Here is a 72,089-nt window from a genome sequence, read left to right on the forward strand (position 1 = left end):
AGTGCAATGTATTGCACTATCAATAAGCAACAGAGAATCTTAAATTGAACTCACCATGCTATTTTGGACCCCAGCCTACGAGTCCAGCAAGTATCAAAAATAGTTTTATAAAATTGTCTAATGTTCGAGAATGCTGAACCTTACCAAAGAATTAAATGGTATCAAGAAACACAAAGTTAATTACGGACAAATCTGCTAGACTCTGGTCACTGCAGCTGAAAGGCTCATTACCTCTCCTCCCTGATCCTGGTTAGCACTGTATCTTGCCTGCAATTTTAGAGACTCGTGGGGTGGGGACGATGACCTGCATAGAAGGATATTAACTAGACTTATGCTTTGAGTACTGGAATAGCAATTATCCGTTATATGAGTTCCTGTATACTTTCCTCTTCTCTCCTTTCTGCTCTGCCTGCTAGATTAGGATTCCACTGCTGCCACAAGAGGAGAAATACCATTACTGTGGTTCCAGTCAATGTCCCAAGCCACAGGGTGGTTATGAGAGACTGGAAAGACTTATGTCTTAAGACATTTTGGGATGCATGTGTGTGAGGGAAAGGGTGGGTCAGGCCTTGCCCCTAGAGTGCACCCCTAGAGCCTGTATCCCAGCCCTGCAGTGTCTACCAATCATGGCACACTGGAGGCAGTGCTTCACACTCCCCTAACCTAGCTCCTGAGTGGCCAAATGACCAGAAGTCCCCCCTGGGAGAAGGGCCCACAAAGGCTGAGGGGTATTTAAGGTTGAACACGAGGCCATCATGTTGTCTGGACCCTACCTCTTCTTGGAGTTTCTATCATTGTTGGAACCCAGGAAGTGGTAGCTCTATCTGTGCTTTTCGAGATAATTTCTGTCTTTCTCTCTTTCACTTTTTTCTTCTAATTCCCTCTTCTTGGAATTCTTGAGTAACTTGGAAGTGAACAGGCTTAAAGTTTGCTAAGTTGAATGGGCCACGTTAATGCTTTGAGAAGTGTTTTATGTTGATTGAATGTTGCACTAAACCTTTTGCCGAAGTTTCTTTGATTTTCTAAAGTTGCCAGTAAAGTATTTTGTGTTGTTTTGACCTCTTGAGAATATCTTGTCAGTATTTCTCCTGCGCGTCTAACTCAGAGAACATGAACCATTGTAAGCCCTTTTAAAAGTCTTGCCAAGTAAATTATTTGGGGCCTTATACCCTGCTACTTTGGATTTAAAAGCTGCTGAGACCATGTTGGATCTTAGGGTGGTGACTATGCACCTCTCTCTCCTTTTCCTTTCTCTTTCTTCTCCTACCTTCTTTTTCTCAAAACATATTGTAAGCCAGACCAAAAAAATTCAGTCAATGTCAAGTGCCTTGTCCTATCTGCATATTCTAAAGTTTGCAAATAAAAGTTGCTTGCTATTGAATCTCGTGAGAACTTTGTTGTTTCTCCCATGCACTGTCCAGAGTATATGCAACTACCTTCCCTTGAACCCAGCAAGTGGGCTGGGGCATTAGAGCATGTGAATAGTAAAATTAAAGTGCTTATTTTCCCCCAAGAAACATGTTCACTGTAAGAATACTCAGTCTTGCAACACTCCACACAAAGCCTTCAAATAAAAGGTTAGTTCTAGGAATTTGAAACCGAAACATCAGGGTTTTTTTTTTCCCCATTAATAATGATGACTACACCACAAATGCCTAAAGAATAGTTATATGTGGAAAAAGCAGAATGGTAAAACAACTCAATAAAGGAAAAGAATTTTAGTGCACCTAGTTAATTTTAGCCAACATGCTACATTGCCCTTTTTGCATACAAAATGGACTCAAGGACTTCCATTTTAAGAAAGAAATTACTTGGCAAGCAAAACACTGTGTCAAGCTGTCTTTTTTTTTTTTCCTCATATGCTTGGACATATTAAGACAGGTCTTGATAAACATTACACAATTCCTTTTGGTTTTATTATTAAATGAGAAAGTCTGATTTATTATATTGTCACATTGCTACTCAGAAATGCGGCAGTGATGAATTCAGTGTTGGGTCAACCCAAGTCCTCATTTTACATTTTTTCACAAAGAAATTATAGTAATGTTCAACACAATATTCCTTGCTTTCTTCAGAGAAAAGTCCCATCATTCTTCCTCTAATGGGGCATGTTACTTCATCAATTAGAATTATTTTTTTCAAACAATACATCCCCAAATTTTCATGAGATCAAAACAAGCTTCTACAGATGTTACAGAAATCTTCACACATCATCATCGTCTGATGTATCACTGCTGCTTGTCTCAGAATCGTCATTCTCCAGAGCAGGTTTGAAAGTGAGGTTTTCCCAGGGGCTAAATTTAAAATCACAGATGAAGCCATTTTTCAAAATGCCATTTTTTCAAAGGCCATTTTTTTGTAACTGAAATGAGAAAACAAGATGTATGAGAGAAATAAAAAGCTAAAAACAACAATCTGTTGCATTTCAGCATTCTCTATGTCATCTATGGGCTACATTAGATTCACTGCACGGCCTATTTTATGTATGTGCACAAAGGAAAATTTACCTGAAAACCTTCACTTCTGGGCCAGCCACCTGCATCCACGAGCCTCCAACTGTGCTAAACTAATCTCCTGCAGTGAACAAGACTTTACCTTCTCACCCACTTCCTCAGACATCTTGCCCCAGTGATCCCTCCCACATGGCCTTTCCTGTGATGCAGTCCCTTTTTCCATGGTCTGCTGCAAACACCTGTGCTAAGAAGGGCAGGTTCTGCAGCAAGGAAGGGGCCCAGGAGGAGAAGAAGCCGAGAGGAATGGGAATCCCAGTCTGTTTATTCGATGCAGTTGGAAAGTCAGACAGTGGAGAAAAGGAAACAACTTATTTTACGAGAAAGAAATTACTGCGTTTCCAGAGGTAATGCAGAAACTGGGCAATAAGCCAAGCATTTAAGAGTTCAATACACAGAACCATTCCCCTACCCTTCCCTTGATATTTTGAGAACAGGTGTACTTACAACAAGCACTGGTCCCCTATATTTTTAAAGCAACTGTTATTCTGAAAGCACAAGGAGGCAAGAGAGAGAAAAGAAAAAGGGTGCTGAAATGGCAGCATCGCTAACCATCAGAATTACTGGAAATCCCCCTCAAAGGTAGACACTTAGGGTAGCCACTGACAAGTTCATAAAGGAACATTAGTGTTACCCGTTCACTAATGACATGAAATTCCCTCATCTCATCCTCTGTTAGTGGAGCACGTTTCATCATTTTCACTGTCTTCCTGCAAGCCCATCTCCTTTAACAGCCTTTAAAAAAGACAACACTAAGGAATTTGCTACACACTCAGATGTTTCAAGCTCTGCCTACGTAGATGTGTAAAGACCTGTAATAAACAGATTAATCGGATCATAATTATTTTAAACAAACTGTTACATAGAAGTAGGTTAAAAACTTTACAAAAGATATATAAAGCACAAAAGTTGAGAAGTTCTCAGGCCTTTCACAGATGACTATTTTATCTCTATATGTTTAATTTCAAAAGTTTAAAAAATTAAACAGTAATACTTTATCTGTAGAACATAATTTTAAGCATAACACCATCACTTGCACATATGAAGTACTACATTTGCTGCCATCAGGTTTCACATTGATCCTGCTCTTCTGCCAACTCACTGAACATAAGGACACAAAAGCCAAATTTCATCATATTATCTCACTCAGAATCATAGAATTGCCAAGGTTGGAAGAGACCTTTAAGATCATCCAGTCCAATTGTTGACAACCCAGCACTGCCACTGTAACCCCTAAAGCACTAAACCACATCACCCAGTGCCAGATCATGCCTCTTAACCACCTCCGGGGATGGTGACTAACAGCTCCCTGAGCAATCTATTACAATGCCTGGCCACCCAAACAGTGAAAAACATTTTTCTTATATCTAATCTGAATGTCCTCTGTCTCAGCTGAAGGCCATTTCCTCCGGTCCTCTCAGTGCACGCACAGTAGAAAAGACCTGCCCCCATCTCACTACAACTTGTCAGGGAGTTGTAGAGAGTGATGAGGTCCTCCTTCAGCCTCCTCTTCTCAAGACTAAACAACCTCAGCTGCCTCAGCAGTTCCTCATAAGACATGTTTTCTAGAACTTTCACGAGCCTTTTTGCCCTTCCCTGGACATATTCTAGCATTTCAATGACCTTTTTTTAAGCGAGGAGCCCAAAACTGAACACAGTACTTGAGGTGTGGCCTCACCAGTGCTGAGTACAGGGAGATTGTGGCATCCCATGAATTCCCCCCCTTGGTCAATCCCCAAGCCCTCAGCCCTGGAAACATTAACTACTTACCATAGAGTCATCCCTCCCAAAGGGAAAAACAGTCTCCCCCATGGACTTGGTGTCACAGCTTCCCCTGATTTCTCCCTCCCCTGTCACTGGCTGGGCATCCCTGGTGGCCAGGCCCCTCTGCCCACCCCTTAGCTCCACCCCTCCACCCCTTCCCCTATATAAGCTGCCTGCTCCCCGTGGTTCTCTCTCTGGGTTTGTCCTTCGGTGACAGTGTTACTCTGCTGGAATAAAACCTTGCAAAGGAGCCTTTCTTGCCTCTATCGCTGAGCCAGTTGCGGTGTTGAGTGGAGGTTTGACTGCATTGCCTGAATGTTAACTCAGCTTGCCTTTCAACAGGAAAGGCTTGCTGGGGACAGGGGATAGGCAGCAGCGCCTACCACTTTAACACCCACATTTTTAGGAGATGATCACTTCCCTTGTCCTGCTGGCCACACTATTCATGATACAGGCCAAGATGCCATTGTCCTTCTTGGCTACCTGGACGCACTACTTCCCATGTTCAACTGGCCTTCAACCAGCACCCTCAAGTCCCTTTCTTCTGAACAGCTCTCAAGACACTCTTCTCCCACCCTATAGCACTGCATGGGGTCACTGCAACCCAAGTGCAGGATGCAGAATTTCACCTTATTGAATCTCGTGCAGTTGTCGTTAGCCCATTGATCGAGTTTTCCAAGATCCCTCTGGAGAGCTTTCCTGCCCTCAAGCAGATCGACACTCCCACCCAATTTAGTGTCATCTGCAAATTTGATGAGGGTGCGTTAAATCCCCATGTCCAGAGCATCACTTCAAGATCTTTATCACCAGCTGAAAAAAAGCTGACAGTTTTTCATATTATGTTTTGATAAGGACAGTAGAACAGAACAGCATAGCTTTAGAGAAGTAGATAAAGGATGTGACTTAGAAGTCATGCAAAAGGCAAGCAGGATCACAGCTGAGCTCTACAAGACTGACTAAGCAGAAGTTATGCAAAACAATGATATTGTTGCCCGATAGATAAATGACACAAAACTCAGATAAGTTTTGTGGGTGCTTTATTAAGGGCCCGGGGGTGCCGGCGGACTAACGTCCCAAGTCTGAGCCCCCCGATTTCACATATGGGTGCTTCCCTTTTTATAAATGCGATTCATAACAAGGTCTCCAAGAAACAGTTCCCCTTGCCTAGTCACAGTCCCCTTGTGATACATTCCTTAGTTCACAAGCAAGATCATAAATCTTCTGCTTATCTTACTCTGAGAGCATTGTATGCTGCCTCCAGAGGGGTTAGCATTCTTACTTTCCTGCACTAGCTTAATTATTTATTAAATTCCTAAGACTACCTGCTAGGTTACACACAAACCCAACACACACACTATCAATGGCTACAAAACTGCAAAACTGCTTTTAACAAACCAATTCACACACAACTCATAACTAAACTATAATTACACATTTTGCTAAATTTCATTTCTTTTCCAACATTTCCCCCCTTTTGAGCATCCTTCAGTCCTGCTGCAAGGATGCTCAATCAACAGTATTGACAGTAACATCTTCATAACGAGGTGGGGAGTGTTCTTCATTCTGCCGCCCGCGGGTCATTGCCTTCAGCAACCGGAGAGATCGCTTCTTTTCCTTTTCGATCACACCTAAGAGGCATCTATATACAATCCATATAGTCACTAAAAATACTAAAAACATTAGTGCATACTGTATAGCAGATGTAATCCAGCCAGACAGGTGAAGCCCCAAAGAATCAAATACTGCTCCTATCCAGTTATGCTGTGCTTCCTTTTCAATTTCCTTGGTTTTTGTTTCCACTTCTGCCAGTTGAGAAATATCTTTCTCAACTTCAAGTGTAACATTTGGAATGTGTACACAGCAATGATCTATTCTCCTACTCAGGTAACCACAAACTCCATGTTCTCTTAACAGCAGCAAATCCAATGCCATTCTGTTTTGTAGGGTCATTCTTGATGTAGCTTGCAATTGCAAATTTAGATCTTTAAATCCCTTCTTAGTAGCTGCTGCCAACCTTTCTGTCTGTCCTAACAAGTTGTTGAGCATTTCCCTATTTCGATATGTCGTTACCGGAGGGAATAATGACTCTAATATCCATCCAAATTGTACTCCTGAGCCAGGTTCATGCCACTGCTCCTCTAGGGATTCTTCCCTCTTTCTGAGTCCTTTCCTTTGGATCAATCTATTCAGTTTCCAGTATGGACACAATGGGGGAACCCCTAGGGTGATTTGTGTTACTGATCCATCTAGAGGTAAATGTGTGGTCCACTGTCCGTGTCCCAACACCCAGACTAGATTTCCAGGGCTATGCACAGTAGTATATCTGCAATCTATAGGTCCATCCATGGACTCTCGGCTAACCGTGTGATCATACCCCCTACACTCGCATCCCCACTTTAATGCCATTTTCACTGGTACCAATCCAATTCGGTCTTCCGGTGTATCACATGTAAAAACCTCAGTACAATTCCAATCCTCTTTCTGCGGTCTGAACTCTCGGGAAGATGTAGACGTGATGAGGGCCCTATAATGTGACTGATTCTTTACTCCTGACCATTGGATGCACCATTGTACTTCCCCAAGGTAATTATAGTGTTCCAAAACACTAGGTCCCCATAATGTCTTCCAACTATTCCAGGTGTCAAAATTCTGTGTGACATTCTGACAACTCATCTTGTTTCGGTGGGATTTCGTTCTTATTCGTATTGTATTGCATGGCTCATCTATTGGGGTTGCAATTAAACACCTCCTGGTATTTTGAATCCAACCATAATGATTGGGTTTCTTTTCACATTCCTCTCTAGTCATAGCCCGAATGGTCATACACAAATCCCTCCATACATCCACTGGTTTGGGAACTGACTGGCAGGACCATGAAACATTCTTGAATGTTTCAGGCATTTTGGTTACCGGTATTATTCCCCAGGGAATTGGTTCACCTGCAGCCTGTGGCAATGGTAGGCAAGCTGTTATTTTAGTCACGTTCTGCATGATCCCAAAATCTCTAATTAATCCTGCCACTAAGTTTTCCTGCTCAGTATTCCGTTCTATTGTATCATTAGCCTCCCGTCTACCCCTTCTACCGTGTCTCTGTAAGGATAACATCATTCTGTCATGCCTCCACCATGCATTTCCTATTCTAGGATTAGTGACATTCAACCACCCACAACCTTTGCCTTCCTTCTCCCACCAACTGGCCCCGTCCTCTATTCTGTCCCAGGTCAGTTCCCTATTTTGCTTCCACCTTTTGACCCGTAGGTTCCTTTGATATCTTGATCTTACTAGGAAGGAACAATTTATTCTAAGGGGTGGCCCATCCCACATGTCCGCTGCCATTGATACTGGATCAACCTTTATGTTTTCAGCACGATCCCCTGTCCCTGGCAAAACCCTCATACTCACTCTTTTGTAATCAAAACTATCCCGTATCTTGACCAAACATGTATATTCTCCTGTATCGTTTGTGGTTACCTTAGTAAGATTCAGTACCGTGTTTCCTTGTTGTTTATCCTGATCCCAACCGACTCTGATCTTGCCTCGGCTTCTTTCAGCCCCCCGTTGCCATATTGCAATAACTTCACGGGCCTCAACTTTCTGGCTGTCAAATATAACACAAGTTAATTGAACATCCATCCCTTCCATGACTGTAACCTTTGTTTCTTCAACCTGTACTAGAGTAGACCCTTGAACATGTACTAGTCTCATGATCACTAGCAGTAATATAATTAAGAAGGCAGCTTTGCGCGGAAGATCATCCGGGTTGGAGACACTATCTGGGTTTCCCATTGGAACGGTGCCTTCTTTACCCTGGTGTAATGGATCCAAGCATCCATCCCCTGGACCTTCACCGCCGTGTAGGTCGTCATCATCTCCTGGTGGGGTCCGCTCCATGACTCTCGTAGTGGATCTGTGATCCACTTCTTGACATACACCTGGTCCCCAGGCTGAATTTCGTGGACAGAATTCTCCAGCGTGAGCGGTCTATTCCACTGTAAGGTATTTCTTAAAGAATTCAAGATCTTATTAAGTGACATAACATACTCTGCAATCGCCTGGTCCCCACTCACATGTACCTCCCCTTTTAACACAGTTGCATGATATGGTTTGCCATATAGTATCTCATATGGACTTACGCCTACCTTTTCCCTTGGTTTAATTCGAATCCTGAGTAGGGCCAAAGGCAAAGCTTGAGGCCAGTGCAGTTTAGCTTCCTGGCAAATCTTTTTGATTTGTACTTTCAGGGTTTGATTCATCCTTTCCACTTGCCCACTAGACTGAGGTCTCCAGGGGGTATGCAAATTCCAGGTTATATCTAACAGTCGTGCTAATTCCTGCATTACCCCGGCTATAAAATGTGGACCCCTATCTGATGACAATCCTAAAGGTACTCCAAATCTTGGTATTATTTCTTTCAACAAGGTTTTTACCACCTCCTTAGCCTGATTAGTTCTACATGGAAAAGCTTCCGGCCACCCTGAAAACGTATATACGTACACTAACAAGTATCTGTATCCCTGTGCCCTAGGCAATTCGGAAAAATCAACTTGCCAGTAATCTCCCGGTTGTGGCCCGACTTGCAGCTTTCCCATTTGTATTTGTCTCCTAACTACTGGATTATTTTTCAAACATACCGGGCACATTGCATTAACTCTTTTTGCCATTGTTAACATCTGATTAGAGATTATCTCATTTTTCAAATATTTTACCAATACTTCTGCCCCCCAATGACATTTGTTATAATCTGATTCCAAAATAAATTTCATTATGCGAGTAGGTACCACTATTTGTCCCATTGGTGTAACATACCACCCAAGTTGATTCCTCTGTGCCCCTAGCAAGTTTATTAGTTTTCCATCTTCTATTGAATATTTGGGCTCCTGATTCAGGTATGGGGTAGCCGGATTCGTTCTTACCGGCACCAATGCCATTTGAGTCCGTATTTCCCGTGCCACTTGCCGTGCTGTAACATCAGCAAATCGGTTTCCTCTGTAAACGTCTCCTTCCGCAGTCTGATGTCCTCTAACATGCATAACTGCAACTGCTTTGGGACTATGTACCGCATCCAGTAGCTGTAGCACTTCTTCCCGGTGCTTGATGTTGGTTCCCTGTGAATTCAAAAGCCCCCTTTCCTTCCATAACGCCCCATGTACATGAACCACACCAAAGGCATATTTAGAATCTGTCCAGATATTAACCCTTTTGTCCTTGCTCAAATACAGGGCTCTGGTGAGTCCAATCACCTCTGCCTTCTGGGCCGAAGTCCCAGGTAACAAAGCCTTTGCCTCTATTACCTGATCCAATGTTACCACTGCATACCCGGCATAGCGAGTCCCATTCTCGACAAAACTGGATCCATCAGTGTATAGTTCCCATTCAGGTTCTTCCAATGGTTCATCCTTTAGGTCGGGTCTGCTGGCATATACTTGTTCAATTACCTCTACGCAATCGTGCACCAGTCCCCCAGCCTCCTGGTCACTGCGTAAAAACTCTGCAGGATTAACATGATTAGTAGTCTTTATTTCAATATCATCCTGTTCTCTCAGGATAGCCTGGTATTGCAACATTCGACTGGATGATAGCCAGTGACCCCCCTTTTGCTCCAAAACGGCCATGACAATATGGGGAACAAACACTTTCATTTTTGCCCCCAAAGTCAATTTCCGGGCCTCTTGAATAAGAATTATTGTTGCCGCCATGGCTCGTAAACACGAGGGCCACCCGGAACTTACCGAATCCAGTTGTTTAGAGAAGTATCCCACTGGCCTCTTCCAGGATCCCACCTTCTGGGTGAGGACCCCCAACGCCAGTTTTTGCCTCTCATTCATGTACAACTGGAATTCCTTGGTCAGGTCAGGGAGTCCTAGGGCTGGGGCCTCCTTTAGTGCCTGCTTCAATTCCTGGAAGGCCTTCTTTTGCTGTGTCGTCCACTCCAGCCGATGCTGCTTCAAGGCCTCATACAATGGCTTGGCTAGGAGACCGAAATTCATGATCCACGGTCGACACCATCCCACCATTCCTAGAAAAGATCTCAATTCCTGATGGTTATGAGGCAAAGGAATAGCACATATTGCCTCTATTCGGTTTACTCCCAAACGTCTCTGCCCTTGTGCGATCTCACAACCGAGATAAATAACGCTATTTTTGACCAATTGAGCTTTTTCCTTAGAAACCTGATACCCTGCTTGGCCCAGCATGTTGAGTAATTTAATTGTTAATTCCACACACATTTCCCTTTCCTTGGTAGCCAGAAAAATGTTGTCCACGTACTGCAGGACTACATACAAGGATGGGGATATTGTTACCTGGGTTATCTTCCATTCCTCCAGCTCCTTGGTCAGTTGATTTCAAAAAATAGTAGGGCTGTTTTTAAATCCCTGTGGGATTCTGGTCCACGTAAGCTGCTTCTTTCTCCCAGAATCAGGACTCTCCCACTCGAAGGCAAAATATTTCCTACTCTCTACTGCCAGTGGGATGCAGAAGAAGGCATCTTTAAGGTCAGTCACTGAGAACCATTTAAACTCCTCCGATACAGATGTTAACAAGGTGTAAGGATTAGCAACAACTGGATGTATGTCTTTCACTATTTCATTAATAGCCCTCAGGTCCTGTACCAAACGGTACTTGCCATTAGGCTTCCTCACTGGAAAAATTGGAGTATTATACTCCGATTCACATTCCTGTAATATTCCTTGAACCAAAAATTGTTTAATTAACGGGGCTACTCCCCTCCTTGCCTCAAGCTTCAAGGGGTATTGCTTTACCCTCACTGGTTGGGCCCCTTCCTTTAGTTCCACCTTTACTGGCTGCGCGGCTTTAGATTTTCCGGGGACCCCTGACTCCCATACCCAGGGTACTACAGCCTGCTCAATTTCTTCTGGAATAGGAGAGGCATCCACTTCCTTGATCACAAAAATGCCTGCTATTTGTTCCTCAGGTATTTCCAATTTCACCCTTCCCCCCTCAAATATTATTTTCACATTAAGTCGGGACAACAGGTCTCTGCCAAGAAGGGGTGTGGGGCAATTTGGCATATACAAAAATTGGTGATCTAATTCCTTCCCCCCAAACCTAAGATTTAAAGGTTGTAAAAATGGTTGTTCCTCTAGCTTCCCTGTTGCCCCCACCACCTCTACCGTTGTGTCACTCAAAGGTCCCAATCGTCTATTAAGTACAGAATATGTGGCTCCAGTGTCTACCATAAATTCTTGATCCTTTCCATCTATCTCTAAAACTACCCTCAAATCCCAGTCTAGTCAGCTTTGATTCTGGTAGTTTCCCAAAACTAGTGCTTGAGCGACCTCTGCTGGTCCTCCCGTGAATCCTCCCACAGGAGCATTCCCCATTGGACCTGTCCTTAATCCTATGTTTCCCATGCCCATACCTCCTCTAAGCGGGCATTCACTTTTCCAGTGTCCCAATTGTCGGCAAAACGCACACTGGTTTGGATCCAACCTCCCCATGTTAGGTGCAAACCCAAATCCTCCCCGACCTCTTGCCAGCCCCCTCTGTCCGCGATTAGCTCCTCCCCGACCTCGACCCCTAATGGGTCTTCCTCCTACCCCTGTCTGTTGCATTACAGCCAGAATACTAGCTTGTTGTCTTTTTGCAGTTTCTTTTTCCCTGTTGTTGTATACCTTCCACGCTACCTCCAACATCTTATCCAAACTCCGAGTATCCTCTCCTTCCAGCTTTTGTAACTTTTTCCTAATATCCTCTTGTGATTGCCCCATAAACAACAATGCCAATTGAAGTTTTCCTGATTGATCCTCTACATCTAAATTAGTGAACTTCTGAGCCATGTCTTTTAATCGTTCTAAAAAGGCAGACGGAGACTCATTCTTGTCCTGCTTGACCGAATACAGCTTAGATCAGTTCATAGTCTTAGGTATTCCTGTCGTAATTCCTTCCACCAACAATTCTTGATATCGTTTTACAGCCCTTATTCCTCCCGTAGAGTTTGGGTCCCACCTTGGTTCCTCACTAGGTACCAATTCATCAACTGTTTCATTTAGTTGTCTCAACCGAATCTCCTCACGAGCCTTTTCTCTAGTGGCTCTAATAACCATTTCCTTTTCCGTGGAATCCATTATAGTATCTAATAATACCTGTAAATCATTCTAGTCCGGATTCTGAGTCTTTATTACCATTTTAACCACCCTTGCCACCCTTTCAGGATCCTCCCAATAACTCCCCGCTGATTGCTTCCATATTACCAAATCCCCGGGGGAGAAAGGCACCTTTATAAGTATCCTTTCTCCCTGTGGTCCCACACCTTCCCTTAACGGCGCAATTAACTGTGGCCCCTTCTGCCCCTTCCTCCCCTGGCGAGTCCGCCCTGTTAACGGAGTTCTTTTAGCACTCTCATTCTTTTCACTATCACCATCACTGTCACTCTCACTAGATCCCATTTTTATAGCTATATCCGCAGGGGGAGCAGGGGGCAGATTAGGAGCAACCGGAGCCCTCGGGGGTGCTATACAATAAGACAAATCTTCCTTGATTGAAGGATACAAATTACGCTCCTTTCTTTCTTTACATCCCACACACTCCCTCTCATCATTTACCTCTAAAACCAAAATACCGCACTCCTTTTGCCATTCCTCTTTCCGGTGTAAAACAAAGAACAAATCTAAATATGGTATTTCATCCCATTTCTCATTTTTCCTTAAAAATTGCATCAGAGATTCCATTATCCCCAATTCCAGTGTACCATTCACCGGCCATCCCACTTCCTCAATCTCATATTCAGGCCACCAATGATTACAATAATCTATCATTTTGCTTTTATCCAATTCTTGATAATACCCCTCACTTTTCCATCGTTTCAATATACAACCTAATGGCGTATTTCCAGGTATTTTACCATTGGCTTGCACTAAGGTTTGAAAAGTTTTAAAAGACATCATATTACAGCCTTTAATTCCACCTTTAGTCCCAGTAAACCAATACACCTTAAACCAATATACCTTCTCACCGTCCTTCCCAAAAAAAAACAGGAGACGAGTTCCGGTCCTGCGTCCTTAGACGTCTTATGGCCGGAGCCCAGGCTTTTCTACCAACCACCAAATCCAAATCCAATTATCACCTTCTTCCAATATAAAGCACCTTCGGGCTTACCTTAATGCAGTTGTCCGACAGGCGCGGGGGTGGGCACGAACCCGATGACTCCCCGAGAAATGCTCGGTGCCAGCTTGGAGTGGATCGAGACGCGGAACCGCCCCAGCTACCTTCGGAGTCCTGCCGCGGTCGCCAGAAAAACTGTTGCCCGATAGATAAATGACACAAAACTCGGAAAAGTTTTGTGGGTGCTTCATTAAGGGCCCGGGGGTGCCAGCGGACTAACGTCCCAAGTCCGAGCCCCCAATTTCACATATGGGTGCTTCCCTTTTTATACATGCGATTCATAACAAGGTCTCCAAGAAACAGTTCCCCTTGCCTAGTCACAGTCCCCTTGTGATACATTCCTTAGTTCACAAGCAAGATCATAAATCTTCTGCTTATCTTATTCTAAGAGCATTGTATGCTGCTTCCAGAGGGGTTAGCATTCTTACTTTCCTGCACTAGTTTAATTACTTATTAAATTCCTAAGACTACCTGCTAGGTTACACACAAACCCAACGCACACACTATCAACGGCTACAAAACTGCAAACTGCTTTTAACAAACCAATTCACACACAACTCATAACTAAACTATAATTACACATTTTGCTAAATTTCATTTCTTTTCCAACAATATTGCGTTTAGTCAAAAGTGGGGGTTGAGGAACAGCCACCTAAAAAGGACACTGGATGTTGAAGATCACCAAAGAAGACCCCAAAGAATGATATAAAAACTTCTGATAAGGGGTGGAACTATGTAAAATAAAGTAATACATATACATCAAGTAAGCGAGGATAACTAATTGTGGGATTCACATTCTCTGAACCTGAGAGAAGCAGTGAGAGAAGCAGAGAACAGAATGATCAAAACAATTCTTATCTCATTTGCTGCTCCTGTGTTTGTTCACAAGCGGAATGCATTACGGAAGATTGTTTACCTGAAGGGATTTGGTAATTGGATTCTGGTGTGAGTATTTTGTTTTCTTGACCAATCTCTGCAAGCTGTCTCCTGATGGTTGGTCAGGAGACAGTCATGAGATTTTGTTGAGTTCTTGTTCAGTTTCAGTTTACATGCAGTGTACTATAGCATAGAATAATATAGCATAATAAAGTAATTAATTATCATTCTGATATCATGGAGTCCTGTTCATCATTCTTCACAGACGATGGGGTCACCCTGCTTTTACAATAACTAATGAATATGTAATCAGTGTGTATGGTAGAAACTCTATTTACCCAATGCTTGGGGCACTCAATTACAGGAAGGATCCTCTGAGTGACCAGTGCACTGCAATAAAGAATGCCTGCTTTCTAATACTCAAAACTATGTTAGAAAGTTTCTATCTGACTGATATTGGTATCAGTTTCAATTGGATGGCTGCTCTCCAGGACTGCAGCAATAAAAAAAGCAAAAGATAAAACAATTTGGATCATCTGCAAGTGTGGTAGGAGGTCTACCACACCCACCCTCTATAGTTAGTGTATAAAGATATAACCTGGGCTGAAATGCTCAGCAAGGGGTCATCTCTGGCCAAAAGAACTCAGGCCTCAGCTAAGAATCAACATCTTAGTCTGGAGAACAGATGTGGGAAGAGATAAAGGAAATATTCTTGAATAAGAAACAATGTTTTACGAACTATAAAAGACATATGAATTATCACAGAGGCAGAAGCCTCTTAATCACACCCTGAAAGTGTGGGAGACCTCTCCCAGAGTTTGGATGCAAATTCTGTGGTTACTTCCCTGGGGATTGAGGGAAAGGATCTTCATATGTGCTATAATGAAACCTCTATTCTGGCCTTATTATCAAGCAGTACAAGATAGCCCGGGAGCCCTGTTGTCAGGGAAACAGGGTGCCCAAAAGCTAGGCTAGCTCCAGGCTGATGCAGCAGGCTACCCTCTAGCAAGCTTGGTGATTATCAGCTCTTAAGTGATTGCAAGCTTTCTTAGGATATTAGCTCTTTGCTTGCTAGGTAGGTAGCCCTTGCCTGAGGCTGCAGCAGAGTCGAGAGAGGAGAAGGGAGCGCCTTGGGGTTCCACAGCCATGTTTATTTCATGGGGAGGCCATGAAGGTTCCAACGACAGCTCTTCTTCTGTCGAATGGGCTAAAGTATGCCCCTTTTATAGGGTTAGGGGGAATCCAAACTTGACCAATGGTAAGGGTTTGGGTACAGTGGCCTATAGGGTTACAGAGATAAGCTTTGGGGTGGGAGTCAGAAAGACAGGAACTTATTCTGCTGTCTCAGCATTTCCTATTGTTCAGTTCTCCATGGAGCTTTACCTAGGTCCATGGGGTTTACTACAACTCCACTTTCTGTTTTTAGAAAAAAGGCGCTTGCTATAGTTCTTTTGAAACAGTGAACAAGGCACGAGAACATAGCTAACACAACAACAACTACAAGGAGAATCAACAATATTCCCTTAACGAAAGATGCAGCCCATCCTGTTACTCCCCATTGCCCGAAAAGTTCATTGACCCAGTCTGGGATTCTTTCTACTTTCAAGTCCTTCACAAGATCTCTCAGTTTCTGGATGTTCGCATGGATGGATTCCGAGCATGAAGAGAGGTTGAAGCAGCACATGCCTTCGAAGTCTTCATAGCCATGTCCATGGGCAAGCAACAGGAAGTCAATTGCTGCTTGATTTTGGAGCGAAGGGTGTCTTGTGGTTTCTTCTTCCTTTAAGAGATCACTTAAGGCTGCTGATGTAGCTTTAGCTTGTTTACTGAGCCAGCACCCAAGGTGATTGATTTCACCGAGGGCTTTAGCTGCAGCTACCCAGGGTAAGAACAGGGAGACAGCAATCTTTTTTGGTTTCTTCCAATCGTATAATTTGGGATCACAATTTTCATCAAATTCCGTGTAGGACCTTTAATGGCATTTTGATTCACTTTCTTTTTTCCAATTATATAACTGGGCGATGTTTGGAGTAAGGGTAGAAAGTTTTCCAAGGGTACAGGGACCTCCCTGGAGTCAGGAGGGGATCTCCGCCCATACTCTGTCACCACAGATGAGAAACATTCCCTTGGGTAATACTTTGGGGTGGAGAGAGGACACAGAGATCACACGAGCGGCGTAATTGCACCAATCGTGAGAGTTATAGGCTTTGTTATTTGGTGATCTGTCCTTTCAATATGTGTTTTTGTTCTGGTCAATTTCTGGCCAATTGTTTTTTGGATGTCTAAAGTAAAATTTGACACAATATGTGGCCTTGGAGGACCCCAACAGATCTAATTCTTGGGGTTCCTCTTGAGCATCAGGCAGAATTTTTGTCCACTTGTCCCAAGTATCAGCCACATTGGGTCTCTTACCTGTGGTTCAGAGGAGCTCTGAGTTATAGACGGGCCAGTCACCTGCTACAAAGGGAATTCCTACTAGACATGTGGAAAGTGGGTTATCAGTGCTTCCCATGGACAAGCACATGTTGTCCTGTTTTAATGTTTTTGCTAAGGTTACCCAAACAGTATAGCTAGGCTGTGGGCTAATCCAGCCGAAGGGTGAAGAACATCCAGGCGGCAGTGAGGGCAGCACCAATGGAGATATTTTTCATCTTTGGGCAGGAATAGGGCTTCTGATAAGGAATATAAGCAGAATTTGTTATCTTTATGATGAGAGGGTTTTCTCCCTTGTTCTTTTCTCTGTTCCCCTCCTCCCTCCCTTTTTTCTTTTAATTTCTAAGCTATACTAAGGGAGGACGAGTGGGTAGAAGGTTAAGGGGTTTTAAAAGGTTAGGAAGAGGGAATAATAGGGTTTTTTAATATACAAAAAAGGTGTAACAACACATAATTCAGAGAACACTTTTGTGTTAAGGCTATCTACGGCTTGATGCAGCAGAATGTTATTTAGCTTTCAATTTAGTCTGCTGTCTTGTGATGGGGCGGTCTGCTCTTGTGGTTGTGGGTATTCGGCAATGTCTTCATCTCCAGGCTGAGCTGGTTTGGTTTTGAGGTGGTCTTGTGTTTGCCTCAGGAGAGTTCTTGTCCCCGTTTGCAGGAGTAGTGTTTGCAGTGCCTAGGTATGGTTTAATGTTTTTTCCTGGGTACCACCTTGGACCGGATGGTAGTAGCACACATGCATATCCTCTACCCCAGGTAATCAACTGGTAGGGCCCAGAAATTAGGTGTGTTTCGGGGTCCTTCACGAGCACCGGTGGTTTCTCAGTGAGCTTTGTTTGGGTGGTATTTGCAAAGTGGCAAAGTATTGGTGGGTCAGGCTCTGATGCTGTGCAGTTCATGAAGTTGATGACATAAAGAGCCTTGCAAATTCTTTCCACTGGAGAGGTGATTCTTGTGTCTCTGTTCTGTTGATCGAGGACTCTTTTGAGGGTTTGATGCGTCCTTTCCACGATGGATTGTCCTGTGGGGTTTACAGGTATGCTGGTCTTTTGTGCTCTGCCCCATTCATTGAAGAACTCCTTCAACTTGCAGGAGGTATAGGCAGGTCCATTATCTGTTTTAATCTCCTTTGGTACTCCCAGGGTGGCAAAGGCGAGGAGAAAGTGTTTTATTGTGTGCATGGTCTTTTCTCCTGGATGTGATGATGCAAATACTGCTCCCGAAAATGTGTCGACCGATACATGCACATATTTTGACATTCCAAAAGGTGTGAAGTTACATCTGTCTGCCACAGCTGGCAGCTATTCAGACCTCAGGGATTGACTCCCATCCCCATAGATGGTATCTGATAGTTTTGACAGTTCAGACATGTAGCAACAATAGCCTTTGCCTGATCCTTTGAGAGCTTGAACATTCTCATAAGGGCAGGCACATTTTGATGAAAAAACGTGTGTGACAACTTTGCCTGGGTAAAGATGTTAGGAACATTAGCAGTTTCTGCTGCCATTGCTAATGCATCCGCTTTTCTGTTACCTTCTGCAACAAAACCTGGAAGGTCAGTGTGTGACCTCACATGCATTATATGGTAAGGTTGCTTTCTGTGGGAGATCAGGTGTATTAATTTAGAGAGCAGTTGGTACAACTTTGGATTGGAAACCTCTTTAAGAAGAGCATGTTCTGCTCTCATAGCTATCCCAGCAACATAAGCTGAATCTGTGACCAGATTGAAAGGTTTCTTTTTAAATTTTTCAAAGGCTCTGACCACAGCTGCTAATTCTGCAATCTGTGGAGATCCCTCCACTATTTGGATGTCAGATTCCCAGTTTTGTGTTTGGGGGTCTTTCCATGTGATCACCGACTTGTGGGAAGACCCTGAGCCATCTGTAAAGATGGTTATAGCTTTGAGAGGTTTTCTTCTTTGGATTCATTTTGGAATCAAATGGAAAGTTACATCAGGGTTAAAAAGCTTGTGTTTTGGGATCTTGACTGAAGTTTGGCCTGTATAGCTATCCAGGGCAAACTGGAGGCTCTCATTGGTCTGGATCAAGTCCTCAGAGTCTGTAAGGGTTATTGGCAAGTATATGCATGCGAACTCACACCCTGAAAGAGAGCGGAGGCAAGTTCTAGCCCTTTTTATTAAATGTGCTATGACCTCCTGGTAGGTGGTGTCTTTGTAGGCTGGCTATTTGTAAAAATCCATTCCAGTATCAACAAAGGGTCTCAAAGCTGGGAGTCCCATTGGAAAATCAGTCCATAGAATTGAGGTGCTTTTCCCAGGATGATGAACTGGAAAGGCAGGCTGGGCTCGAAGCAATGGGCTTTGCGTGAAGACAGGGCTTCCTGGACTTTGGTGATGGCCCCTCTGGCTTCTGCCATGAGAGTGCAGGGAGAGTCCAGGTCTTTGGGCCCACAAAGAAGATTGAACAGGGGAGCAAGGTCCTCTGTTGTAATTCCTAGCAGTGGACGTACCCAGATGATGGACCCACACAGGCTGTGTAAGTCCCTGAGGGTTTTTGGGTTGTCGTTTTTGGTGAGCTGCTGGGATACGATGGTCCTTTCCCGGATCTGGACTCCAAGGTAAGTCCATGGGTTGATGGACTGTATTTTATCCTCACGAATCTCCATTCCTGCCTTTTCTATGATTTCTATAGTCTTTTTGACTGTTTTGTCCAAGTAAGCTTTATCTGAAGCACACATCAGGATATCGTCCATATAGTGGTGGATGATAGCATCTGGGAATAATTTTCAAACGGGACACAGGATTTGGGCCACGTACCACTGGCAGATAGTTGGGCTGTTTGTGAGGCCTTGAGGAAGATAACACCAATTATATCTTTTGAGTGGAGCCTTTTTTGTTAAGAGAGGGAACAGAGAAAGCAAACCATGGAGCATCCTCAGGGTGTAGAGCAATGCTGAAGAAACAGTCCTTGATATCTATGATAGCAAGTGTCCAGTCTCTAGGCAGCATCGATTGGGAAGGCAGGCCAGGCTGGAGGAGGCCCATGTCCTCAATGACCTCGTTGATTCTGCGAAGGTCATGGAGGAGCCTTCACCTGTTTGTCCCAGGCTTTGGTAGAACGAAGACTGGGGAGTTCCAAGGGCTGTCAGACTCTACTATGTGGCCTTTTGTGAGCTGTTCTTCCACAAGGGTGTTTAGGGCGCACAGCTTGGCTTTAGAGAGGGGCCACTGTTCGATCCAGATCGGCTCGTGGCGTTTCCAGGTGAGACGAGGTGTTTCTGGCAGTGCACGTGCTTCAGTGGCCCCAATCAGAAATCCTGAATGGGAATACGTAGGGAAGCTCCCCACTGGGATAAAACATCTCTGCCCCAAAGGGTGATGGGGGCCCTCACCAGGAATGGGCGGATGGTTGCCAGCTTGCCTTCAGGCCCTTCCACAAGGATGTTGTTCTTGCTTCTCGTGGATACTGTAGCTCCACCAATCCCCGAAATCATGCCTGCAACAGGTTGTATATCACAGTGTTTTGGCCATTCTGAGCGGGCGATGATCTTCATATCAGCACCGGTGTCCAGCATCCCTGGTAGGTGGGTCTTCTCTCCTTTGCAGGTAAGGCCGCACTCGATGGTAGGCTTGGATGGTCCCACAACTTGTGCCCACATTGCTGTAGGGTTAGAGAGGAATCTGTTCCCTGTGATTCTTTGGGAGTAAGGAAGCTTGTGCAATTGGAGTCCCCTTTGAAAGAAAAAATGGTAAGTCTATGCAGTATACCTGGATGAGAATCTCTTGTCTTGGCTGCACTGTCAGCACTTCTGGAACAACGAAGATTTCCTTTGGGAAATTAAGATAGTCACCTATAATTAAAATGTCTGAAGGACCACCTTTTGGCCCATATTTGCCTGTGGGAACACGATGAGCATTCTCATTATTAAAGTCAATGGACAGAGCAGTTACCAGTTGACGGCGGGTACCCGTCTGGGTCACCCCATGTGTTGGGTCCTCTTCTTGTGGTCTGGAACCTCCTGGGATGGTGTGTGGTTGAGTCTGGGTGGCCTTTGATTTGTTGTCACAGCCCAGGGCTCCACCGGGCTGCGCAAGGCGTTTCCCGGACGCTGCTGGTAACGTTGTTGATTCTGGGGTCTTTGATAGGTGTTACGGTGGTTTCGGGGAGGTGACCTCTCTGGGCAATCCTTTATGTAATGTCCAAGATCCCCACAGTGATAGCATTTAGCTTGGTCTTTAGAAGCTACGACTGCATATGCACCAGAAACTCCTTCAGCAATACCCTTAGCAACTGCTTGGACATGTGACGTGTACAGCATTCCAGCATTTGCTCTGTGGTAGGGTCTGTATCCATGGGTAGAGACCTCAAAATGGCTTTGCATTGTTCATTTGAGTTACTCAAGGCAAGCTTACATAAGAGTTCCTTCCTTGCCTCTGTGCTCTCTATCTGTTCTCCAGAGCATCTCTAAGTCTGTCCACAAATTTGATAAAACTTTCATCTATCCCTTGTTTAATAGTAGAAAAATGCATTGTTGGCATTGACTCAACATGCATGAGAATTAAAGAGGTTTTTGCTGCAAAGTCGACGTCTTGCAGTGCGTTTTTATTCAAAGTTTCCAATTGGTCTGCTGGTTTCTGTAAATCCCCTTCCTCAGCCAGCCGTTCTACCGTAAAATTTGTCTTAGCAGCATCTGCAGAATATGAATCTGATAATGTTTTTAATTGTTTTTTCCAGTGCCTGTCCCATAACATATATTCTGCTGGGGACAGAAGGCAGTGTGAAATATTTTTTATATCTTGGGGAAGTAAGACATGTGCTGAGAACATGACTTCTAACAAATTTCTAAAAATATGTGAGCCTCTGCCATGTTCTTTGGCTATATTTCTTAGTTGCACGAGCTCCTTATTTGAGTTTGCCTTCCATGTTTTTATAGTGGATTCCCCACCATTTCTACCTTCTTTATACTCTACAGGGAAAGCATTAATTTTCTGTGCTAGTTCCCAATCCCCAGCCTTAGTTGCCTCTATCTTAATAAGAGCCCATGGGTCAGTATGCATCGTATCAGAATCAGAGTCACTGCAAGTGCTCTGGTCCTCTGAGGAGGATTGAGGGGAGGTTGCGACCCGTGTCCTATGCTTTTTATGGCGTTTAGATGCGGCATTTTTCAAGGGTTTTGGTGGCTGTGGGGGGGCACATAGCATAACCTGGCCAGGGGGAGGTGCCATTGGAGCTGGGATGGCAGCACAGCATGCATACAACTGGATGGGGGGGGTAGCACCGTGGGGGCTCTCTGGGATTCTGTTCGGGTGGCATTGAGGGTGGATGGGGGGTTGGAGGGACAGGTGGTGGGGACAGGGGGGCTGGGAGGACTGGGGGTGTGGGCATGGGGAGAGTGGGGGTGAGGAGGCAGTGGGACTGGTCTGGGGTGCCGTGGTTACCGGGTGGTGTGCTGGGACTGCGTATGTGTGGGGACCCCCTGCTGTGTCAGGCAGGGTGCAGGGGTAAGGAGCGGGGATGGTGGGGGTTGGGAAGCCGTCGGGAGAGGTCTGGCCACTCGAAGCGGGGGCAGGGGGGGTGGGGGGCATTGTGACGAGAGAGGGGGTGGGGGACACTGCGGCGGGAGGAGTCAGAGTCACTGTGGAGGTGGGGAGCGGGAAGGGGGATGGAAGGGTCCGTGGCGGAAGTGGACAGAGCCGGCGCGGTGGTTAGGGGGGTGGGAGGTGGGGCGAGATGGTCCACAGCGGAGGGGAGGGCAGGAAGGGCAGGAAGAGGGGGCCCCAGGACCGGAGATGAGGGGGAAGCCAAGCCGGGAGGTGTCGCAGACATCTTTTCATTAAAATCCTTTCATTAGGATTTTTCCTGCTGAAGCTGAGAAGTTTCAGCAACAAAGTGTAAACAATGGTTATCTGCTGCTGTGGAATGCAACAGGTGAATCCGTGATTGGTCTCCTGTTGATGTTTGGATTTACTGACCACTCATGGCAGAGCTGGCTCTCGCTCTCTGCCGAAACACAGATCTTTGTTATCATTCTTTCGATTCTATTCTTAACTTAGCCTTCTGAGGAAACCTTTTCCTTATATTTCTTTTCAGTATAGTTATAATGTTGTATATAGATCACAAAATGATATATCAAGCCTTCTGATCATGGAATCAACATTCTCGTCTCTCTCTCATTTTGAAAGCCCCTGTGACCACGGTCACAGGGAGGAAAGGGGATGTCTGCAGTTGTAGATAAGTCGGTATGTGGGGGGTTGGGCGGCGCAGATTCCGCAGGCGGGGGAGAGGTGGGCGTAGAATCTAGGGCGGAAGGCATCACTTCTGCTTTGAGAGAGGCAGAGGCGGGGAGAGCTTTAGGACCTTGCGGATGCAAGGCATGCGAGCTACATTCTTGAGAAAGCTTATCAGTTGTAATTAGCATTTGAAAAGGAAGTGCCTGTCCCTAGCGTTGTGGTTTTTTCTCTATTAAATTTTTCAATGGTTTTAGTTATTATATGGAATAAAGGCAAATAGTTGCAGAAAAGCCCTGGTTAATTTGTGGGTTCTCTATTTTGTTTCCAATTTTATCCCAAAACGAATTTTCAGCGATAATTTCTTTATCAGTTTCAGGGTATTGCGAAAGAATCCATCTTACAAAAGCCATCTTACAGGGTGCCCGAAAACTAGGCTAGCTCCAGACTGATGCAGCGGGCTACCGTCTAGCAAGCTTGGTGATTATCAGCTCTTAAGTGATTGCAAGCTCTCTTAGGATATCAGCTCTTTGCTTGCTAGGTAGGTAGCCCTTGCCTGAGGCTGCAGCAGACGGTCGAGAGAGGAGAAGGGAGCGCCTTGGGGTTCCACAGCCATGTTTATTTCATGGGGAGGCCGTGAAGGTTCCAACGACAGCTCTTCTTCTGTGGAATGGGCTAAAGTATGTCCCTTTTATAGGGTTAGGGGGAATCCAAACTTGACCAATGGTAAGGGTTTGGGTATAGTGGCCTATAGGGTTACAGAGATAAGCTTTGGGGTGGGAGTCAGAGAGACAGGAACTTATTCTGCTGTCTCAGCATTTCCTATTGTTCAGTTCTCCATGGAACTTTACCTAGGTCCATGGGGTTTACTACAATGTGCCCCACCAACAATTGGATGGTAAGATACACTGAATCCTAAGTTATATTATTTCTTCACCAGCTGTAACATCAATAGGTACCTTTAACCCTGCACTGTATATACCTACTAGTAGTTTCTCTTTTTGTTCCTTATTCCTGTGTAGTATTAGTTTGTTTTAAATCTTATGTCTGTTAGTTTTCTGTCTATTAAATAAATAATTAATTCTATAATAGACCGAGTCAGCCATTTTTAAAGAACTTGCTAATGAGAGTGGGTTTTGGGGTGCTGGCCGCCTTAATAAAGCTACTGCCTGCTGCCAGAGGCCTGGGCAAAAGGCAAGGACTTATCTAAACCCCCACATCCATTCCTAACATTTTTTGGCATAGTCGAAGCAGAATAATGGGAAATGATCCAAACAAGCAAGCTAAAGACTTAACAAGCTATTTACAGGGGCAGAGTGTTAATCCTCTTCCAGTGGACAGCTGATTTGAGCGGGGAAAAGTCCAAGAGAACATATACAGGCAGCGAGAATTGCTGACAGATAAAAATGAATACATGGTTGCTCTTGCACTTGCACCATGTTTAAAGGCTGGACGTGAGTTTCAAAAAGAAATGGTAAGAGAACATGGCAAATTAAAACAAGAGCTAAAAGAATCCAAGGAAAAAACCAAAACCTTGGAAGATTAATTTGAATTAACATAATTTAAAACCCCCAACTCTGTGGTTGTTAAAGAAATTCCAGAGTTAACAACATCACCTGGGGATGGCAATATTCAGAAAAACTCTGATGAAATTGATAATGCAAATGTTGAATTGGATTCTAATAAAAGCACAGAAACCCTACCTCTTAAAGAGAGGGAAATTTCAGAACTTCAATTGAAATCCCTAATTAAAACCAAACTCTCCAAGGGACCCCAAAATAGTCAGAGAAGAAATATGGTCACACTATTTCCCTCTAATTCCCTGCCATCACCAAATCTCCAAGAAAAATATGGACAAAAGGTAGAGGAAACAGAAATTGAATATCTGAGTAGATTTTGCTCCACAGGGAAAAATAGAATATGTTTTAAATGGATGATGCGATGGTTGGATCTTACAATTAAGGGATGAATACTATGTGTATGTTAAAAGAAGTTTTATAGATGTATAGTTATGTTATTTTTATATGTTCACCCCATAGTCCTCTTTCCCTTTCCCCTTTTATTGTTGTCACTAGTCGGGGCATTTAGGGGAGGGCAGGCTTGTTACTAGTAGGTGCAGCATGGCAACACCTAACCTCCAATCAAGTTGTAAGAAAATGATCTCTACCAATGGACTGCAGAGAAGGAGTTGACTGACAAGACTTTGGGAGGGGCCAAGGGTACAAAAAGTAGAGCATCCATTTTGCAGATGAGCACATGGCTGCTGGTCATGAAGACTCTCAGTGCTGTAATTTTTCCTTATTCAGTCCTTTTTTGTATTTTTGTTAAGGTTTAATAAACCTTTGCAATTTAAAAAGTGAGCATCGTTTCTCACAGAATATTACTGGATGATATAAAAAGTTTTGGATTCTGGGCTGTGAGTGTCCTGTTACATCATGAACCAGAGCCTCCTGACTTAATTACACACTGGGCAGGAAAAACCCCTATGCAGTCAGCTAAAAATATCTCTGATGCTGCTGCAAAAATCAGCTGTTTGCAAGCAAAACACAAACATGCAGATGTAAATATCTCAGCCTCTGCAGAGTTGAATCTTAGCTTTGCTGAAAGATGCTCCAAATGTGCTAAGAGATTGTTTACTAGAGAAACGAGTAACAACTCACTTGACTTTTAAGTATGGAGAGCTCCTTTTGAGCACTGGGGGAGAAAAGTGGCAATTCAAACCCTTACTGTTATAAACAGGAACACACTCCCGGAACTAAAGTGATTTCAGCTTTTATTATAAGGCCTAAAGCATAGGGGGCCTGTGGGTCGAGCAGGAGTGTTCCCAACGAGTGAGGATCCTTCAGAGCTGGCACTGGATCTTCTTCCTTTATTGAGCAGGGATGTTTCTGATATTCCAGATGTAGCGGCACAGTCTCACCGACTTGGATGCCCCCTTTTTATATTGTTTTTTGTTCCTTTGGATTTGTTTCTGTTGGGATCCTTCATTTGCATGAAGGTTAAGGCACATAATTGGCCCTTACAGTTCTGTCCAGGCTGGCTTGTTTTTGCTTGGGGGGGGGGGGGGTGCACTTTACTTAGGTGTAATACGGTACGTAAGTAGTTGAATAAAACTACCCTTTTAACCCTTTTTACAGCTCTCACAGAAGAAAATAACCAACAGCAGGGAAAGAAAAATCCTAAGGGCTAGATGACCTGTCTGTGAGTCGACTACCCTTGACACATTCCTGCATTTCAACAGCTTCTGATTTATTCTATTTCTCCTCTTAACTTCTTAGTAAAATTAAAATTGGTTAAACTGACTCTAATAAAAAGTGTTATCTCTTACACTGCTAAAATCTGTTGTCATATAATTAAGATTTTAAAACAAAATAATTATATTTAGAATGCATTCTACTTACAACTCCTCTGTTTGACTAACGAAAAAAGCAAACAGAAGCCAGTGTTTAAAATTTATTCTCAAAACCTAATCTGACATTGCGTCCCGATTGCAGGAGTCGATCGATCGGCACATGCACCAGGAGTGGCCGCGTCCTACCTCTGCCGCCGCCAGGCAGGATTGCGGTTCAGCCACTGGCTGGGATCCCGGACCGCCAGGAGCGGCTGATAAATGTGGACCCAATGCCAAAGGATCGGGGTAAAGGAAAAAGGAAGGACTCTTTGCTCACTTCTCCGAGCTGCCTTTATTCTTTCCCACGGCGGGAGCAGCGCTGAAGCTGCAACGCCACATGGAAGTGGGACAGGTGACTTAGCGCCGCATGGGAGCGGGCGGGGCGCAGAAGCCACGTGGCTCAAAGAGGGAGCAGTGGCAAAGAGCAGGAAACAGAGAAAAATGGCAGCTTTTCTGGAGAGGGGGGTGGAATCCTGGGAGAAGACCGTCTAGCGAATCAGTGGCTAGATAGGAGGGGTCCGGGGTGACATGTAAACATAACCTGGAGCGGGAAAGTCACATACCAATGGCAGAAGGGAAAAATCATAACTGACAGCGAACCTTCTGGACAGAGGGGTGTAACACACCATGACAGACAATCTACAGGGGCAGGATTTTTGAGGATAGACAGGGAAAAATCTGAAATTATCATAACTGCCACAGCGAGACGGGGCAAACAACTTTAGGCAGAGACTAAATGTTGTATTGCACTAAATAGGAATTTAGTTACACTGGGTGTTGGGGAAAAACGTTATTGGGTCACGTGAATGGCATGTTCCCCCTTTCACATGGGTTCCCCTCACATAACCCCCTGGTTCTGTATACCTTGTGATCTGTCCCACGGATGGTCCCTCCCCTCACCCCTCCTGGATGTCGCTCCCATTGACCGTGGTCCTCTTTCCCCACCCCCACCACCTGGGGCATAAAAACCCCACCGAAGGTGAGGCACACCCTCTTTGCTGCCTGGGTGGTCGCCTGCGCCAGAGGTGATCTGTCCCACACTAATAAACTGGACACTTTGACCCACGTGGCAGGGAGCGCTTCTTGTCTCTTATCTCGTTCATGCGGTTCTGTGTGGGCTTGGGTCCTGAGTGAGCCGGGTTTGGACTCATATAAGCCCAGAGATCCACAGATACTGCAACTAAACATATTCTTCAAACCCCCACTGCTACAGGCAGGGAGAGACCAAATATCCTCAAACCCCCACTGCCACACTAATCATGATACAAAACCTTTCCACTGCAGGTGTCCCAAGTGCATTTACACATGGAAGTTTGCATGTTAGCTGCTGTTGATTCACTCCAATGCTGATCCAGGAGTCACCTCAGAGACTGACTCAGTGAGGCTTTGCTTTGTTCAGCAACAGGTACGTGGGGGATCACTTCTTCTAACACACACACACACACACATACACACACACACACACACACACACACACAGAACTTTTACACAGTACAGTATATGGTTAAATTTCACACATACTCATTACATTTTTTGGGATAGAAGTGGTTGTTCAAATTACTTATTGGATGTCATTAATATCATTAGCATACGTGATGCACAGGCACAGTTTACTCTGGTGGTCACACTGAGGAAGGCTCTGAGTCTTCCTCAGGGGTCGTTCTGATGAAGGCCGGCAGTCTTCCTCACTCTGCCCTTTTCACTTTTCTTTATGAAGCATGCACAGTCCTTCGCTGGCTGGTTCAGCGTTTTCTGCTGACAACAGGTTTTGTTCCTCTTATCTTGGCAAGGTGTATTCTGTTTCTCATCTTGACAAGGCTAAGGCCCATCCTGCTTCTTAGTCTTGTCATTAATATTTGCTGACCCTTAATAGTTTACTCATGCTTACATGACATAACTATTGATCAACTCCTTTCACCTTCATCTGAATGCCAAGTTCTCTTTTGGGGGTGAAATTCCTGGATTTTCTGTGGTGGCCACAGGCAGAATTCGCTCAGATACTTTGGCTTTTCTTTTAGAGTATGTCTGTGTGTATATGTGGATTGCCTCTGTGCGTGCGCATGTGTGTGTGTATGTGGCTGCCGTGTTCTGGATGGCCAGGAAAGCAGCTTCAGAAATGTAGGTTGGCACTGCTGAAGGAAGAGATAGACAATAGAAACTCCTCCTGCCTGAGGGAGAGATCAGACCAGTTTCCTCTGTCCCTCAACCCCCAAGCTCTGCCTGCTTGCAGAGACAAAATTTACATAGCAAAAGCAAAGCCAGTACTAGTCATATCTTACTCTACAGCAGAATTTGTTAATGAATACTCCTGCCTTTGCCTCAAATTCCAAAATAAAAAGTGTTTGGTTTACTGACCGCCTCAGCCAAACGGGTTGATGGTGGATGGAAGTACAGAGCAGTAAGTCTGAATATTGAAACAGGAGGGGAAGTGATAGAAGAAGGATTAGGAAGTGTACCAGTGAAAGAATTGAAAGCAGTAGTACTAGTAGTAAAAAGAATTGAAAGCAGTAGTACTAGTAGTAAAAAGAAAGACAAAGACTGTATAATTGATTTAAATGCAATATGGGCTGGTGCCTGTAGGGGGACACAGTATGGGTGAATGAAGGTAGTATAGAATGTAATCTTATCCCCCAACGAGTTGCAGCTGGGCCAATTACTAAAGATTAGGAGCAGGCCTGATCTTAACAGGCCACACCTGTAGCCAATAAGAACAAGTGGTATAAAAGAGTGGATTGGTAAGATCTGGAGTCAGATGATGGTTACTGCAAGGACCAGGAGCAGTCAGTGCTTAGAGGACCTGTCTACGAGAAACTTCAAGAAGGTATGAAACTCTGAGGATATGGAATCCTTGCACTATAATGATAATAGAACTCTTGCTATATAAGACAGCAGGTGCCAATAATGATTGTTATAGGTAGATAACGAGATGATTGGCTCTCGCAATTAAGGGATGAAAATTGTGTGAATAATAAGAAAAGCTTTAGTGATGTATAGTTATGTTATTGTAGTTTAAATGTTCTCTGTTCTCCCTGTAGTTCCCTTCCCCTTCTTTGTATTGTTGCCATCAGACAGCCTGGGTTGTCAAGGGCAGGTAAAAAGAAGGCGTGCATATGTGCCCCTTGCATGGGGCACTTGGGAATGGAAAAGCTTGTTGCTTAGGGGGTGCGGCATAGCAACACCTGACCTCCAATCAAGTTACAAGAAAGCAGTCTCCACCAATAAATAGCAAGGAAGAGCTGATTGACAGACTTTGGGAGGGGCCAGGGTTTGCTGATGCAACACCCCCCCCCCCCCCCCCCCCCCCAGGGGTATAAAAGACTGAGCATTCATCTTGAAGATGAACTGGTCACATGGTATCGATGAGGCTAGTTCCCAGCACTATGAATTTTTCCTTATGTAGTCCTTTTGTTGTATTTTTGTTAAGGTTTAATAAACCTTTTAAATTTTCAAAGTGAGCAGTTGTTTCTCACAATGATTGTGTCAATAAGTGTTAGATTGGCAATTGAATGGAAAGAGGTTTGACAGAAGGAAGATTTGAATTATTGTTTTTACAAGCTCAGTCCTGATAAGTTCATATAAGTTAAAACTCATGCAAAACCCCCAAACATTACAAGCCTATTGTAACAACAAAGTGGATTAACTAAAAATTAATCCACAACACTGATATAAATTTGGCAAATGATTAAACCTTATTTTTGCAGCACAGAACAAAAGACTAACCATTGGCCAAGAAAGTGTGTAACATACTTTTATACTATATTCCTCAGTGCCAGCTGAGGCTTGAATAAAATCACCCAGACCTGGCACCACCTTTACACATCAAAAGTAATAAGACACTGGTCAACCTGGCAAATAGATTTTATTAAGCCTCCGAAAACATCTAATGGTTAAAAATACATATTAACAGGTATAGAAGTTATATCTGGGCTATTAAGAGCCACAATGAGCAGGCATGCCAATGCAGAAACTACTATGTCAGGACTTAGCAACTGGTTTTCCAGTCTCCCTATCCCAGATTCTATACAGAGTGACAATGGATCACATTTCACCAGCCTGGTGGTACATGATTGGGCCAGGAAAGAAGGTATCAAATGGATTTTCCATACACCTTATTATGCCCAGGCAAATAAGATTGTGGAGCATGTCAGTGGTTTACTAAAATGTTACCTTAATCCACACAAACCTGGGTGGGATAAAAGACTACCTTCTGCACTGTACCAGATAAACAACCAATATGGGCTGATGGGCAGCCCGGTTTCATGAGCTTTCCTGACTCCTATGTCTTTTGAAACAACTCCAAATAACAAAACGGAAACTTTTCAGAATAACTTAACAGTGGGCCAACCAATCATGGTAAAGTTGCCTCAAATTGGAATTGTACTTATGACTGAAAGACACTCGAGGGCCAATGGCCTGGGTAGGTACTGATTCAAATGACCACCAACACAGAATTAGCTCCTGATGGGTATTCCCCACATTCTAAACTGTCCTTGTTTCTGTAATAAACCTGGTTTTGGTCTAAACAAAACCAATTTCCCAGTGAAGCCTTGCAAACCGTTCCTACACTGCCTCCATGTGGCAGCAGTGAGCATAGTGATGTGTTTACAACTAGAGGCCAGAAAGGGTACCACTGCTATAACTCTGAAAAAACATGTCTATCAATACTTAAGTTCTGTTGTTTTGATTTCTCTAATAACCTTGAATGATTAAGTATATCCTCACTAGACAAAAGCTAGGTGTGTATCCAGACATGGAACAAGAGACCATTCAAACAGCAGTGAAAGGACTGTCCACTATCTGCACAGCTGTGAAAACTACTGAAATTCCTGGACTTCTCTAAGTGAATAAAGCCAGCTCTGAACACAAACAAGCAATACTGGACTGCACAGTAACTAATAAATCTGCTATAACCAAAAATGTTAATTATGGTATTGTCTACATTTTTATGCTTATAAGTCAATGTTTGCAACAATGCAGCATGGCTAATCAGCCATCCCAACAAAAACTAACAATATTGTTCTTCCTAAACGCACATACAACAAATGTTACCTGACCCTTGGAAAGTTCACATGTAAAACTAATGCAATCTACGATGTTGATAACAAATTACAATTACTAGTTTGTTCTCAGTCCCCCATGCCTTTCATGAAAGTATCCAAATGATGAAAACTCTACACCAAACATATTCTCTAAAAGCCTTCCTCCACCTGGAATGATACTCCTCCAGGAAGGGAAGACAACCCAAGTCTCCATAAATCAACAAAGCCTGATGATTCAATCAGTGCCTTAAAAACAGAATTAACCAACCTTTCAGAGGTAGTTAAACAAAATCAAATTACTTTGGATTTGCTTTTAGCTTCCAAAATTACCAACAGCGATTGCTGTATATACATAGATCAAAGTCTGAAAATACAGACTGATCTGAAAGAAATGAAAAAGAACACTAGAATCTTTCATGAAATGCAAAAGAATCAAGAAAATATATTCAATGGGATTATCCCATGAATTCCACATTTAAATATGACCATGAAGAAATTAATTAGTATAATTACCACATTCTAACATTTATATTTGATACATGAATTATATTCCAAATTTACAAAATTGAATTTTGCAAATGTGTAAATCTGGTGGTAACCGTTTTCTCTAAAAAAATCTGAAAAGAATAAATTTAATTCTGTTCACATAACATTAAAATGTTATTTAATACTATTGAAATACCAAATAATTTAATAATTTTAGTTATTTTGATTGATATTTGTATGTACTTTGTAGTTTCTACAAGTATTACTTTGGAATGCTTGTGTATTCACTCTGATTGTCTGAGATGGTTTCAGTTTGAAACCAGGTAGAAACTCCAATTTTGTGTAGCGGTTTTGGTTTGTTAATTTCAGATTTCCTTAATTTTGAGACTTTTAAAGTAATGTGTTGATGAGTGTGGTGGGTTTTAGTGCTGGTTAATTACTAGTGTACTCATTTCTTGTTGTGAGATAGGATTAGGAGAAAGGTAAAGCAGGTTTAAAACCTTAAAAGGGTATAAAGAAAATTTTATTTACAGTAACTAAAAGAGAAAAAAAGTAGTAAGAATGAAAACAAACTTTTCAGAACATTTTTCTTCTTATAAACTTTTTTTTACTGATAATGTAAAGAAATAAAATTTTCAGCCAGTTTACTACTTTTAAAATAGGGTTTTTTTAGTTCACTTAGGGAGAGAAATCCTTCTTGTTAATATTATGGAGACTTCTTCACAAGAGGAAAAAAAATAGTTCTTTCATGGTTCTCAATTTCTTCACTGATAACAGTTGCTTGGGGCACCCTGCTTTTGTGAAGTCCCTCCTATTTTCTACAAGCCTTCCCACAGCTTGTTGATGGGTTATGTTAACTCATGGGCTATTGTTTTAAAGATGAGTTGTTTAAAGGCAAATGTTTTCATTATTTATTTTAAAAATCATCTTCATCCTTGGGAATAGAGATCTTTTTTTCTTGGAGGTACAGGATTACTCGTCTCTGTTCAAATTTTTCATGGGATTATAGTTACTTTATGTTATGAACAAAATTCGGGTAATATTTTTTTTGTGAGAAAAAGTTACAAAAAGCAGCCAGACCACGGGTAGCTGCTGAAGTTCTTCGTGTTTTGTTATTGTAATCACGAGTCGTTGTGGCTAATCGCTCCTTTTGTATCAGCAGAGCCTCACCCGAGGCTAAGTTGTACCTTTCCCAGAAGGGTGGGAACCTTCCCGAACAGTAGAAGGTGGGGGGGGCTATGCAAAGTGACTCCAAGACCACAATGCAGCATGGGTCCCCCGGTGTACAGAGAAGACCCCAAAACGACGAGCCACCTAAGAGTTGAGAGACTAGAGTGATGTCTAGACGTGAAGAGCCGAATGCTGAACCTGCAGAGATGCAAAACACCTTTGGACCCTCTCGCCCTGACCATGAGAGACGACCCCGGCGGTGAGACCAGGCCGACTGAGTGGGAGGGGTACCATCTGACCGGATCAGCAGGCCCTAAAGGCTCCCACGAGGACGTGATCCCCAGCTCTGCCCCTTGTGGACAGAGCTGCGCATATCCTCCTCCTCCTCTGAGTCGCTTTGGGAGAGACGACGGAGACTGCAGACCCGTCGAGCCACCCAATCCTGAGCTGATCACTTTTAATAAAGGCATTGAAAAAGGAGAAGAAGTCTCCTGGCCCTTTTGTTTATTTCAGCTGGGGGCGCTCGTCCGGGATAGCCACGCCGCAAGAAGACTCAGGACTGGCCATCTTGGATCTTCAGAGGACAGCTGGCTACCAGGACCAGAGAGATCGGCTCAGGGCAGCGACGCAGAGGAGCACCGGACTGGTGAGAACTCCGGTGGCGGGAGTGGGAGACGTGCGCATGTGTGTGTGAGTGAGACGAGGGCCGGCAGCCGGACCTTCGAAGCGAGTGGGACCCCTAAGTACTGCGCTTCCGGTTTTTCGCGAGAAACCCGGCCAGGAACAGGGGGAAGCGAGTGGACTTATTGTGAGTGAAGTCGTCTCCCAAGGGGGAATAAAGGGCCCCCCCACTCCGGGCGTGCGGAGTGAATTACTGTGTATGAGTGGCACGCACCCCAAAGTCCTGACAAAGGGAGGTCAGGCACTTTTGTAAGTCTCGAGAAGGATTCGCGTAAGATTTGTCAGTCCCGAGAAGGATTCAGGTGTTTTCGCAAGCCCTGCAGGCAAAGTAAGTCCTGACAAAGGGAGTCAGGCACAAACCCCAGCAAAGGAGGCTGTGGTTTGCTTTTAAGTCCTGATACGGTGAAGCCTAAAAATTGGCGGGTTAGGCAAACTAAAAATCAGGCAGTTGTTTTTCCTGACTGAGGGAGTCAGGCACGACCCGGATTCTTGGCCGAGGCATCGTGTGTTCAAGTCCCGATAGATATAAGACCTGACGAAAGTTGGGCAATCAAGAGATTGGGCAGTTGTTTCAGTATAAAGTCCTGAGCATCAGGCAGAAATTTGAAGTTCAGTGGAGGAGGCTGAAGCTCCTCAAACAAGGTTTTTTTGAAATTACCGGTCAGTTGAGGCACCTTTGAGACTTTGTTATTGAGACCTGAAAAATGGGATGTTGTAGTAGTAAAAAGACCGGCAAGAGACTGAGGTATGTACATCCCAATAGTCCCTTAGGAGAACTGTTAGAAAAATGGGATTCTATAGAGGCCACGGAGGGATTAGATAAAGTGAAAATGATCCATTATTGTATGGAAGTCTGGCCAGAATTAGAGGTGCAAGGAGGATGGCCTTGGTGTGGGACAAAGGATAAGTGGATGTGCCAACAATTAAATAATTATCTGACAGCTCGAGGAGATACTGATCCTGAGCAATTACTGTATATATCTTGCTGGGTAAAGAGCGCTATTGGGGATGAAGGGGTGCGAATTTGTAAGGTACAGAGGAAGAAAGAAGGGAATGAAGGAGGGGATGATAGAACTAGTGAAAGATGGGACCCCCTGGATTATTTGCCTCCTTCTGCCCCTCCACCTTATAATCCTCTTCTACAAGCACCTCAAAGGGCAGGTCCGGTTCCTCCCCCGGCTGCCATCTCACTACCACCTGCTCAAACTCCTCCTTCTACCTCTTCAGCTTCCGCTATGGTAAACCCAGTATCTCCTCCAACCACTCCCTCACCGCCCCCTTCAGCTCCTCCAGATCCTTCTGCATCACCACAAGCGCCTACTCCACCTGCTGCATTCTCCACCCCTTCTCCAGCTCCGCTGAATATTCACTCAGGCTCTTCTCCCCCTCCTATTGCTGTCCCTTTACCTCCTCCTAGTTGGGACACAAATGCCTCCTCGCCTGATAAACAGCTATCATCAAATACACCTGCTGATGGGCAGGAAGTTCACGGTAACCCAGATATTCCTCAAAGTAGTTTGGCATCTGAAGATGAGCCATACTGTAGCACCAGATCCAAGACCTCCAAGGCAGAGAGACTCTTTCCCCTCAGAGAGGTTCCTATGGGAGGAGTAGCGGGAGGTGTTGGCTTTGTGAATGCTCCCCTAACTGCTTCTGAGGTGAGAGGATTCAAGAAAGAGTTGGGGCATTTAGTGGAGGACCCAGTGGGCATAGCCAACCAAGTGGATCAATTTCTAGGTCCAAATATCTACACTTGGGGGGAGATGAATTCCATCCTGAGTATATTATTTTCCCCAGAAGAAGTCCGGATGATAAGGGCGGCTGGCATAAGAATATGGGAGAAAGATAACAGTCCAGGACCCCAGGTGCCATCAGGTGAACAGAAATTGCCACTAACGGAGCCCAGCTGGAACCCTAACCAGGAGGAGGGGAGGAAGGCCATGAGGGAATATAGGTCTTTGATAATACGGGGGATCAAAGAGTCAGTTCCCAAAGGAACTAACACCCAATTGGCGTTTGAGGGTGCACAAGAGAAGGATGAAGCTCCTGCTGCCTGGCTTAATCGCCTAAGGCGGAACTTCCAGTTGTACTCTAGAATAGACTCAGACACCCCAGAAGGTCAAATGCTACTAAAAGTCCAATTTGTTACCAAATCTTGGCCTGATATACGGAGAAAACTGGAAAAGATGGAAGATTGGCAAGAGAAGGACATAAATGAATTGTTAAAAGAGGCATTGAAGGTGTATTTAAGGAGGGAGGAAGAAAAAGCAAAGGCCAAGGCTAAGGTAATGGTTGCTGTAGCTAGAGAAAGTGCAGGGTGGGCAGGTCCACCACCAGGAGGAGGCAAGGATAGGCCAGTACTGTCAGGTGCAAGAGGGATGGAGACACCTCAAGGCCCTTTGAGAGAACGACATTGTTATTACTGTGGAGAGCCAGGACACGTCAGGAGGTTTTGTAGAAAGCTCAGTCTTGATGCTGCAATAGCCAGGGAACAAGAGAATTTAGGTAAGATCCTTAAAGGTGACGATTAGAGGGTCAGGGGCTTTACACTTTAGGGGACCCAATGCAACATCTAGAAGAGCCCCTTGGTAAACTTTGAGGTGGGCCCCCTAAATGAAGAATTTGAATTTTTGAGTAGATACAGGAGCAGGTAAGTCCTGTCTCAACAAAGAAACATCTGAAGTTAGACAAAAAACAGCTAGGTAGAAAGGATATCCAATAGCACCAAAACTGGCCAGTAATACTTAACGTGTAATTATGTGAAAGTAAAAGGTACCTTTTTGTTGTCTTGTGTGTGTGAGAGTGAGTCACGAAGTCAGCCTCAACTTCCCGGGCAGGTGGGAAGGGGGCAGTGCAAGTGTGTGTATGTATGACCTGCAAACCAGGCTTGTGTCCCCCGGGCGGGTGGGGGCTGTGGCCAAAGAGTGTGTGTGACCTGCAAACCAGACTAGTGCTCCTCAGGTGTGGGAGGGAGCCATAGCTGTAAGAGCGTGAGTGACACACAGACAGCCTCACAGGTGAATGTGCACCAGAGGCAACCAGAGTCAGGGCCCTTCCAAGAGGCCCAGGGATACTGAGACCTGAGGGCCAACCCCAAGGTGAGGGGGGGCTACAGGGACCCGTGATTTTCTAGCAATAATGATCCAGTTTGTGTCTTGAAGGTGTGAAAAAATAGACAAATTAGAATAGAGGTAATGTAGATTGTGCATTATAAGTTTTACCACATTACCTTAGAGGGAAGTGTATTGTGTAGAAGAATGGTGTAAGAAAAAACCCCAAATTTTAAGTGTAAGGGGTTGAAAGAAATATTTAAGCTCTAAGTGAAAGTAAGAAACAGAAGCAAGAGATAAATAAGATCTTGAAAATAGAACAGAAAACCAGGGAATTAAATACACAGAGATATAAGAAAATAAAAGTACTTTGGGAGTTAAGTTAGCTGAGAAATACAACTCCTTGCAAAATACAGAGTATGTAGAAGTTGATGAGAGAACCAATAACATTAAACAGAGAAACTGAGTTTTGATAAAATCATTAAATAGCAGACCATTAATGCCTGTGTTTGAAAGCCTGTTTCAGGTATTCTTCATTACTAATTCGACTGTGCAGACCAAAAGGAAAAAGGTTGGACTCACATCACTCTCACCCCTGGCATTGGACCAGGATTCAACATCAGGTTTTTTTTCCTCTGGCATTGGACCGGACTCCACCCTTTTCTCCTTCTGGCATTGGGCCAGACTCCCAGTTTTTCCCTCTGGCATTGGGCCAGAGTCCACACCACTCTCACCTCCGGGCACTGGACAAGGATTCATCTGCTTCACAAGCTAAATCACCTGAGTATACTGTGGTAAAAAGACCAAAAGATTTAAAGTTGACTCTCAGAAGGAAGAGTCAAATAGACTGAACTGTGTGAGAAAAAATTGGTATCAAGAGTTCTAATATTGCTTAAAATGTTTCAAAACTGTTCTGTGTAAACTATGTTGGTAAAAAGTTTAAGACTGTAAATAAGAAATTCTGGTTAAGCTCCTTAAGTTAATTCTAAAGACTCCAGGTTAATCCTCTACAGAGCACTCCCCTGGGAGGGGAAACCAAAATTGGTAGGGAACAGACCAAGAGAGGTTTAACCAGAGAAGCGGGTAGAAGGGACTCTAAAGAGCTTGGAAGCTTTTCCTCAGTAAAATTCCCCAAGAGGCAAGGCCGGGTGGGCAGGCTCTGCAAGATGACCCATACCGGACTCTTGGGAAGGGTAGTACTGATGGCTCTGATTGCTGGTGGTGCTCTGGGAAGCCCAGCTGAGCGGTGCAGTGAATGCTACCAACTTCTCTGTGCGGAGGAAGTGAGCTCCTTGTCGAGAGTCCACATCAGTTCTGACCCTGATCGTGTTAACCCCTCCCAATTGGTCCTTTATCAGAAAAATAAGAGAGTGTATTGGAGAGCATACAATACTGCCACTTTTGGGCAGCCACTCCTAGGAGAGTGTACTGTAGGGGAAGCCTGGTTGTGCTTTGAATGTGATGCTGCTGAAACAAGCTCAGCAGATCTAGTAAAAAGTAAAGAAATGGTGAAAATGGTAAGAAAAATTGTTTGTTACAAGTATTTATATAAGTGTACTGGAAGGGAGATCAACCCCTTTTGGAACACATTTCAGGGGAGCCCAAAATCCCTAAGTTTGATCTCATCTGGCAACTGCATTGCTAGAGTGATAAAACCAATTCTCTTATTACCCAAAGAAACTGGATCAAGTTTGGGAGTTCCTATATATAATGATTTGGGAGAAAATAAACAGAACCGGGAAAGTGAAATAGAAATTGAGAAAATCCAAAATTGTAAAAGCCAAATTGGGATTCCAATATCTATGTTAAACAAATTAATCCGGCTCCAGGCAGTATTAAAAATAAAGAATTCAATTATTAGGAACATTTCAAATGAAATAAAAAGATTAGCATGTGTAAATAATCAAGATCAAACTCCTACACTTGATCCCAGTGGGTGGGAGAACCTGGAGATTTTCAAAAAGGATGTATGGGAAAAGGTAGTTTTTCTCACTGTGTGTGTACTTAGAAGATTGCTTTTTTACTATGCTTATTTATCTGTTTTAGTAGAATAGTACTTGCCGTGCAGACCAACCTGAAGAAACCAAAGAAAGTAACAAGGTTAAGTAACCAGGATTACCAAAGTGCACAAGAGATTTATAGTAGATTCAAAACAAAAAAAAATTTGTGAGTTGATGCGAGCTTAGAATTTAAGCTCGATCAAAGAAAAAGAGGGGGGACTGTTATGAACAAAATTCGGGTAATATTTTTTTTGTGAGAAAAAGTTACAAAAAGCAGCCAGACCACGGGTAGCTGCTGAAGTTCTTCGTGTTTTGTTATTGTAATCACGAGTCGTTGTGGCTAATCGCTCCTTTTGTATCAGCAGAGCCTCGCCCGAGGCTAAGTTGTACCTTTCCCAGAAGGGTGGGAACCTTCCCGAACAGTAGAAGGTGGGGGGGGCTATGCAAAGTGACTCCAAGACCACAATGCAGCATGGGTCCCCCGGTGTACAGAGAAGACCCCAAAACGACGAGCCACCTAAGAGTTGAGAGACTAGAGTGATGTCTAGACGTGAAGAGCCGAATGCTGAACCTGCAGAGATGCAAAACACCTTTGGACCCTCTCGCCCTGACCATGAGAGACGACCCCGGCGGTGAGACCAGGCCGACTGAGTGGGAGGGGTACCATCTGACCGGATCAGCAGGCCCTAAAGGCTCCCACGAGGACGTGATCCCCAGCTCTGCCCCTTGTGGACAGAGCTGCGTATATCCTCCTCCTCCTCTGAGTCGCTTTGGGAGAGACGACGGAGACTACAGACCCGTCGAGCCACCCAATCCTGAGCTGATCACTTTTAATAAAGGCATTGAAAAAGGAGAAGAAGTCTCCTGGCCCTTTTGTTTATTTCACTTTAATATTTGCTTATTTTAATATGGAGGTTTTTGTTTGATATCAATTTGAACTTTTTATCTCCTCATAGTTTTATGCGTTATAAGGAAAAAGAGTTTTTTCTTCATAGTTTATAAGAGGATTTTAGTTCCAAAATTAAGGTATTTTCTTATCCTTCCTATCTGGGACTTAACGTTCTTCTTACTGATTATGATGTTTTCATGTTATTTTTTTACAGGCTTGTATTTTGGTTTTTATGGTGTTTTGTTTTGTTTTTATTCGAGGTAGACTTGAAGTATTAAAAGGGTTAACATCCCGCCTGGAGCCCGGTTGTGTTGGGCGTTATAGACAGCGGGAGCTGTGGTTGGGGAAGTGGTTTGGATTGAATTAGTCAGATCAGTATTTAGTAGTAGCAGCACGCTGGGGGTGGTGGGAGAGTGGGGATGGTTTCTCCTTCCCCCTGACCGGTGGTTGTGGGTAACTTATATGGGGGTAAAATCCTGGCACCAGCCTGGGGCTGCTCCCGGGGCCCGGCGGATTCGGCTGGGCCCCGGGCTGGGGGGGGGGGGTTGTAGCAAGCAGCCAGTTGTTGGCAAGGCCGGCTCCATCCGCCCCCGCAGCACCCCCCTCCCCCCCCCCCCTTCCCTGCCCAGCAGCCGATGTTGGGGGTCAGCAGGCGGCCCGGGTGAAGGGGACTCAACCCTGCGGCAGAGCCGGCAGGCTTGGCCCGGTGGCAGGGGCCGCCCAGCCGTGTTACTTCGCTCCTGACTGGAAGTGAAATAAACAGGGCCAGGAGACTTCTTCTCCTTTTTAATGCCTTTATTAAAAGTGATCAGCTCAGGATTGGGCAGCTCGGCAGGGCTGCAGTCCCCGTCGTGTCTCCCACGGCGACTCAGAGGAGGAGGATACGCGCAGCTCTGTCCACTAGGGGCAGAGCTGGGGGATCCAGTCCTCGTAAGAGCCTTTAGGGCGTGATGATCCCCGTAAGATCTTCCTGCTTTTGCCGGCTGTCTTAGCAGACCCTCATCTCCGGGGACTACTCCCATGGTCAGGGCGAGAGGCTCCGAAGGTGTTCCGCACCTCTGCAGGCTCAGCACTTGGCTCCTCACGTCCAGACATCACTCCAGTCTCTCAACTCTTATTTGGCTCGTTGTTTTTGGGGTTTTCTCCGTGGGTTTGGAGTCGGGGTCCCACAAAGAATGTTGGTCTTGGAGTCACTTTGCATAACCCCTCCCCTCTAGGCCTCTTCTCCTCACTGTTTGGGAAGGTCCCCACCCTTCACTGTCTCAGAGAAGGGCCATTACCTCGCCCTAGCCAGGGCTTTTATAATACAAAAACAACTATTAACAACAACGACCCGTAATTACCATAACACAGGCAGCAGTCCAGCAGTAGTGGTAACCTTTTTTCTCACAGAAAAAAATCAACTGAATTTTTGTTCATAACAGAAGGGTGTGAAAAATGCGTATTTTATGGTTGGCTTTTCGCAAATATTAAAATGAATGTTTATATGTGTTGCGTTAGAAAGTACTGCTGTATTAATTCTCTTAAGTACTGTGTTAAATATAGTTTTAGGTTATAAAAAATGTTAAAATAGAAACTATGCTATGTAGGATACTTTTTTTAAAAGAAAGGACTTGCAGCGAGATAGCAGCCACAGGACACCTAAATCTTTCAGAGAAAAAGAATTTATTGCCCTCTTATCAGAAGAAATGAGCTTCTTCCCACCTCGAAGGTGCTGTTAGGATTCAGAGGAAGAAGTGGACGATGACCAGACAGAATCCTCTATTTGAATGGAATTTATGCATCATGTATGAAGTGTATGAATATGCAACAGGCTGTTGCTTTTAAGGGTTAATCCTTTGTTAACTGGTGTCTTTTTTCGGACTCCTGCTGCCCAGAAAAAGGTATCCGGATGTCCGTAACTCTTTGTCTCTATTGTCTCATATTGTCCTAATTCAAATTGTCCAAATTATTATTACTCTAATTGTATTACTATTTGTATAACCATTTTATTACTATTAAACTTTTAAAATTTTAAAGACTAGTGATTGGCATGTTTCACAAAGGGAAAGAGGAATTTCCCTGTTTTTTTTCATCTTTTACACATGTTTCACAGAGGCATGTACAATTTCTACTGCATGGAAGTTTTGTATTACTTCCCTAGATTTTCTCACATTCCAAACCACGACACTGTTACAGTGGGTAAGAAAGATTTCACCCTGAATATGACTTGAATCTTCATATGATTATTAAATCAATTTTGTTTACCTCTTCCTACCTCTCCAAGGTAAAACATAAGTAAGCTAAAACAATTGAGTTTCATTACATCGAGTCTCCTGAGACAAACTATTGTATAACATATGCATATTTGTTTAGACTATTGTAAAATTATCTGACACCTACTACATTAAGCAAAACTGAAATTCACTAAAGAAGAAGACTGCACCCAGAAGCATAAAAGGAAATTAAAAGAGTCACTGACCATCCATTGAACACCTTCAATCGCTACAACTGAAGAACTACTTCCATTAATTCTTCTTTGCTCCTGGTTTGCATCTCATCCTCCTATGATTTCAAGATTCAAGGGATGGGAGAACAACCTACCCTGCATAGACTAATTGAATTGTCCCCAGTTACCATAAACACTCTGAACTCAATGCCATATCTTATAATATTTTAGTTTTTCACTAATAATTTTTATTTTTCTTTCCAAATTTGTACATAGATCTGTGTTACATAAGCTGAAGCAATAATAGGTGCTTCTTATCAATATCAATAACATGTTTGACATATTTTCAAGAAATAATAAAACTTAGGAAAACAATGCATATCAAAATACTCAATGATGGTGCACACATATATGAAAGTAGATGCTTTTATAGCATGAAGGCAAGAGATACCTGCACTATCACTTCATGAGGTAAAACCAGTGCCTCTAGTCACAGGGGTGGATTGTGGCAGGGTGTCTACCCCCCTCCTCTCTACCACAGATAGTTGGTGCATAAAGAGATAGCCCAGGCTGAAAGGCCCAGCAAGGGGTCATCTCTAGCGCCAAAAGGGCTCAGGCCTCAGCTAAGAATCAGCATCTTAGTCTGGAAAGCAGGTGTAGGAAGAGACAAAAAAAAATATTCTTGGCTAAGAGACACTTTTACAAACTATATAAGACACACAAGTTATTGTAGGAAATGGAAAGATAAAAACTTCCACGGACACTGAAGGGTTTGATCTGTAGCCTTGGAAGAAGCTTGGATTGATGTAAAAAATAAAGTACACAGACATTAAGCAGAAAATCATAAACTTATGTTTCTATGGTTGTAAGTAAGAGTATGCCTTAAGTAAGTAAGAAACTGTATTGGGTAAGATGGTGAAGGGTTTATAGTGTAGTAATGCAACTGTATAGAGTAAGCTAAGAGTTTAGAAGTTATAATAGAAGCACATGTGTGTACGTGTGATAGTAGCCCATTGGATAAAAGTATACGCATTGCAGTAGAAGTAAGTAAAGGTGATAGGTTAGAAAAGCAAAATAAACTTTGTGGCAACTGTCCATTGGATTAGAAAGTTAATATAGTGTCTTGTAACAAATAACTTGTGACCATCTTGAACTATGGCCAACTGCTTGCTCTCTTAAATCTCACAGCCTCTGAGGCTGATTTTTATCTGAGCAATAATTCATTTTTAGCCCAACTGTGGTCCCATCCCATCAATTAAAATGGCAATAATAATAAGTTATCACAGAGGCAGAAGCCTTCTACACACACACCCTGAAAATGTGGGAGACCTCTCCCCAGAGTTTGGATGCAAATTCTGTGGTTACTTCCCCAGGGATTGAGGGAAAGGATCTTCATGTGTGCCCCACCAACAACTGGATGGTAAGATACACTGAATCCTAAGTTATATTATTTCTTCACTAGTGTAACATCAATAGGTACCTTTAACCCTGCACTGTATATACCTACTAGTAGTTTCTCTTTTTGTTCCTTATTCCTGTGTAGTATTAGTTTGTTTTAAATCTTATGTCTGTTAGTTTTCTGTCTATTAAATAAATAATTAATTCTATAATAGACTGAGTCAGCCATTTTTAAAGAACTTGTGAACGAAAGTGGGTTTTGGGATGCTGGCCACCTCAATAAAGCTACTGCCTGCTGCCAGAGGCTTGGGCAAAAGGCAAGGGCTTATCTAGACCCCCACATCCATTCATAACAGCAAGTTCAGCTGTTGATGCACAGGACTTCACTTAAAAGCATCTATGATATTGGGACTATGGACTTTACAACCCATTAAGCTGCAACTTCTGTTGTCAATATATTTGTGTAAGAAGTTACCAAGGGCAAATGACTAGTACAATCAAATGACCCTGGCTACACTAGTTCAAGCAAGAAAAAAGCAGAATGTAAGTAACTACCTTCATTTTAAGATAAGAAATCTCTGTCAGATGGAAAAGTAAGAATATATCTCCTTTCATAACTGCTCTGGTGAAGCAGCAGTGTAGGAATGCTGGCGATGTTCCTCCATGAAAACAAACATCAGAGGTGTTTCCTCACCTCAGAGCCATAGTATCTTCTGCATCAAGTTTGGAGATGGAGGCAATGCACTTGAGAGAAGCTGCATTGATCCTCAGTGACAAAAGCACAATTCAGGATGCAATGGTCTCAGTTTTTTTCTAGTACATGCTAATGTCAGAGCTAAGATAGACTTCTTTGCAATTGAGTCTTACCTGACAACTGATGCTAATATTCCAGCATAGACAGGCTAAAACAAGGAGCAAATTTTGGGATGAGGGGAAGAAAATAAATGGAGACAGATTCCTCTCATGACTAAGCTTGAGATGTCCAAAGATGCAATAATAAGTGTTTTAGCTAGTGCCAAAAGTGAGACAGCAGTATCTGAGCAGAAAGAAAATGGTTCTAGGCCTGAAGACACTGTGAAAACAGAGGTTATCTGAGGGTGAAGACACCGTGACATTTAACAATGAAGATAATAAGTTTTCTTGCTGCAAAGTTTTTACCAAAAGGATTAGCACCTTTTTCAAGCAAAACACACACCTGTTGACCTTAAATGTTAAAGGTTAAAGTTATTTCACAAAAAAATAAAGATGTTTTCAAAGTATATGTCAGAACTGACACAAGAAACTGATACTTAAAGCTGAAGAACAGAATATACGAAAACAGGAAAGTCAGATGAACTCACAGTTGATGTCATGTACCAGGTATTCCATTTAGCCAGATGTCAGCAAGAAATGCCCTTTGACATAACCCTCCCTGCAAAAAAATCTAGGTCCAAATACAATGGACATGCATTGGATGAGTCACTACAGGTGACTGATGACACCAAAGACTGTTGTTAAAACCGTAATAAAAGCCTGGAATTGAAGGGAGGTGTGGAGGATGTGTGTGTGTGTGTGTGTGTGTGTGTGTGTGTGTGTGTGTGTGTATCCTCTGTAATGTTTGAACCAAACTGGACAATATGACAGCCAGAAACAGTAATATGCAAGTCATCTTAAGCGTCTTTCTTTTAAGAGAATATGTGCATTTGTATACTCATACTGATCCTTTAGGATTTGAGATTTCATATTTTTCATATATTTATAATCCTGCAATTCTTTAATGTATAACTCTAAATCTCTATAGCCTGTCATCTACTGTTCTCCCATTTTATTCAGACAAAACAATTCCTCTCTAGGCCTGAGACTCAAGGACACCCTACTGTCTCAGGTCCTGAAAAGCATAGACAAAAGTGAGTTGGATGGGAGCAAACTGGGGGTATATAACTTCATTGCCTGAAACTGTAATTGGAGGATTAACTCCTGATATGTAAATGGACCAAACTTATATCTGTATGAAAAACTTGTGAACCACCATCCATTTTGGATGTAGCCTCTCAGAGGCTTTTGACTGCCCAAGGTGCACCTATTGAAGGCCTTTAAATACCTGCTTTTATTCTCTTAATCTTGTCTAGCCTCTGTTCTAGGTAGCCACTCTAAGGCATCAATACAGAAAAAGACTTGTCATTATGTAGTGTCCAAAGCAGTTCAGTGATATTTTTAAGCAACAGCAATTTGAAGCAGAAAATTTTACTGCAGGCAAGTGAAGATGTTAACGGTATTATGGACAGTAAAGTGACTAGTTACATAGCTCCTGTTAATGTAAATAAAATTTAGGGCAATAGCTAACTTTTAAGCAATATAATCTAAAGTTAGCAGGCTACTGACCCTTTAAAGAAACATTACCCTTCTAGAATGGTTAAAAGTGCGAACTAGATAAAAAAATAATCTTCAGATTAGCAAACTTGACACCAACAGGATGAGTATATAATCACTGCATGCTGGAAACTCCTCCAGCAGAAAGGAAGCCCAAGATATATTTTGTGCAACATGTACCTATAAGTTATTATGTATGCACAAGTATTCAGTGAGTTAACCTGGTCAACTTTGAGTTAAATTTACCAGAAGAAGGCTCACCATAACATCTGTCTGCATACATGCAGAGGTCTCAGCCAAAGGGCTAGTATAGTATGGAGACAAAGCATCTCTGAGATACCACAAGGGAAGATCCTTGCCCAGAAACCCTATGAAGGACACTCAAAATCATTTGAATTGACAAATGAGACTTAGATTTGACTCCTATCTTCTAGTCAAAAATCAGCAGCCTCTAGTGGCCAAGATTTTCTGTCTCCATAGCCAATGGTGGAATAAAAGGAACAGAGCAGGGTACATTTTCATTTGTTATACACATGAGGAATAAGAGGTCATGAAAGTTTCCTCTGCAGGTACTACAAAAGGAAAAGTTCTCAAGTCCACTGTATATGTAGAATCTATCACTGAAAAAAGAAAATCTATCTACTCTATCACTACATTTCTGTAGTTGCCAGAAACAGTAAATATTCAACAGAGCTCATTGACAAGCTCACCTCCATATGAAATTGTGATTTCCCAGCAGTATCATTGTCAATCTCTACCAGTTGCTACTGTAGTCACTATTATCATAGAATCATTAAGGTTGGAAAACACCTCTAAGGTTACCAAGTCCCACAATCAACACAACACCATCACCATGTTCACCACTAAACCATTACTCCAAGTGCCACATCCGCATGTTTTTTGAGTGCTTCAGGGATGGTGACTCCACCACTTTCCTGAGCAGCCTGTTCCATTGCTTGACAACCCTTTCAATGGAGAATTTTTTTCCTCATATACAATCTAAACCTCCCCTGATGACACTTGAGGCCATTTCCTCTCATTCTGTCACTTGTTACTCAGGAGAAGAGACTGACCCTTACCTGGCTACTACCTTCTTTCAGGTAGTTGTAGATGTTGATAAGGTGCCCTTAAGCCTCCTCTTCTCCAGACTAAACAACCCCAGCTCCCTCAGCCGTTCTTCATAAGACTTGTGCTCCAGACCCTTCACCACCTTTGTTGCCCTTTTTTGGACAGGCTTCAGCACCTCAGTGTCTTTCCTGTCATGAGGAGCACAAAACTGAACACAGTACTCAAGGTACCTCACCAGTACTGTGTACATGGCACTTCCCTAGTCCTGCTTGCCACATTATTTCTGATACAGGCCAGGATGCAATTGGCTTTCTTGGCCACCTGGGCACACTGCTGGCTCATGTTCAGCTGACTGTCGACCAGCTTCCCCAAATCCTTTTCTATGTAGTATTTCTCTAGTATTATGAGATACTAGAATTGTTTCAATCCTTTTCTGAAGTTACTTTCTCCCTTTCAAGTGCATTTCCTTGTGATATCACTGAATGTATTGGGTTTACATGGCTAGGTTTTGGTAGTGGGGAGCTACAGGGGTGGCTTCTGTGAAAAGCTGCTGGAAGCTTCCTCCATGTCAAGCACAGCCAATGTCAGCTGGCTCCAGGATGAATGTGCCACTGGCCAAGACTGGGCCAATCAGAAATGGTGGTAACACCTCTGTGACAACATATTTAAAAAAAAAAAAAAAAACGATTGCACAGATATAACTGCAGCCAGAGAAGAGTGAGGTGACAAGGTGACAATATGTGAGAGGAACAACTCTGCAGGAGGTACTCCAGGTTCCAGAGCTGAGATTCCCCTGCAGCCCGTGGTGAAGACCATGGTGAGGCAGCTGTGCTCCTGCAGCCCATGTAAATCCACAGGGATGCAAAGATCCATGTGCAGCCCATGGAGGAGACTCACGGTGAAGAAGGTGGATGCCTGAGAGGAGGCTGTGACCTTGTGGGAGGCCTGTGCTGGAGCAGGCTCCTGTCAGGGACCTGTGGACCCATGGAGAGAGGAGCCCATGCTGGAGCAGGTTTCCTGGTAGGACCTGTGACCCTGTGAAGGACCCAGGCTGGAGCAGGCTGTGCCTGAAGGACTGCCCCCTGAGGAAAGGGACCAACGCTGCAGCAGTTTGTGGAGAAATGTTGCCCAGGGGATGGACTCATGGAGAACTATCCTGTGTAGGAGGGACCCTACACTGGAGCAGGGGAAGGACTCCTCTCCCTGAGCAGAGGCAGAAACAACTTGTGATGAACTGACCTTAACTCCCACTCCTGTCTCCCTGCACCACTGGGGGAGGATGTAGAGCTGGGAAGGAGGAAGGGGTTGGAGGAAGGTGTTTTTAAGGTCTTATTTTACTTCTCAGTGTCCTGCTCTTATTTTGTGTATAATAAATTCAATTAAAATCTCTAATTCGAGTCTGTTTTGAGCATGACGGTATTTGGTGAGTGATCTTTCTCTGTCCTTATCTCAAGTCACGAACATTTTATTTTCTCTCCCCTGTCCAGCTGTGGAGGTGAGTGACGGAGAGGCTTTGTGAGTGTCTGGCATTCAGCCAAGTTTAACCAATACAGTCTTTTTTGGCATCCAAACAGGGATGAGACAAAGGCAATTATATATACCTTGCATGATATAGTAATAGTAGTTATTGAGTAGCAAGCTCCTGTGCGGGATACAGAACTTGTCAGCTGCACTGCTTATCTCTTTATTTTGCTGTTAGAGAACATACTAATATAAACAATGGCTCTATGCTTTGCCTTACATTGATGGCCTTGTTATGCTGGGGGAACTGTCTTCTGTGGACACTGGGGGAATACACTTCCCTCTGCCTGAGATTTATGTGAATGGTTTTATAATGCAGCCTCCCATGGTCATTGCTCATCCTTATGTAAGATGCTTAATACTGTTAATAATATTAACTAATACTGTTTGCACACTATGGGGTTCGTGGAATCTGGTGCCATCCTGCTGTAAGAGAAAACAAACTTTAGGTGAAGAGATACTGAAATCTGCCCTGTGGAATCCAGTTCCTGACTGGGAGGGTGGGTGGAAGAATTTGGGCAGGTTCCTAGGGCAGTTCTCACCTCCCATTACCTGGCACTTTACACCTGAACAGGTAACCAACCCTGGCAAACTGAGGGGTCACCTGATAGAAGGGTGCCTTGTCTACCCCACTGAAAACCAGCAGTTCCTCACCCTGTACTGGGGCCTGGTCTATGCCTATTAAGACACTTCAGTACTCTCAGAGGACTGTAGTTGAAGCAAAACCCAAACTGCATTTGAGGACACAATAGCTGAGATAGGGACCAAAAGAACAACTACAGTAATTGCTCCAGTAATGAAAAAAAAAATGGATAAGGTAAGTTACAAGTCCATATCATTGATTAGAAATGAAGGAGGATGAAGAAGAAGAAGATGAAGAAGAACAAGAAGAACAAGAAGAACAAGAAGAACAAGAAGAACAAGAAGTAGGAGAGGAGGTGCCAGATCAAGAAACAGGTCCTCTCAAAGAAATTGAGAGGAGTGAGGCAAGTCAAACAGGAAACTAAAGTTACTTGATCCCAGACCTCATCAGAACTTCGGGACTTGCAAAAAAATTACAGCCACCATCCAGGTGAGCAGATTTCTGCCTTGCTGCTTTAATACTGGGATAATGGGGCCAACAGTGAGCAGTTAGAAGGTCATGAAGCCCAACAACTGGGATCCCTTGCTAAAGATCGGGAAATTGAAAAACTAATTGGAAAAGGAGCAATTTGCAGCCTCTGGAGACAGCTTCTCTCAAGCATGAGGGCAAGATATCCATTTAAGGAAGATCTTGTGAACTCCCCAGGAAAGTGGACCACTACAGAAAAAGGTATCCAGTACTTGTGAGAATTAGCAGTGCTGGAAGTCAGCTACAGTGATCTAAAAAGTGATAATATCCCTAAAGATCCAAAGGATGCCCTGTGCACAATGGCCATGTGGAGGAAGGTGGTTCAAAGCACCCCTGCATCATATTCCAGCAGCTTGGTAACTGGCCTAGTTGTGTCCCCTCCCAGGATCTCGTCCACTCCCAGCCCCTTGATTGGGGGAAAATTGTTGGAAAGACAGCCCTGATGCTGTGACAGTGCTGTTCAGTAGCAGCCAAAACATGGGTGTGTTATCAGCACCTTTCCAGCTCCCAATGCAAAGCACAGCACTGGGAGGGCTGCTATGGGGAAATGAACTCCAGGTCAGCCAGACCCAATACACTGACAGCATCAAGTAGTCAGCTACAGAAATAATTACTTTCTTTAACAATGAGGAAATACTCACTGAAGTTTTATATAAGATATAGCTTTTAAAGTACAATTAATTCAAATAAAAATTACACACATTGTTTTTCCTAAACATGCAGACCAAAATCTGAGGGATGAAATCACTATGTAGTTTGCTTTATTTATTTATAATGAAACACATCAAATTTTTAGTTAAGCAAGTTTAAGATGTCACTACACAAGTCTAGTATAAAGTACATTCCATGTTAAATTAGTGCATGTGTGAGAGTTAGACTAACAGCATTCATTAAACATTTGATGTGTTCTCAGTTTTCAGATTCTGACTTCTGAACTATTAAGAATTTAAGACATGATCACTTACCATAAAGGAACACTCTTTATATTATAATAAAGTACATACCTATGCTCTGCCTCAAGTGAGCTTGAAAGAACATCTGCCCGAGGGAAAGCTGAAGACCAAACGATCTGTTGAGCATTGCCATTCCCCTGTGGAATTTCATTTTCAAAGTTTTGGTTTATATCTCTCACATGATGAGGACTGTTTCTGTTGTGCAAGTTAAAGGACTCATCATCCTGTTAATAATAATTATTATTATTACAAAATTTAGATTTCATTCACAAGTATATGTCTGCAAATGCTTCAATTCAGTGATTCTGTTTAATTTAAATTGTTTAAATGGAGATGCTCTAACTACTTTGGGGGTAATTCTGTTCATACTTCTAGAGTTTGCAATACCTGGATACCACAGAAATCCTAAGTTATGCCACCAATCAAGTAATGTAGAAATCAACTCCCATGCTCAGTGTCAATTTTTTTTCTACAAAGTTTCAAACATATCTTAAAATTCAAACTTATTATTTTGATAGTTAAGATTGGATACTGCTCTTTAAATTCAGCTTTCCCTAAATGCATCACAGCTTCTCAGGCTGTTGTTTCAGCAACTGTAACTTGCTAGCCATGAAATTAGAACTAGAAAGAAAGTTTATTTAGAAAGCAGACTGTTCAGGCTCACTCAAATATTAAAAGCTCTTTAATCCTGTTAATGAGAAATGTTTCTTTTAACTTTACTCATTCAGCAACCTGTAATTCTTATTTAGTAATGAACCAAATAGAAGTCTTACCAACTGTCAAAAGAAAGAGAGTAGTATGAACATTATCTAGCTAACACCCTTTTGACAATGAAATCCCTAAACTTGGCACATAACAGCATTATCCAAAGCAGGAGTTAGTTGCTCAACCAGCCAGTTCTGCACTTGTACAAAATCATACTTTAGAGTCCACAATCAAGACCATCCATCATCATTCCCCTCCCACTCACAGTGCTGTCTTCAGAAATGCTGGGCAAGAATTTCATAAGAAGCACCTAATAAACATATTCACCTGTCAAATCATACACCTGAAGACTGCATCTGATATATATCTCAAATAAAATTAATAAAAATATTTTTAAAATTTTAATCTATTAGGGGAAAATATCTTCCAAGCATGATTCTGCTGCTGATCATATCCCATTATTTCAGTGGTGAAATCTGTCACTGCAGGCCTTAAAATTTCATCAACAGTATCCTGTCATAGATGTCTGTTGCACGGTTATCTCCCTATGCACTCAGTTGCACACCATGTTTTCTATTGATGATCATTAAAATGAATGTTAGAAGTAGGACAACTATTAGTTGCATGATTTCTTTAACATCTTTTCACACCTGTTAGTGAAACAACAAAAGCAGGGAAGAAAATGCATGCACTTAATAACTCCAGGCTACGTGATACATACACCTGCCCAAGGACATTACAATTTTCACTACTAAACACCAAATGCACACACTGCTTCTGAAAATCAGGGACAACAGAATGTATTTGACCATAGGTATCATGAACGTATTAAGAACTCAAGACAATTTCAGAAACAGAAATTTTCACCAAATTCATGTTTAGAATTCTGAAGCTCAAGACAGTGATTTTTAAAGATTTTTAAAATTTTAAATCAAAATTTTGTGTGTTTCTTAAACACAGATGAACAGCATTTTCCCCAACATCCATCTCAGGGTGCGCAGCCATAAAATGCCTAATGGAAAGATACAGACCTTTTTGTTTTGCGGAGAAAAGAACTCCACAACTTTGTAAAAGTTGTAAAGCTGGTATGTTTGTTTATTGCAGCGCTGGACCCATGTGGAGAATGCTCTCTCTAAAAGGGCATGCATACCTCTGAGAACTTCAGGTCTCTTTTTATCTCTCTCTCAAATACATATGCATACAGTTTCACAATAGGTTCATACATATTCGTTTTTATGGGTTTCATGTGACATTTACCGCTAGTTCCTTTTTATCAGAAAAAATTCCGAGGTCAGGTTGACTTGCCCTTACAGCAGTCCCTGTCTCTCTCTATCATCTTCTGTCTCCTCCCCTTTATCTCTGTCCTTCACTGAAGTAACTTCACTGAGCTTAGGCCTTGCAGTCTGGCTAAATAACTATGGTTTCTAACCACAGACTCAACTAAAAAATGTACATTTCACCTAAATTAAAATGGATTTCTATCCTGGAAAATTTTCACTTTGCCTCATTTCCCAACTGACACATACAGCTAAGTTGTACAGTCCCATTAGAGCAAATTTTATTTTGCCCAATATAGGAACAGGGTCAGAAAAGTAAATCTTTTATGAGCTGTGCACACTGGCACTGTTTTGTATTTTTTTTCATGTATCTGAATAACCCTTCCTCAAAACCACTAATTTTATTTATCTGGTTGATTTATAATTTGTGCTCCTTTTTTTGTTTGCACTTTAAATCACTCAGAGCAAACAGGCTTTGAATCACCTCATCCTGAATAATGCATTCCATTTCTTCTCTTGGACAATGTATGATAACTATGCTAAATGGCTTGTTGGTCGCTGGTAGCACTGACAAAAATATTCTCAGGTGTCAGCTATGCACTGCATAAACTGATTCAAATAGAAAGAAAACTGACACATAATATTATACACATTATAGACCTTCAAGTTCTGAATTAGGAAGTAAAACCAGGTTCTTTACAGATGTATAAATCAAACTACTGCCCTTATGACTAGACCAAGAATAGAGAGCTTTTGGCTATCTAAACAATCAAATTAGAAAGGAACTTGTTTAAGCAAAACCAAGCTTTTTCATTAATTATTTTCTAAGATAACTAACAGCCAAGGTGTGAAACACTGCCCTTCACAAAGATTCAGTTAGTGTACTTTATTGTTGCTAATAATCTCAGTCACATTTGTTTCTAACATGTATGAACAGATACTATAGAAAGAAAAAAAGAAACTAAGAAGCACTAAAGAAAGAGTAGCACTTGGAGCAACTTTTAAAAATTCATCAAAAGGTAACTACTTTCCTTCATTTAGCAATCAGGACCATGACTTAAGACCTGTTTACAGCCAAATAAAATGTAGCTTATGTTCAGTCTGAGAACTGTTACTGCTGAATCTACAATAGGTATGAACAAAACTACCTTCTCTTGCTCAGCATGATTCTCATCTTCATGTTCTTCTTCCACTCTATCTTGTTTCAATGCTTTCAAAAATTCACTCTTATCAATCTGCATTCTTGTCAATTTTGTTAAACGAGGCTGATCAACTTTCTCAATAAATGACAAATTTGACCGATTACACTAATGTAGGGGGAGGTCAGAAAAAAAGGAAAAAATATTATGTCTATTCATTTAGAAAACTTTGAATAAATGACAAAGATTCATAGGCACCTGTGGTTTCTACTTTCATATCTATCCGCAGTAAAAAGTAGAGGGGAGATACAGTTCTTAGATGTAATCCCAGATATGAAGGTTTATGAACCCCTGATAACAAACAGTGAACCTTCTGAAGTGTTCACACTATTAGCAATTTTGAAGTTTAAATCCATCAGGTTATAGTTCCTAATACACCACATTTATTACAAATTGAACTTACAAATCAAATACCACAGTGCTTAAAGGCCAGTGATGTACGCTCCATATTTCTCTCTCCCACACTAACTTCCACAAAAACAAACTTATTTAGTATAGTTCTGCATAAAGCTTACTGATCCAGTTATCCAACCAAATTTAAAATTTGATAGATTTGATAAAAACTACAGACATTGCTTTACCTCTTTTATTTATTTCTGTAATACTGCAAATGCCTTGGCAGTTGATTTGAGAGGACTGAAATTGCCAATACCATATTCAGATTAATGAGAAAATAGATTCCCAGGTTTATTTTCTTTTGCTTGGCTTATCCACTGTGTAGGCTAAACAAAAATTTAAACAAAATTTTAGAGAGCCATTAGTACAATAGGATTATTTTCAGGGATATCTAGAAAAAAATAATTTAAAAAAGCAAATAACTACAACAATAATTTAGAGCAAATACCTTCTTTATTGTGAAAAAGAGACTGTTTATGAGCAATTAATCCTCTCTCACAAATACTGTTTATACTTTTTATATAGAGTTAAGTTTGCAAACAATTCAGTGCATCTATATCAATAACTGGGATAAATTCTGGAGGTACTTATTTGCAAACGATAGTTTTCTACTAGGTATCTGTATTTCTCTTAAAAGCATATATACAAATGGCATTTCAATTGTCTAACTTTAAAACATCTTTTTCACTCTCCTTTGGACAGCTCTTGCACTTTTCAAAAAAAAAAGCAAATGAGAAACAGAGAGCATCAATTACAGTATCGTTTAAAAAGAAAAATGAGAAAAAGTGTTTCTATTTACTTTTGGGGTGTTGTGCACTTAGCAAGATTTGAAAGCATAATACTCTAGGAATATATATATATATATATATAGGTACCTTTATCATGCACTGTATTTTATCTACTAGTAGTTCTTTTTGTTTTATTCCTGTGTAGTACATAGTCTGTAAAAGTCTTATGTCTGTTAAATTTGTATCTATTAAATAAATAATTCATTTTGTAATAGACCTAATCAGCCATTATTAAGAACTTGCAAGTGAGAGCAATCTGGGTTGCAGACTGCCCCAAACAGAGCTACTGCCAGAAATCTGAGTCAAAGGCAGGACTTGTCTAAGCTCTCTCTCTCCATTCCTAACAGGGTCTCCCCCACAGAAGACAATCCTCCATGAACTTCTCCAGCATGAGTCCTTTCCATGGGCAATAGTTCATGAACTGCTCCAGCATGGTCCCTTCCACAGGGTGCAGTCCTTCAAGAACAGCCTGCTCCAGTGTGGGCTCCCCATAGGGTCACTAGTCTTGCCAGCAAACCTGCTCCAGTGTGGGCTCCTCCATGGGTCTACAGGTCCCTACTGGGACCCTGCTCCAGCAAAAGGCATCCCACAGGGTCACAGCCTTCTTTTGGGCATCCACCTGCTCTGGCATGGGGTCCTCCAGGGGCTGCAAGGGAATATCTGCTCCACCATTAATCTCCAGGGGCTGCATGGACACAGTCTGCCTCACCATTGACTTCACCATGGGCTGCAGGAGAATCACTGCTCTGGCACCTGAAGCACCTTCTCCCCCTCCTTCTCCACTGATCTTAGTGTCTGCAGAGTTGTTGTTCTCATATATTCTCACTCCTGTGAGCACCTCCGAGGTGTGATGTCACCTTGGCAATTCCAGAGAGACACAAACCACTGCAATGTGCTGGGGCCTGCCCCAGGCCTACCAAGCCATGTTCACCACTACTCTGTACCCTCAGGGGAAAAATGTTGTCTCTAGATCTGACAATAAGACAACAGGCCCTACAGCTGAATCAGAGAAACAACCTGTGCTGGTATAAGTTGCCCCTATATACAAGAAGAAATGCACATAAATGTAATCTCATAAAAGAGCTTTAGTAAAGGAAAATAAGGAGATCCAAGAGAGCAAACCAGCAGGGCTATCACAAGGGCCATTTTCAGTGCCATAACACAAGGGTTAACACAGGAACAAGAGGAAGAGACAGAAGAGATAACCACATAATACATATCCTTGAGTGAGATGCAGGAAATATAAAAATATTTAGGTGAGCATATTACCACCTGGCTGCTCCCATGCTTGGATAATGGGGTTAGCAGTTTGGAATTAGAAGGTAAGGAACCCAAGCAGTTGAGATCACTTTTTAAGGAAGCAGGCATCGACAAAGTGATGGGAAAAAAGACACAAGCCCTTAGCCTCTGGAGGCTGCTCCTTTCAAGAATGAGGGAAAGGCATCCTACAAGGAAGATATTCCATTTCATCCAGGCAAATAGACTTCAATAAAGGTATCCAATACCTGAGGGAATTAGCCATGCAAGAGATTATTTATTATAACCTAAACAATGTGCAGTTCCCCACAGATCCAGACAAAGTCCTATGCCTATGACCAATGTGGCAAAAATTTGCACAAAGTGCACCAATGATGCATGCCAACCCCTTGGCAACACTAATCTGAAAGATAATGTACTACCCAGAGTGGATGAAGCGATTTGTCAAATCCAGAAATACAAAGACAGTATTTTTTCCTCCCTTATCTTGGCTGTGGAGAAACTACCAGATAAACTGATCTGGGAGTTCCAGCAATTCAGAGAGAATATGTCCTACTCCTCACCTGTATGTACCCATATCCCCGTGATTGACAGGAGGCATTCTTTCTCTCAAGAGAGAAGATATGAAAAGCACACATCACAGGGTACCCTGTGGTTTTACCTATGGGACCACAGAGTGGAGATGAGGAAAAGGGATAGAAAATCTACCTCAAGCCTAGAGGCATGGGGATATGAATTTCAAGGAAAAAAACCACAAATGAAGGTTTTTCCAGGAAAGCTACTGCTCCAGTATCCAATTGGCAGTTCCCCAGGCAGAGTAGAAGGGATAATTTTACTCTTCATCATATGGAAAGAAATTCTAATCCATTTATACAAGAAGTGGAGAATCCTATGACAAGGACTGTTGGGGTCCGGCCTCCTGTCAGGTGAAAGAGAGGGATAACTGGGTTTACTGGACTGTGTGGATTTGGTGGCCCGGCACAGCAGCCCCACAGGAGTACAAGGCTTTAGCAGACACTGGAGCACAGTGTACCCTAATGTCCTTAAGCTCTGTAGGGACAGAATCCATTTGTATTTCTGGAGGGACAGGGGGATGCAAACAGCTGACTGTATTGGAGGCTGAGATCAGCCTGACTGGGAATGAATGGCAAAAGCACCCTATTGTGACTGGTTTAGAAGCTCCGTACATCCTTGGCGTAGATCATCTCAGAAGAGGGTATTTCAAGAACCCAAAAGGGCACTGGTGGGCTGTCAGGATGGCTGCCTTGGACACAGAGGAAATGAAGCAGCTGTCTGCCTTGCCTGGTCTTTCAGAGGACCCTTTTGTTGTGGGACTGCTGAAGGTCAAAGAACAACAGGTGCTGATCATGGCAATATCACACCGACCCAGATTCCCTGATTCCATACAGAAGCTAATTCATCGACTGAAGAGCCAAAGAGTGATCAACAGAACCCACTCACACTTTAGAGCCACATAAGGCCTGTAAGAAAGTTGAATGGAGACTAACACTAGATTATCATGGCCTGAATGAAGTTACACCACTAAGTGCTGCTGTACTGGACATGCTGGAACTTCAGTACAAACTGGAGTCAAAGGCAGCCCAGTGGTGCCATAATTGATATCACCAATGCGTTTTTCTCAATCACAGAATATGCTGAGTTGGATGGGACCCACAAGGATTGAGTCCACCTCCTGGCACTGCACAGGACCATCACCAAGATTTACACAAGGTCCCCAAGAATATTGTCCAAATGCTTCTTGAACTCTGTCAGGCTTGGTGCTGTGACTACTTCTCTGAGGAGCCCGTTCCAGTGCCTAACCACCCTCTGGGTAAAAAACCTTTTTTTAATATCTAACCTAAACCTCCCCTGACACAACTTCAGACCATTCCCTCAGGTCCTGTCCCTAGTCACCAGAGAAGAGATCAGTGTCTGCTCCTCCTCTTCCCCTGACGAGAAAGTTGCATACTGCAATAAGGTCTCCCTTTAGTCTCCTCCAGGCTCAACAAACCAAGTGTCCTCAACCACACCTCATACGGCTTCCCCTCAAGGCCCTTCGCCAGCTTCGTTGACCTCCTTTGGACACCTTTTATTAGCTTTATATCTTTTTTATATTGCGGTGACCAAAACTGCACACAGTATTCAAGGTGAGGCTGCCCCAGTGCAGAGCAGGACAGTCACCTCCCTCGACTGGCTGGCAATGCTTTGCCTGATGCACCCCAGGACACAGCTGGCCCTCCTGGCTGCCTGGGCACTGCTGACTCATATTCAACTTTCTGTCAACCAGGACCCCCAGGACCCTTTCTGTGGCACTGCTTTCCAGCATTTCATTTCCCATTCTGTCCATTTATCCAGGATTGCCACATCCCAGATTCAGAATCCGGCATTTTCCCTTATTGAACTTGATATAGCTGGTGATTGCCCAGCCTTCTAATTGGTTGAGGTCTCCCTGCAGGGCCTCCCTGCATTCAAGGAAGTCAACAGCTCCTCACAGTTTTGTATCATCTGCAAACTGACTTAGCATTCCTTCCAGTCCTGTGTCCAAGTCATTAATGAAGGTGTTGAAGAGCACGGGGCCTAAGATGGAGCCCTGTGGAACCCCACTAATGGCAGGTGGCCAGTCTGATTTCATCCCACTCACTATAACCCTTTGTGCCCAATCCATGAGCCAGTTGCTCACCCATCGAATGATGTGTTTATCCAGCTGTGGGCTGGACATTTTGTCCAGAAGGATCCTGGGAAAAACAGTATCAAAAGATTTACTGAATCCAAAAAGATTACATGAACTGGCTTCTTTTGATCAACTAGGTGGGTGTTGTAGTGTGTTTTTTATTTGGCATGTTTATTGTTTGATTTGTGGTTTGGTAGTCCTTTGGGTTTTTTCTCCCTGTTTTTAGAGTGACACAGACCTGCCTTTGTTATTTAATTGAGCCAGGTGTCAGTTTATCTGTTTGTTACTTAGCTACTTCCCTGACAAGTTTCAACCCCCTTCCCCCCAGATACAGTTGTTAACCCCTCCTATCCCAAGCTGTTCCCCTCCCTTGAAATCCTTCATTGGTTTATACGTTGTATGCCCTGTCTTGTATTTCACCCCTAGCTTTTCTGATTAGCTAGAGATTGTATCCTTCCCTGAGACCTCCCCCAGTTTATAAGCTGTTGTTTGCCCCCAGTTTGGTGCCTGGAACCCTGGACTCAGGGAGTTTTACCATCAAATAAAGTAACCCCAGTATCACCCCAGGTCCATGCTGTGGCCATTTTGTTCTGCGCTGCGCCTCCACTGGTAGCTGGGATTCTGCAGAGCCCGAAAGAGGGGGACTGTCGCCCCCCCACTGTCACCATCTAGCCGGGACACGCGGCAGTAGGTAACTTTGTCATAAAAAGAAATCGGGTTTGATAAGCAGGACTTTCCTCTCATGAAGCTGTGACTGATGACCATGTTGTCCTTCAGATGTATTTCCCAGAATAAACTTGTCCATAACTTTACCAGGCACTGTAGTCAGACTGACAGGCCTGTGTTGGGAATTTAGCTGCTAGAGACTGGAAAAGTACAAAGCCGTGGCTAATTCCAAGTTTTGCACATGCTAGATAGTGTGTCCTTGGGCCTAGCTGTAGTAGGAAAACAAATAGTGAAAGAGACATGAGAAAAGAGAGATGTAACCCCTAAGGAATGAGGAAGAGTTCATGGTATAGTTTAACCAATAGATTGCTTAGCTTACAGAATATTCATAAGCTTATTATTTGCTGTATAAGTGTTTGATGCTTTCTTCAATAAACCGGACCTGTGATGAACCACCTGGTGTCCTGGTCTCCTTCCTACGACAAATGGTGACCTCGAACGCTGACCCCCTTGAAAGAAAAAGGGGGAGAACATGCCACGGTCGAGGAAGTTGGAGCTGAAATAAACAGGGCCAGGAGACTTCTTCTCCTTTGTAATGCCTTTATTAAAAGTGATCAGCTCAGGATTGGGTGGCTCGGCAGGTCTGCAGCGTCCCGTCGCCTCCCAAGGCGACGAGGAGAAGGAGGATATGCACAGCTCAGGCCACTAGGGACAGAGCTGGGGGAATCCAGTCCTCGTGGGAGCCTTTTAGGGCGTGGTATTCCCCGCCAGGTGTTACTACCTCTGCCGGCTGTCTTAGCAGGCCCTCATCCCTGGGGGCTACTCCCATGGTCAGGGCGAGAGGCTCCGAAGGTGTTCCGCATCTCTGCAGGCCCAGCACTCGGCTCCTCACGTCCAGACATCACTCCAGTCTCTCAACTCTTATTTAGCTCGTTGTTTTAGGGGTTTTCTCCGTACAGCGGGGGACCCATGCTGCATTGTGGTCTTGGAGTCACTTTGCATAGCCCCCCCCCCACCTTCTCAGGTCTCTTCACCCTTCTGGGAAAAGTACACCTTAGCCTCGGGCAAGGCTCTGCTAATACAAAAGGAGCGATTAGCCTCAACGACTCGTGATTACAATAACAAAACACGAAGAACTAAAGGCAGCTACAGTGGTCTGGCTGCCTTTTTGTAACTTTTTCTCACAAAAAAAATATTACTCGAATTTTGTTCATAACAGGAGCTGGGTCCTGTTTGCAGCCGGGACGGTGCCGGAATTTTGAAGCACCCTTGGGGTTCACATCGGTGACTCAAGCCATTTACGTGCTGCCGGAGTCTGGAAAGCTGCAAGAGCGCTCACGAAAGAGTCTATGAACTCTCGGAATGGAGAAAATCTGGGGATATACTGTGGAAAGCAGTGTTAGAAGATGATAAGTCAGCAAAGAAACCGAGCAAGCCATGGCGGGTGATATACAATACACTTCAGCATGTCTCTGAGTGCAAAGCAGCAGCTGTGGCTCGGGACGCCTGCGAGGCTGTGCTGCTCCGAACTCGGCATGGGCGCTCCGCCATGGGGAGCAGCCGCGGCAAGCGGCCGCCTGAAATGCTGCGCTGTAGCGGCGGTAGCGGCGGCAGCTGCGGGGGGAGCGACCCGACCAGCGGTGGCTGCAGCGGAGTCAGCCTGCCGGCGAGCAAACAAAGAGCCCAGCGCGGGGGGGTTCGCCCGCTCCGACACAAGCGCCGCGGGACCGGAGCGCTTTTTCCAGCGGGAGCGCTTCTCCCTCCTTCCCGCAGCCGGCAAATGCTTCAGTGTGAGACCTAACAGCATAATAAATGTGACTCTTGTCAACAAAAGAAAAGATTCCTACTGCAATTAAGAGACCAGTGATAATAAACAAACGACACCAAGGACCATTACGGTCAAGACGTTTTTCACTTAAGTTAAAAAGACTTTTTGTCTTCCTAGCAGAGACTGTGAAAGACAAATCAGCGTAGTGAATGCGGGAGTCAAATTTCGGCCGAATTGGCTTAGCATCCGTTATGCTGTCTTAAAATCACCTGTATTAACAGAGACTTTAAACATCAGAAGCATAGACTTTAATCAGTGGAACATCAAACTCTGAAATTATATTTTAAAAAATTTAAAAATGTTAAAAATGTGTTAAAGTGGTTGTAGAAATAAGATGTAATGAGTGTGTTTTTTGTATTTTTTAAGCTTTGTTTAGATGTGATAGATGTAAAAGCAAGCACTAAATTAAAAAAAAAATTTCCACAGGTATACCTTGAATAAACTTCTTATGTTTAAGTGCATTTAAGTATAAAAATGCTGCAGCAAACATGTGAAGAAAGTTATTTTAGCTTAGTATTTTAGAATCAGGCCTGTAAGTAAGTTATAGTAAATGCTATATTTTATTTCTATAGTAAGTTTTATCTGTTATTAAGTAGTTTAAGTTAAATTATCTATCAAGTGTCATTGAATGTTAAATACTGTTAAGGTTTAGTTTTGTTAAGTTTATCTCCTGTTAAGTTTAAGTGTTATTAAGTTTAAGTAAAGTTAGATTCTGTTTAAATTATATTAGGTTTAAGTTATGTAGAATTTAAAGTCAGTTAAGTTTTCTTAAAGTTTTGTTAGATTTAAGTGATTTTACATGTAAGTTCTGTTGATTTAAAAATCTGTTAAGTTTAAGTAAAGATAAGTTTAAGTAATGTTAAGTTCTCTAAGTTTAAATATTTTAAGTTTAAGTATTTTAAGTCTAGGTGCTATTAAGTTTAAGTAACGTTAGATAGATTTATATTTTTATGATAGGCGTTTATTTTTATGACTTGTGTGCAAAGTGTTGTTGTAAACATCAGAGAAACTTTAGTTAAAAAAGACAATCAGAAGCATTTGTGAGTAGAGCCATTCCTGTTTGAAGCATATCTGCTGTTTGAGAATAGAAAGCAAACTGTTTGAGAATAGAAAGCAAATTTACCAGACAATCAATGCAGGTAAAACCTGCACACATGTTACTCCTTTAGCTTATTTTTGTAGGTTGTATTAGCACACCTGAGTTTTGTTTGAGCCTTGTAGCACATAGAATCCTTTTTGTATCTGTCATATAGCATATCCTATAAATAGTGATAGCCTTTTTGGTTTGTCTTGCTAGCTTAGATCCCTTGTAAGAGAGAAACCTTGCTAGCTGAGAATACTGTTTAGTTGTTAGAATTACCTATTTTTGTGTTACAAAGAGTGTGACACAGTTAGCCCATAGAACTTTGCTTTTTTCTAAAAAATAAAAACAGGGGAAGTGTTGGGAATTTAGCTGCTAGAGACTGGAAAAGTACAAAGCCGTGGCTAATTCCAAGTTTTGCACATGCTAGATAGTGTGTCCTTGGGCCTAGCTGTAGTAGGATAACAAATAGTGAAAGAGACATGAGAAAAGAGAGATGTAACCCCTAAGGAATGAGGAAGAGTTCATGGTATAGTTTAACCAATAGATTGCTTAGCTTACAGAATATTCATAAGCTTATTATTTGCTGTATAAGTGTTTGATGCTTTCTTCAATAAATGGGACCTGTGATGAACCACCTGGTGTCCTGGTCCCCTTCCTACGACAGGCCTGTAGCTTCCAGGGTCCTCTTTCTTGCCCTTCTTGAAAATCAGGACAACTTTTGCCAGCTTTCTGTCAGCTGGGATCTCTCCAGATTCCCAAGACCACTCAAAAATCATTGCAGAGGTTTTGTGATGAAATCAGCAGCTCTTTGAGGATTCTTGGATGAATTTCATAAGGCCCCACAGATTTGTAGGGATCCAGCTGGAGCAGCAGATCCCACACAAGATCACGGTCAACTGGGAGTTGATCATTCTCTCAGTCATGGTCCTCCAACTCAGGGCACTGGGATCCCCTTAGTCCGCCATCCATGTTGAAGAAAGAGGCCAAAAAAGCATTAAACACCTCTGACTTGTCTCTGTCCCTGTTTGTAAGGTGATCATCCTCATCCTGTAATAACACCAAGGTTGTGGGTTCAATTCTCATATGGGCCATCCACTTAAGAGTTAAACTTGATGATCCTTGTAGGTCCCTTTCAACTCAGAATATTCTGTGATCTCAGACTTATTTTTACTCTGCCTATGTCCATTAATATATTTTTAAAAACTATTTTCCCCCACAGTTGTGAGATATGGGGTTATATTTGTTAAAGTTGTTAAGGCTTATGTTCACCAGAAGGCCCTGTGGGGAAGGCACAGCTGCAGGCTGGATGGTTGGAAGTCGGTTGAGGGATGAGAGGCAGTTATGAAGAGGAACGTGTGGACAGCATATGAATGGGAAGCTGATTAGGTGATAGGAGGCATGGACAGCAGACTGAAGCTGAGACAGCCAATGGGTGCCCTTCTTCTGTTAAGTTCTGGTTCTGTCCGGTGGAAATGAAAGGTATAAAAGGGGGGTGATTTCTGCAATAAAGTGATCTCCTTTGGATGCAAAAGGGGGTCCATGTCTCTTTGTTCCCCATTGCTACACACAGTTCTGGCAGCTTCAACTCCAGCTGAGCTTTGGCCGCACAAATTTTCTCCCTACAGTGGTGAGCAGCATCTCTGTGTTCTTTCCATGTCACCTGACCTTGCTTCCACTGGCCCTACACCTTCTTTTTTTGCCTTATTTCCAAGACAAGATCCCCACTTAGCCAAGCTGGCCTTTGGCCTTGCCTGCTTGACTTCTGACATTTGGGAATTGCTCCTCCTGTGCCCTTAGGAGGTGATATTTAAAAAGTGACTAGCACTGATGGACCCCAGCACCTTCAGAAGCATTTTTCCAGGGGACCTTACTCACTAATTCCCTGAGCAGCCTGAAGTCTGCTCTCCTCATGTACAGAGTTGAGGCTTTGCTGGCACTTTAACTCCTGTCAACAAAAATTTTAAACTCGATTGCTTCATGGTCACTGTATCCAAGACGAACACCTATCTCTGTGGCAGCAGAGTGCAGACCACAGTTTGCTTTCATTTGGAGGGGTGTCCAGTACACCTGCAATAGACTGCCCCAGGAGTGAAAGCACAGCTCCACCATTTGCCATGGACTAATCCAGACTCTGCTGGAATAGGATGAAGCTCCAGAACACCTGCAACACACTGATGACATCATTGTATGGGGAAATACGGCAGAAGAAATTTTTATGAAAAAAAAGAAAATAGTCTAAATCCTTCTGAAATCTGGTTTTGCCATAAAACAAAGAAAGGTCAAGGAAGATCCAGTTTTCAGGAACAAAATGGCAAGATTGATGTTGCCAGATCCCAATGGATGCAATCACCAAAATAACAGCCATGTCCCCACCAACTAATAAGAAAGAAGCACAAGCTTTTTTAGGTGTTGTGGGATTTTTGAGAATGCACATTCCAAATTACAATCAGACTCCTCTATCAAGTGGCCTGGAAGAAGAATGATTTGGAATGGGGCTCTGAGAAGTGACAAGCCTTTGAACAAATCAAGGAGATAGTTCATGCTGTAGTCTTTATGCCAGTCTGACCGGGACAAGATGCAAAAAATGTACTTTATACTGCACTGGGGAGAATGGCTGTCAGAGACTGAAATATTGTATTTCATGTTATATTTCATTGTTTAAACATTGATAGGAAAGACTTTTTCCCATTATGGCAAAACTGTATAATGAAGCTGCACCAACGAAGCTGAACCACCAAAGCCCACCCCAGCCTGAATGGGCCTCCTGACTGAAAGGAACTGTGAGTTAAGCTGCCTAAGAGAACTTGTGGTAAGATAAAAGTGACACTTGTTCAATCATCTCAGATCTGGGAAGAAATGGATAAGGCTGGGAGAGCATCCACAGGAGGGCCAAGCCCAGCAGCTATCCTGAAAATCATCCCTGGTTGGCTTTGGCATGGAGGCCATAGCTCACAGGCTTATCTACTGAGAGCAGGATTGCATGGACCACCCCCCCCCCCAACCAAGAGGAGAGGAGGAGAGTTTTGGGTGTATGGCATAACCTCTGGTCAGAGGCAGTGAACACCCCTCCTCCGTTACACAAACTGTCTCAGATGTAAAACCCTCCATCCCAGGAAAGCCACATCCATGGGACATTCATGTGAAGGGCAGCTGAGGGGGTGTAATAATCCATCAAAGACCCCCAAAGTGCTCCCCAGACTCATTCCTGAGGTCTTGAACCAGAGCACTGCATGTGATGCAAAGTGATGCAACAGATCCAGTCTTACAAGAGAGTGTCAAACTTGCCCCCTGTCAGGGGAGGTACCTGAGCATTGCCATCTGGTCCAAATGTATATTAATCCACTGAATTCTATGCCTTTGGTGAGGGACCCTCACCACCAAGATGACCAGATTGAGAGATTCAGTGAGATGCCATTAAGATCCACAGAAGGGTGATATTCTCTACTTAATCTGTCTCTGTCACTCTTCCAGTCCCCCCATTACAAACGAGTGTTTGAGATCACTTAAAAAATCATCATCAAGGGTATTAGCAAACAATCAGATTTAATATTAAGTGAAAGCACGACAAATTTGTTGGCAAGATTCACTCTACTACTTAGAGGATAGCTAAGGCGCAACAAGGGAAAACAAGCAGCAACAAAACCAAACAAAATCCAGGAAATCAAAGCAGAAATTAACTGAGAACTATCTAAGGGTGTGTGGGAGGGTGTGTGTGTGGGTGTTTAGGTGCATGTGACAAAAGAAAGTGTGGGCAAGGATAAAAAGGAACACAGCCTAAAAGCTTAGCAACACTCAAACTTAACAGTACTTATACCTTAAGCCTAACAATTTAACATAGGAAAACATTTAACTTATACCTAACTTAATCTTTATAGCTTAACCTTAACAATCTAACAGAGGAATAACACTTAAGAGCATTTAACCTTTTAACTTTGATCTTGAACTTAGCAACTTCGCAAAAGAACAACAATTAGTAGCATTTAACTTAGCTTATAACTATAACTTAACCTTAATTATAGGCCTAACTTTCTTAGGTATTTAAGGTACTTACACATCTAAGAAAGCAGCATTTCTCCCAGATTTGCTATAGCATATATGGATGTTTATGCACTCAGACAGAAAGAGTCAGTGTAAACAAGGTACCTGTGAAAAATTCTCCTCAGAGGTCAGTGAAATACTTCAGAAGCTTTTGCATCTCCCGATGGGTGAAGGATCAGGCCTCAAGAAATGAGGGTGTTGGCCCAGGACACATTGTTTTTCATCGATCCTCCAAGTATAGCAAACCTGAGAGTCTACTAGCTCTGAGAGGCATCCCACTCAGAGGCAGATTGCTGGTCACAGCCTGCTGCGGTCCAGGAGAGCTCAAAAGGGTCTCACTTTGGACTGCTGTTTATAGGGTCTCAAAAGAGTAGGCTTTAGTGATAATAATGTTTCATCCTGGCCACAGTTTGGGTCAGCACGTACTTTGAAAGTGTGAGAACGGGAATGCTATGCCATTCAGGCAAGAAAAATATTCTTCAAGGCTGGTCATAAGGTCAAGAGAAGCTTGTTTGACAAGAGCAGTTCCCTGGGAGCAAGACAGTGTTTTTGATAAGCTTGGGAAGAGCTGAGCCCAGATACTGTTTTCAAGGCTGAGGCCTAATAAGCATTTCTCAGATCACACTGCAGTCTAGAAAGGAGAAGGAATGCACCACCACACCTCCTGTCCTGGGGTGACTTTATGATGCTTGTATCCCCATTCATCTGTTTAGCCCAGAAATAAGTTTTGCACCTTTAAGACTGGTTCCAAGAGGGAAGAGGAGGGGAGAAAAGAAGCGCAGAGTTAGTTATCAGAAACTGCACTTGCTCTCCTGCATCATTCTCCTGGACTGTGTTGTCTGTGGATGGACAGCGGGAGAGAGCTCTTCTTTGCTCTTTAGTTAGATTTTAGCTAGCTGAGGCAGAGAAGTTCCCTGAACTGTGGCTTTTCTTTTTCTTTGAACTGTTTAACCCACTCTGGACTGAAACCCAGAAGGGCACCTAGAACTCGCACGTGTGGCCCTCCGGGCCTGGATTGGGCTGCAGCATTTCTCAGCGCCAGAGGGACTGATAACAGACTGAGTGATCCAAGCTACAGCCCACGAAGGGGATTTTCTGAGTTTGTCATCTCTTCAGAGCAGCAAGAGGTTTTATTGTTTAATATTGTTCATTTTCTGTGATAGTGAATGCGTTGCCTGTTAAATAAACAGGCTTTTTCCACTTTTCTCCAAGAAAATATTTTCCCAAACCAGTTGGAGGAGGAGCTGCTTGAATTTGCTTTCTAGAGGAACCCCTTTGGAGGTTTTCTCCCAAATTTGCCCTAAATCAGGACACCCCCCACCACCACTTTCTTTCTTTCTTTCTCTCTTTTTCTTCTCTTTCTTTCTTTCTTTCTTTCTTTCTTTCTTTCTTTCTTTCTTTCTTCTTTCTTTCTTTCTTTCTTTCTCATTTACTGTTAAATAAAATAGATTAGTTTTTTGTTATCAACATTTAAATGAAGTTTTAATGGTGTTTTGGGGAATATTCAAACCTGAGGTTCTTTCTGCAATTCATATTAAGTGGATCGTAACAATGGTCCTATCTGGAACCTCTGGAACAAAGCACCAAGAGAGACTCGAGGTGGACCTCTAGGTTTTTGGAGTCTAGGATACAGAGGATTTGAGGCCTGCTATACTCCAAGTGAAAAGGAGACAGACACTGGCAGCTTATGAAGGGGTCCGAAATGCTTTGGAGGTCATTGGTATTGAAGTACAGCTCCTCCTGGCATGCTGGTTATCCATGCTGGGCTGGTTTTCTCTCTCTCTCTCTCTCTCTCTCTTTCTCTCTCTCCTTGTTGGGTTTGCTATTACATTATATTTACTTTGTGTCAATTGTTGGACTGTTCTTGTCTCAACCCACCAAGTTTTACTTTTTTTTTCCCGATTGTCTTCCCCATCGCACTGTTTGGGGGGGGAGGGCAGGTGGGCAAGCAGCTGTGTGGTGCTTGGTTGCTGACCGGGGTTAAACCACAACAGGCACCATAGCCTACATTTTAAAAACCCATCTTAAAAGTGTAAATTATTTTAGCTTTGTTTATCAGGTAGATGTTACAGACATATTTTCTGCAAAATCCTTTCACTAGGATTTTCTCCTGAGAAGCTGAGAGGCTCCAGAAACCAAATGTAAACAATATTTATCTGCTGCTGTGGAATGCGGCAGGTGCATCTTTGATTGGTGTCATGTGGTAGTTTTTAATTAATGACCAATCACAGGTCCAGCTGTGTCCGAACTCTGAGCAGTCACAAGATTTTATTATCATTCCTTTCTAGCCTTCTGATGTCTCCTTTCTCTCTTTCTTTAGTATAGTTTATTATATAATTTTCTTTTAATATAATATATATCATAAAATAATAAATCAGCCTTGTGAAACATGGAGTCAAGATTCTCATCTCCTCCCTTGTCCGGGGTTGCCTGCAAATTCCACAGGTAGATGTTACAACATGTTTGTGATAACTGTATATTTAACTCTCATTAAAATTTATGAAAAGACTTTTCATAGTATTCACATGCTCCCATCCCATATATGTAAGGTAAAACGCAATCGAACAGATGTATATGTTTTTAATGGTCATTAAAAGGAGATAGTAACATCCCTCTTGTCCTGAATATTAAGTTTCCTTTAACAGAGAATAAGAACAGCCTTAATTTCAGTTTTTCAATTAGATAAAAAGGCTTGCAATAGCAGAACTCTAATAAAGTAAGATACTAAGCTGTAATCTGTAACAAACCACTACACTATCACTTACAGATCCATGTAGCTAACAGAACCGTTCTTTCTTGGGGATGGTTCTGTGCAAGGCAAGGAGTTGGTCTCAATGATCCTTGTGAATCCCTTCCAACTCAAGATATTCTGTGATTATGTGATTCCTTTGCTTGTGAAGAGTGATACCTAGAAAGCCTGGAAGCCTTGCTCTCCTTCAGAACAAATTGAGCCACATCATGCAGCAGCCACGGCCAGAGTGCTGCAAAGGTTTTAAAACACTCAAGTCACTATATAATTTTCCACAACTTGGTTAGGAAAAAAATTTAGCTATTGTTACTCTTTTATTGAAACATAACTCTAGTTCCTGACTTTTGCACGAAAGCTGCTAAAAGAACAAAAATAGAAAGCAGTCCAATTGTTTAGGCTCCTGCAAAAGTTTTTAGCAATTGCATATTTATATTGAGGGGTTGTCCTACACCTAGGAATTCAAAATATATTGGGGAAGTATGAGAAAAAGAATCAGCAAGTAAAGTACCATTTAAAATAAGCAACAAATTTCAGACCTCAGTATTAACAATTTAAGTTTTAGCTTTTATGTTTAAACTTATTTTCTCACAGAGAAAGGTTCTTATTTTGACTAAGTTTACTACTTTAAAACTGGTGCAATCTAAAAGCTGCCACCTTCTTAGAGTGAACAATTCACTATTTAAAGCCCACAGAACTGTAAAGCAGTAACCAAATTTAACCGGTGGAAATGAGAAAACAAGTCTAGACTACAGTTCAGTTACAGCCCCGTTCCCAGGACTGTCATTCTTCCATGTAATTCAGCAACACAGTCACCATCTTAAGACATAGTATTGGGTTTGTGTGGCCAGGTTATGGTAGGGGGCAGGGGGGGCTACAGAGGTGGCTTCTGTAAGAAGCTGCCAGGAGCTTCCCCCATGTCCAACAGAGCCAATGACAGCTGGCTCCAGAACAGACCCACCAATGGCTTTCCTTTTTAAGAAGGACAAAAAAGTTCTTGCACAAATGTTGTTGCAGCCAAAGAAAAGTGGAGTGAGAACATGTCAGAGGAACAACACTGCAAACACTAAGGTCAGTGGAGAAGGAAGGGGAGGAGGTACTCCAGGTGCCAGAGCTGAGATTCCCCTGCAGCCTATGGTGAAGACCATGGTGAAGCAGCTGTGGCCCCTGCAACCCAGGGATGACCCCAGGGATGCAGAGATCCACCTACAGCCCATGGAACAGCCCCATGCCAGAGCAGGTGGATGCCTGAGAAAAGGCTGTGAACCTATGGGATGCCTGGCAAGGACCTATGGAGAGAGGAGCCCATGCTGGAACAGGTTTCCTGGTTGGACTTGTGACCCCATGGGGGACCCATGCTGGAGCAGGCTGTGCCTGAAGGACTGAGCCTATGTAAGAGTGACCCACATTGCAGCAGTTCGTGGAGATATTTTGCCCAGGGGATGGACTCACATTGGAGAAGTTCATGGAGAACTGTCTCCTGTGGGAGGGTTTCTATGCTGGGAGCAGGGGAAGGACTCCTCTCCCTGAGGAGCAGGAGAAGGAACATGTGATGAACTGACCTTAACTCCCATTCCCCATCCCCCTGCACCACTGGGGGGAGGAGATAGAGCTGGGAAGGAGGGAAAGGTAAGGGGAAGGGCTATTTAAGATTTGTTTTGCTTCCCATTATACTGCTCTGATTTTCTTGGTAATAAATTCAATTTCCCCAAGTCAAGTCAGTTTTGCCTGTGATGGTAATTGGTGAGTGATCTTTTCCTGTCCTTGTCTCAACTCATGAACCTTTTGTTATAAATATTTTCCTCTCCCCTGTCCAGTTGCAGAGCAGAGTGATAGAGCAGCTTTGGTTAGTACCTGGCATCCAGTCAGTGTCAACTCACCTGTTAAAAATAGGTTAGAAACTGTTGTAAAATAGTTGATAATTGTTAATCATGTACTGTTAGTTTGGTTGTTATATTGTAAAAGGGGTTAAATGGGTAATTATAAGAAATACGGTACTAAACGTACCGTATTACACACAAGTAAAGTGCACCACTGCCCAAGCAAAACAAGCCAACCTGAACAGAACTGTTATGGGCCAATCAAGTGCCTAAAACCTTCATGCAAATGAAGGATCCAAAAAGAAACCTATCCAAAGGGACAAAAAACAGGATAAAAAGGGGCATCTGACGCAGGGAAGTTGTGTTGCTCCACCTGAAACATCGGGGACATCGCTGCTGAAGAAGATCCAGCACTGGCGCTGCAGCATCCTTGACGGGAATGCTCCTGCTCAGCCCGCAGGCCCCCTTGCTTTAGACCTTTTCTTATTATTATAATAAACGCTGAAATTACTGTAGAACAGGGAGTCTGGTCATGTTTTAACAGCCTGGGAGACCGTCCAGGATACGATCTCGCCCAACCAAAGGACAGGACAGCCACCTGTCCTCCACGGAGGAACCTTGTGTAGGTATCCGGGAAAAAGGCCTGAGGCACACGTGAGGCACAGCGGAGCCAGTAAGTATCACCCATCCACGGGCAGGGGGAGGGCCCGAGGGGACAGGGGGTCGAGTGTATGTGTGCGGTGTGTGAGACGGGGCCAGCAGCTCAAACGGCTCAGAGCCCTGAAGTGAGTGTGGCTCTCCTATTACCACGGTTCCAAGATCTCCGCAAGGAGACCAGCTGGGAACAGAGGGAAGCTAAAGAGGGAAGACCGAGTGAGCTGCCCCTCCCCCCCCCACCCTCCTTGTTTCGGCACCCGGGGGCAGGGCCTGTTAAAGCCTGACAAGCCATTACCCTCCGGGTGTGTGAAGGGCGGTGATGTATGGGAGTGAGTCCCACGCAAATCAGCTTCAGCTCCCTGGGTGGTAGCGAAGTTGTGAATGACGCGCAAACAAGCCATTGTTCTCCAGGCCTGTGTGGAGGGCCATGGTGAGAGTGTGAGTGACATGCAAATCAGCTTCAGCTTCCCGGGTGGGTGGGGGCTTGTGGCAAAGTGTTTTGAGTGACACGCAGACAGCCTCACAGG

At 43.2% G+C, this 72,089-nt stretch overlaps 1 pseudogene; it reads right to left on the reverse strand.

Moving 5' to 3' along the window:
• Positions 1 to 2,203: 2,203 nt before the first annotated feature.
• On the reverse strand, positions 2,204 to 55,336 carry LOC128941403 (vasculin-like; annotated as a pseudogene).
• Positions 55,337 to 72,089: the final 16,753 nt, after the last annotated feature.

Source organism: Melozone crissalis, unplaced genomic scaffold (genome assembly GCF_028551555.1).
Source record: "Melozone crissalis strain CALT ecotype California unplaced genomic scaffold, PUWL_Pcris_2 ptg000035l_1, whole genome shotgun sequence".
In the NCBI taxonomy this organism is placed as follows: Eukaryota; Metazoa; Chordata; class Aves; order Passeriformes; family Passerellidae; genus Melozone; species Melozone crissalis.